The 72,089-nt window shown below is 39.5% G+C and overlaps 5 protein-coding genes across 5 annotated transcripts; all 5 read left to right on the top strand.

Moving 5' to 3' along the window:
• The first annotated feature begins 33,342 nt into the window (after window positions 1–33,342).
• On the top strand, window positions 33,343–34,272 carry Tas2r114 (taste receptor, type 2, member 114). Its single transcript, NM_207019.1, has one exon. It carries the CDS (start codon window positions 33,343–33,345, stop codon window positions 34,270–34,272), a length of 930 nt encoding a protein of 309 aa, NP_996902.1.
• A 1,670-nt stretch (window positions 34,273–35,942) lies between these two features.
• Tas2r105 (taste receptor, type 2, member 105) lies at window positions 35,943–36,845 on the top strand. Its single transcript, NM_020501.1, has one exon. The coding sequence runs from the start codon at window positions 35,943–35,945 to the stop codon at window positions 36,843–36,845; it is 903 nt and encodes a 300-aa protein (NP_065247.1).
• Window positions 36,846–37,661: 816 nt separating this feature from the next.
• Window positions 37,662–38,570, top strand: Tas2r104 (taste receptor, type 2, member 104). The gene has a single exon (NM_207011.1). The coding sequence runs from the start codon at window positions 37,662–37,664 to the stop codon at window positions 38,568–38,570; it is 909 nt and encodes a 302-aa protein (NP_996894.1).
• Window positions 38,571–44,519: 5,949 nt separating this feature from the next.
• On the top strand, window positions 44,520–45,446 carry Tas2r106 (taste receptor, type 2, member 106). Its single transcript, NM_207016.1, has one exon. It carries the CDS (start codon window positions 44,520–44,522, stop codon window positions 45,444–45,446), a length of 927 nt encoding a protein of 308 aa, NP_996899.1.
• Window positions 45,447–63,256: 17,810 nt separating this feature from the next.
• Window positions 63,257–64,288, top strand: Tas2r107 (taste receptor, type 2, member 107). The gene has a single exon (NM_199154.2). It carries the CDS (start codon window positions 63,322–63,324, stop codon window positions 64,246–64,248), a length of 927 nt encoding a protein of 308 aa, NP_954605.1. The 5' UTR covers window positions 63,257–63,321; the 3' UTR covers window positions 64,249–64,288.
• The last annotated feature ends 7,801 nt before the right edge of the window (window positions 64,289–72,089 follow it).

Below are 72,089 nucleotides of genomic sequence, written 5' to 3'. Positions count from 1 at the left end.
TCCGTCCCATAGTAAAAAAGGCAATTGTAGCTAAGCATTAAATGTAAATAATCGAGGAAACACTTGCGCCGAATGTGTCAACGGCATGGGTATAGGGAACACAGACATAAATCCCCAACGTAGCTCTTCAGTTCTCACTAGCGGGAGCATTCCCAGCCACAGGAACATCCAAGTCCTCATCGTTCTGCTTGCCCTGAATTGCTCTGGTCAGCCATTCTGGGACCCACAGCAGTTGTCAGTGATCCTGGGGAAATACACAAACAGACCCTCTTGCCGAGACCAACTGAAAGCACTCCTCTCTTACCTAATTCAGCACCTCATTACCTCTCTGGAGTTCTGCACCACATCTTTCTCTATATTCTATGAAATTTCTCACTAACTTCAAGGCCAACAAAACCCCTTTTGGTAAAACCCCCTGTTCCTCTGCAAACCACAAGTCCCCATGGTGCTTGGTGCAACTTGTCCCAAAACCGGGAAACTTAACTTGTCCCAAAACCAGGAAGTTTATAGTCTCAATCTGAGAACTTAAATTGTCCCACTTACCTGGGAATCTTATCAGCTAGCTGCCCTGACTGTGAAGAGTTCTGACCGTCCCCATACGGGCCACCATTTGTTGTTTCCTATTCCGACCAGCAGAAAAGAGCTACAACACTACATTCTTCTCAAAGCAGTTTATTCAGGAACCTTTCAACATCATGCAAGAATCTCTCTCCAGAAATCAATCTCTCCAGCAAAAACAAAAAACAAAAACCCACCCCCAATCGCAATCCCTTATATATCCTCTCAACCATGCCCCATCAGCCCAGTCCACGTAACAGCAATCCATTGGCCAGAATCATCTCATGTCATATGGTCCGATCTTGCATCATGGTGCACCTGTGCAGTTCTCACGATGGATGTGGCTTATTTTCAGGTGTATGAGGAAGTCAGGTGCAAGTCATGAGACTTGGCTGAAGTCCCGGGAGCCATCTTGGGACTACTGCCACACCTGCTCCTCACATGTGAATTCTTCATTCCTTCTTAGAATGGGGAATAAAATATCCAAGGAAGGACTTACAGAGACAAAGTTTGGAACTGAGACGAAAGGATGGTCTATCTAGAGACTTCCCCACCTGGGGATCCATCCCATAATCAGCCACCAAGCACAGACACTATTGCATATGCCAGCAAGATTTTGCTGAAAGGACCCTGATAAAGCTGTCTCTGGTGAGGCTATACCAGTGCCTTGCAAATACAGAAGTGGATGCTCACAGTCATCTATTGGATGGAACACAGGGCCCCCAATGGAGGAGCTAGAGAAAGTACCCAAGGAGCTGAAGAGGTCTGCAACCCTATAGGTGGAACAACAATATGAACTAACCAGTATCCCCAGAGCTCGTGTCTCTAGCTGCATATGTAGCAGAAGATAGCCCAGTTGGCCATCATTGAGAAGAAAGGCCCCTTGGTCTTGCAAACTTTATATGCCCCAGTAGAGGGGAATGTCAGGGCCAAGAAGTGGGAGTGGGTGGGTAGGGAAGCAGGGCAGGGGAGGGTAGAGGGGACTTTCAGGATAGAATTTGAAATATAAATGAAGAAAATATCTATTTAAAAATTGAAAAAAAAGAAATTGAACACAGGTGAAAAAGTATCTGTGCAACTTGATGTTCAGTCATTTGGGCATATGCTGAGAAGTGGTGCAGCTGAGTCATAAGGAAAATGTACTTTTAGGTTTTTGAAAATTCTCCTTTATATTTTCAGGCTCACTGTACCAGCTTGCAATTCTACCAACAATAAATGAAGGTTTTCCTGTACCTGCCAAGGTCTTGCTCAGCATCATAGGGATCCGGAGGAAGGCAGGAATGTGAGCATTGCTGATTCAATCTTGCCTCAGTATAGTCGGTAGTAGATGCAAGCTGCTAGTTCAAGTACGCTCTCTATTCCCAGAGGATTCTTTATCCTTATTCTTCACCTGAATTCCATGATATCTTGAATCTTAATTCCTAATATTCTAATTCCTTCAGAGAAAGCCTAAACACAGCCTAAAGCTACATCATCAAGGCTTTGATCATTGTTAATAATTATCAAAAATTCTTAAATTTACATAAACTCTATGAGTCCCAGATCAACAGTCCCAGCACCCACTTCCTTAGAGCAGAACTAAGCACAAAGCAAAAACACAATCCCTTATAGTTTTCCACAGCCTGTAAACAGTTATTCCAGTTTTCTGATACAGCAGAAAGCAGTCTTTAGTAACTGTTTCCATGTAAGAATAGAAAAATGACAAACTACTACAACTAAAATGATTTATTACAACATTTTGAATGTATATAAGTAAAACTGTAAAACAGTTACCTCTTTCTAATATCTTTCCAGGCAATGTTATCTTCAGTTCTTTAATCAGATAGAAATACAGAGCACTAAATTTTATATGCTTCTATATCATCTTTTAATTCTTTAATCTTCATTTCCTTATCCTAGCCATTCCATAGCCTCATGTACTCTACTTCTAATACTATTTATTCCTAATAGATAGATAGATAGATAGATAGATAGATAGATAGAGATATCCATACCCTTTCTTCTTGAAATCACTCTCTCTCTTTATCGTTAATGTCCTTGGCTAACAAATGCAGCAGTAACCAAGCCAGAGAATACACATGCTCCCCCATGATTCCAAATTCTAGGCCACATCTGGCAATGAACCATTTACAAAAAGGACCATGTAAGTATTTTATGGCACTTATGATTAAATTGTTCTTTCCCATGTCCCTGAAGGCCACGTGGAGGGCCTGTTCCTCATCCTCCACAGCCTCACGACCATCTCCATTCCTTAAAACTGCAGCTGCTTCATTTACTCTGGCATGAACAGCTCTGAGTAATTGAGGAAGAATATTCCCAGAAAGAAAGATTGAAAGTAGAGTAGTAAAGAGAGTAGGTGAACTTTGATGCAAAAAACCGTCAGCAAATGTGGGGGGCATGGATAAATGGCCTGCTGGTGCTCCAGGGACAGGAACAATGTCACACCTCCCCTTAAACAGCCATGCTGGACCCAGCAAAGTTTTGCTTTTGAGGTCTGTTCACATATTTCCTGTCTCTCTAGTGCTTAAATCTTTGTCATCCTGAAATTTTGTCAACCTGAATTACAGTTTTTGTAACCTCTCCTCCAAAGCTTGCTCCCATGTCTCAAATTTTTACTTACTGTATCCTCTGTTCAAGGCTCTGCTTCCATATTTTTCTTTATATTGTAATTTTGATATTCTGGTGTCTATTTTATTTTGATTGGTTAATTTTAGAAGATTCTGCTCCAAGACTTGCTCCCAATTCTCATTATTTTATCTCTGCTGAGTCTGATCTGTGAAACTTTGTATCCTTTGTTCTAGTGCCTTCTCCAACTCCTGTCTCCAATCTTCATTTTCCTCTCTTTGTTGTTTATCTTGACTTATAAAATCCTGTAGTGTAGTTCTAGTGTTTCCTCTAGGCCATGTTGCTAAGTATTAAATTTCTCTTTCTGTTGTTCATTCTGTTCTATAAATTCTTGTATGTTCTGTTCTAGATCATGTTTCCATAATTTTAATTTCCTTTTAGGTTGTAATTCTGATATTGTGACATTACTTTATTTTGATTTATTAACTTTTGAAAATTATCCTCTAGGTTCTTCTTCTAAATTTTACTCTATTCTTTCAGTCACTCAGTCTGATGAATGAAATTCAGCATCTTTTCTTCTAGTGTCTTTTACAGCTCCAATCTCCCACTTTCATTTTCCTCTCTCTGTTGTTTATCATAACGTATAAAACCCTGTATCTTTAATTCCAATCTTTCTTCTAAGCTGTGCTGCCAAGTCTTAAATTTCTCTCTCTGTTGTTCAATCTTCACTTTTTGTTCTAAGGTCTTTTCCAGGTCCTCTGTACAATTTTTAGACCTTTGCTCATTCTGTCTCTAAACCATTTAACCATCTCCATACTCTGATTTACAATTTTCTGTATTTTCCCCTCTAGTGTCTTAGCATAGTTCTAATTCTGTTTTATAAAATCCTTTACTCTGAGGCGGTGCCATTTTCGGCTACAGACAATCGGCCACCTTCCTGGTCAGAGCACAGGTGTCCGCACAGCCTGGGAGGCTTCTGCCTCACGTTCCGCAGGGGCCACCTTGATTCTGGGACTCCACAGCGGGCAGTCTGCAGGCCAAAGCAACACAGCTACTGGGAAAGATCCTGTTTTGGGCCTTCTTTTTCGGCCAGGAGGAGGTCCAAACACCAGAAAACTGTGCACCTCCCTGAAAAAGGAGAGCTTGCCTGCAGAGACTGCTCTGACCACTGAAACTCAGGGAAGAGAGCTAGTCTCCATGGTCTGCTGATATAGTGTAACAAAATCACCAGAGGAACAATCTCTAAACAGAGACAACTATAACAACTAACTCCAGAGATTACCAGATGGCGAAAGGTAAACGTAAGAATCTTACTAACAAAAACCAGGACTACTCACCATCATCAGAACCCAGCACTCCCACTTCGCCCAGTCCAGGGCACCCTAACACACCTGAAAAGCTAGACCTAGATTTAAAAGCATATCTCATGATGATGGTAGAGGACATCAAGAAGGACTTAAAAAACTCACTTAAAGAAATACAGGAGAACACTGCTAAAAAAGTAGAAGACATTAAAGAGGAAACACAAAAATCCCTTAAAGAATTACAGGAAAACATAACCAAACAGGTAGAAGACATTAAAGAGGAAACACGAAAATCCCTTAAAGAATTGCAGGAAAACACAACCAAACAGGTGATGGAATTGAATAAAACCATCCAAGACCTAAAAAGGGAAGTAGACACAATAAAGAAAACACAAAGTGAGGCAACAGTGGAGATAGAAACACTAGGAAAGAAATCTGGAACCATAGATGCGAGCATCAGCAACAGAATACAAGAAATGGAAGAGAGAATCTCAGGTGCAGAAGATTCCATAGAGAACATCGGCACAACAATCGAAGAAAATGGAAAATGCAAAAAGATCCTAACTCAAAACATCCAGGAATCCAGGACACAATGAGAAGACTGAACCTACGGATAATAGGAGTGGATGAGAATGAAGATTTTCATCTCAAAGGACCAGCAAACATCTTCACCAAGATTATTGAAGAAAACTTCCCAAATCTAAAGAAAGAGATACCCATGAACATACAAGAAGCCTACAGAACTCCAAATAGACTGGACCAGAAAAGAAATTCCTCCCAACACATAATAATCAGAACAACAAATGCACTAAATAAAGATAGAATACTAAAAGCAGTAAGGGAAAAAGGTCAAGTAACATATAAAGGCAAGCCTATCACAATTACACCAGATTTTTCACCAGAGACTATGAAAGCCAGAAGAGCCTGGACAGATGTTATACAGACACTAAGAGAACACAAATTCCAGCCCAGGTTACTATAACCAGCCAAACTCTCAATCACCATAGATGGAGAAACCAAAGTATTCCACAACAAAACTAAATTCACCCATTATCTCTCCACGAATCCAACCCTTCAAAGGATAATAACAGAAAAAAAACAATACAAGGACGGGAACCACGCCCTAGAAAAAACAAGAAGATAATCCCTCAAAAAAACTAAAAGAAGACAGCCACAAGAACAGAATGCCAACTTTAACAACAAAAATAACAGGAAGCAAAAATTACTTTTCCTTAATATCTCTTAATATCAATGGTCTCAACTCCCCAATAAAAAGACATAGACTAACAGACTGGCTACACAAACAGGACCCAACATTCTGCTGCTTACAGGAAACCCATCTCAGGGAAAAAGACAGACACTACCTCAGAGTGAAAGGCTGGAAAACAATTTTCCAAGCAAATGGTCTGAAGAAACAAGCTGGAGTAGCCATTTTAATATCGGATAAAATACACTTCCAACCCAAGGTTATTAAAAAAGACAAGGAGGGACACTTCATACTCATCAAAGGTAAAATCCTCCAAGAGGAACTATCAATTCTGAATATCTATGCTCCAAATGCAAGGGCAGCCACGTTCATTAAAGACACTTTAGCAAAGCTCAAAGCACACGTTGCACCTCACACAATAATAGTGGGAGACTTCAACACACCACTTTCGTCAATGGACAGATCGTGGAAACAGAAACTAAACAGGGACACAGTGAAACTAACAGAAGTTATGAAACAAATGGACCTGACAGATATCTACAGAACATTTTATCCTAAAACAAAAGGATATACCTTCTTCTCAGCACCTCACGGGACCTTCTCCAAAATCGACCATATAATTGGTCACAAAACAGGCCTCAACAGATACAAAAATATTGAAATTGTCCCATGTATCCTATCAGACCACCATGGACTAAGACTGATCTTCAATAACAACATTAATAATGGAAAGCCAACATTCACGTGGAAACTGAACAACACTCTTCTCAATGATACTTTGGTCAAGGAATGAATAAAGAAAGAAATTAAAGACTTTTTAGAGTTTAATGAAAATGAAGCCACAGCATACCCAAACCTATGGGACACAATGAAAGCATTTCTAAGAGGGAAACTCATAGCTCTGAGTGCCTCCAAGAAGAAACGGGAGAGAGCACATACTAGCAGCTTGACAACACATCTAAAAGCTCTAGAAAAAAAGGAAGCAAATTCACCCAAGAGGAGTAGATGGCAGGAAATAATCAAACTCAGGGGTGAAATCAACCAAGTGGAAACAAGAAGAACTATTCAAAGAATTAACCAAATGAGGAGTTGGTTCTTTGAAAAAATCAACAAGATAGATAAACCCATAGCTAGACTCACTAAACGGCACAGGGACAAAATCCTAATTAACAAAATCAGAAAAGAAAAGGGAGACATAACAACAGATCCTGAAGAAATCCAAAACACCATCAGATCCTTCTACAAAAGGCTATAATCAACAAAACTGGAAAACCTGGACGAAATGGACAAATTTCTGGACAGATACCAGGTACCAAAGTTGAATCAGGATCAAGTTGACCATCTAAACAGTCCCATATCACCTAAAGAAATAGAAGAAGTTATCAATAGTCTCCCAGCCAAAAAAAGCCCAGGACCAGACGGGTTTAGTGCAGAGTTCTATCAGACCTTCAAAGAAGATATAATTCCAGTTCTGCACAAACTATTTCACAAAATAGAAGTAGAAGGTACTCTACCCAACTCATTTTATGAAGCCACTATTACTCTGATACCTAAACCACAGAAAGATCCAACAAAGATAGAGAACTGCAGACCAATTTCTCTTATGAATATCGGTGCAAAAATCCTCAATAAAATTCTCGCTAACCGAATCCAAGAACACATTAAAGCAATCATCCATCCTGACCAAGTAGGTTTTATTCCAGGGATGCAGGGATGGTTTAATATACGAAAATCCATCAATGTAATCCATTATATAAACAAACTCAAAGACAAAAACCACATGATCATCTCGTTAGATGCAGAAAAAGCATTTGACAAGATCCAACACCCATTCATAATAAAGGTTTTGGAAAGATCAGGAATTCAAGGCCCATACCTAAACATGATAAAAGCAATCTACAGCAAACCAGTAGCCAACATCAAAGTAAATGGAGAGAAGCTGGAAGCAATCCCACTAAAATCAGGGACTAGACAAGGCTGCCCACTTTCTCCCTACCTTTTCAACATAGTACTTGAATTATTAGCCAGAGCAATTCGACAACAAAAGGAGATCAAGGGGATACAAATTGGAAAAGAGGAAGTCAAAATATCAATTTTTGCAGATGATATGATAGTATTTATAAGTGACCCTAAAAATTCTACCAGAGAACTCCTAAACCTGATAAACAGCTTCAGCGAAGTAGCTGGATACAAAATAAACTCAAACAAGTCAATGGCCTTTCTCTATACAAAGAATAAACAGGCTGAGAAAGAAATTAGGGAAACAACACCCTTCTCAATAGTAACAAATAATATAAAATATCTTGGCATGACTCTAACTAAGGAAGTGAAAGATCTATATGATAAAAACTTCAAATCTCTGAAGAAAGAAATTAAAGAAGATCTCAGAAGATGGAAAGATATCCCATGCTCATGGATTGGCAGGATCAACATTGTAAAAATGACTATCTTGCCAAAAGCAATCTACAGATTCAATGAAATCCCCATCAAAGTTCCAACTCAATTCTTCAACGAATTAGAAGGAGCAATTTGCAAATTCATCTGGAATAACAAAAAACCTAGGATAGCAAAAAGTCTTCTCAAGGATAAAAGAACCTCTGGTGGAATCACCATGCCTGACCTAAAGCTTTACTACAGAGCAATTGTGATAAAAACTGCATGGTACTGGTATAGAGACAGACAGGTAGACCAATGGAATAGAATTGAAAACCCAGAAATGAACCCACACACCTATGGTCACTTGATCTTCGACAAGGGAGCTAAAACCATCCAGTGGAAAAAAAGACAGCGTTTTCAACAATTGGTGCTGGCACAACTGGCTGCTATCGTGTAGAAGAATGTGAATTGATCCATACTTATCTCCTTGTACTAAGGTCAAATCTAAGTGGATCAAGGAACTTCACAAAAAACAAAAGACACTGAAACTTATAGAGGAGAAAGTGGGGAAAAGCCTTGAAGATATGGGCACAGGGGAAAAATTCCTGAACAGAACAGCAATGGCTTGTACTGTAAGATCGAGAATTGACAAATGGGACCTAATGAAACTCCAAAGTTTCTGCAAGGCAAAAGACACCGTCAATAAGACAAAAAGACCACCAACAGATTGGGAAAGGATCTTTACCTATCCTAAATCAGATAGGGGACTAATATCCAACATATATAAAGAACTCAAGAAGGTGGACTTCAGAAAATCAAATAACCCCATTAAAAAATGGGGCTCAGAACTGAACAAAGAATTCTCACCTGAGGAATACCGAATGGCAGAGAAGCACCTGAAAAAATGTTCAACATCCTTAATCATCAGGGAAATGCAAATCAAAACAACCCTGAGATTCCACCTCACACCAGTCAGAATGGCTAAGATCAAAAATTCAGGTGACAGCAGATTCTGGCGTGGATGTGGAGAAAGAGGAACACTCCTCCATTGTTGGTGGGATTGCAGGCTTGTACAACCACTCTGGAAATCAGTCTGCCGGTTCCTCAGAAAATTGGACATAGTACTACCGGAGGATCCAGCAATACCTCTCCTGGGCATATATACAGAAGATGTCCCAACTGGTAAGAAGGACACATGCTCCACTATGTTCATAGCAGCCTTATTTATAATAGCCAGAAGCTGGAAAGAACCCAGATGCCCCTCAACAGAGGAATGGATACAGAAAATGTGGTACATCTACACAATGGAGTACTACTCAGCTATTAAAAAGAATGAATTTATGAAATTCCTAGCCAAATGGATGGACCTGGAGGGCATCATCCTGAGTGAGGTAACACATTCACAAAGGAACTCACACAATATGTACTCACTGATAAGTGGATATTAGCCCAAAACCTAGGATACCCAAGATATAAGATACAATTTCCTAAACACATGAAACTCAAGAAAAATGAAGACTGAAGTGTGGACACTATGCCCCTCCTTAGAATTGGGAACGAAACACCCATGGAAGGAGTTACAAAGACAAAGTTTGGAGCTGAGATGAAAGGATGGTCCATGTAGAGACTGCCATATCCAGGGATCCACCCCATAATCAGCATCCAAACGCTGACACCATTGCATACACTAGCAAGATTTTATTGAAAGGACCCAGATGTAGCTGTCTCTTGTGAGACTATTCCGGGGCCTAGCAAACACAGAAGTGGATGCTCACAGTCAGCTAATGGATGGATCACAGGGCTCCCAATGGAGGAGCTAGAGAAAGTACCCAAGGAGCTAAAGGGATCTGCAACCCTATAGGCGGAACAACATAGTGAACTAACCAGTATCCGGGAGCTCTTGACTCTAGCTGCATATGTATCAAAAGATGGCCTAGTCGGCCATCACTGGAAAGAGAGGCCCATTGGAGACGCAAAGTTTATATGCCCCAGTACAGGGTAACGCCAGGGCCAAAAAGGGGGAGTGGGTGGGTAGGGGAGTGTGGGTGGGTGGGTATGGGGGACTTTTGGTATAGCATTGGAAATGTAAATGAGCTGAATACCTAATAAAAAATGGAAAAAAAATAAAATAAAATCCTTTAATACCGTTTTGAAGGGCTGTGAATTCTTTTCTAGGGTCCTATTTTTTGAGAATACATAGTAAACCACGATGCTTTAACATCCTAATATTGATAACTAGCAAGCTGTCAATTCCCTTAAATACATCCCTTTAAACCATTTAAAATAGCAAATGTATTTATCGTGTAATGTTCTTAATATCATTATCAATTTATAACGCTTACTATTTGATCCGTACCTTCTTGTACTTTTGTCTCCCTCTGGTGCTCGAGTCGGGTCATTGCAGTCCTCTCCGAGTGTTTTATTCCCAGGGAAGGACTGACTGTAGAAAGACTCATGGCTTCTGGGCTTCTGACCCATCTATTCCACTGATTAGTGTGCCTAGTTTTTGTTGGTACTCTGCAGTACACCTTCAAATATGAAATGATCATACCTGTCACAGATTTTTATTGTTTAGGATTATTTTGGTTATTCTAGGCCTTTGTGCTTACAGATAAAACTTTTATTTTTCTGAATAAACTGGGTTGCACCCTTAGTATAAAATCTAGGAGAGTCTCAGTTGGTTTTTGTTTCAGGAACATCATCGAAGAGGCCTCCCCAGGGCTGGTGCTCAAGGGTGTTAAATGGCCCCAGGCCTGAAGTGCACATAAGCATACCTGCTCAAAGCTGCCAGTAGAGACTAAGGCCTGCTGAATCCCTATGGAGAAATTACACTAGCCTTACAATTGGTAGTAGTTCCAATTAATTAACTGAATAGGGGTATTTTTGTCCTTGTTGTGGTCCTATTTCTTGATTATAGGTTATATTTTTCTAGTCTACATCTGACATTCATCTCTAAACAGGGCTTTCTATTATATAAACAAGACTAAAAGGAGTAGATTGGCATATATTTCTCCAGTCTTGGAGGGTTAAAAGGTGCTATTGAGGAAAGAACCCAGATGCCCCTCAACAGAGGAATGGATACAGAAAATGTGGTACATCTACACAATGGAGTACTACTCAGCTATTAAAAAGAATGAATTTATGAAATTCCTAGCCAAATGGATGGACCTGGAGGGCATCATCCTGAGTGAGGTACCACATTCACAAAGGAACTCACACAATATGTACTCACTGATAAGTGGATATTAGCCCAAAACCTAGGATACCCAAGATATAAGATGCAATTTACTAAACACATGAAACTCAAGAAAAATGAAGACTGAAGTGTAGACACTATGCCCCTCCTTAGAAGTGGGAACAAAACACCCATGGAAGGAATTACAGAGACAAAGTTTGGAGCTGAGATGAAAGGATGGACCATGTAGAGACTGCCATATCCAGGGATCCACCCCATAATCAGCATCCAAACGCTGACACCATTGCATACACTAGCAAGATTTTATTGAAAGGACCCAGATGTAGCTGTCACTTGTGAGACTATGCCGGGGCCTAGCAAACCCAGAAGTGGATGCTCACAGTCAGCTAATGGATGGATCACAGGGCTCCCAATGGAGGAGCTAGAGAAAGTACCCAAGGAGCTAAAGGGATCTGCAACCCTATATGTGGAACAACATTATGAACTAACCAGTACCCTGGAGCTCTTGACTCTAGCTGCATATGTATCAAAAGATGGCCTAGTCGGCCATCACTGGAAAGAGAGGCCCATTGGAGACGCAAAGTTTATATGCCCCAGTACAGGGTAACGCCAGGGCCAAAAAGGGGGAGTGGGTGGGTAGGGGAGTGTGGGTGGGTGGGTATGGGGGACTTTTGGTATAGCATTGGAAATGTAAATGAGCTAAATACCTGATAAAAAATGGAAAAGAAAAAAGAAAAAAGAAAATTCATTAAGCCCTGACCCTAAGGGTTAAAAGTACATGCTTTTATAACCATGATGTTAACTTTGAAATATATTTTTTTCTTATTTCAAAAAAAAATGGTGCTATTGAAACATTGTAAAATACATTTGCCCCCATGGGACATGAATTCTGCCCTCAAGGATGGATTAATATAACTCTTAGTTGTGCTACCAGGATAGGATACCAATCAAGTAGATAATGTCTGAATACACTTGGGTTAATGGGAAAAGTCCCTATGGGTTTAGGCTCTGGATCCTTGTGCCATTGTGGCTGAGGGATCTCGAATAATTGTTTCCAACATCTCTGAGATGCTGCCCAATAGCCATGGAGGATGATGGTACAGTTACTGTGACTGAGGTTGTAGGGAAAGGGGGGTTCATCTGTGTGCATCTCAGAGCCTTCCTCTTAAGGTTTTTTATCCTTTGTAGCCAATGAGGGCTCATAGAGCTGTAGAGGGAGTAAACATGGGAGAGGTATTGTAGATTACAAATTAATTTAATTAATTTCTTTTTTTATTAGGTATTTTCCTCGTTTACATTTTCAATGCTATCCCAAAGGTCCCCCATATCCACCCACTCCCAATCCCCTACCCACCCACTCCCCCTTTTTGGCCCTGGAGTTCCCCTGTACTGGGGCATATAAAGTTTGCAAGTCCAATGGGCCTCTCTTTGCAATGATGGCCAACTAGGCCATCTTTTGATACATATGCAGCTAGAGACAAGAGCTCCCGGGTACTGGTTAGTTCATATTGTTGTTCCACCTATCGGGTTGCAGTTCCCTTTAGCTCCTTGGGTAATTTCTCTAGCTCCTCCATTGGGGGCCGTGTGACCCATCCAATAGCTGACTGTGATCATCCACTTCTGTGTTTGCTAGGCCCCGGCATAGTCTCACAAGAGAGAGCTATATCTGGGTCCTATCAGCAAAATCTTGCTAGTGTATGCAATGGTGTCAGCATTTGGAAGGTGATTATGGGATGGATCCCTGCATATGGCAATCACTAGATGGTCCATCCTTTCATCACAGCTCCAAATTTTGTCTCTGTAACTCCTTCCATGGGTGTTTTGCTCCCATTTCTAAGAAAGGGTAAAGTGTCCACACTTTGGTCTTCGTTCTTCTTGAATTTCATGTGTTTGGCAAGTTGTATCTTATATCTTGGGTATCCTAAGTTTCTGTGGAATTTAATTAATTTCTATCTAATTAAGGCAACTGCCTTTTCTAGAATGTCTAAATCAGTCACTGGATACTCCTCAGAACCTTTCTCCTCATTGAGTCTTCCCTGTTATCTTCCTGTGGTTTTTCTTCTAACAGGTGATCCTTAGGTTTGGCTATTTCCCTATGCATTGACTGATGGCAGATATCATAGGGAAGATAGAGAGGGGCAAAAATCACCTTCCTGGATTTTCTATTTTCTTCCAGGTAGGCAGCACAGGTCCAGATGTCATGGTCAGAAATATCTACTGGAAGAATCCATGGTGTAAATTGAAGCACTTTGTTCCAGAATTCTAGGCCCTCCTATGGGAGATTTTATCTCCTCTTGATTTAAATAAGGCCATACAAAACAAATTTTGAAATCCCTCTGATATGATATTGAAATCTCCAACTCAAAAGAATTGAGAGGAAATATGGCCAGTAAAGTTCAATGCTCTGGAGGCAAATTCACCACTGGAGAATTGAGTACACTCCAAGAATTACAGACCTAACTGCAGATTTAAGAGTCTTTTAATTAGTTGCTAAGTGACCAGTTTTTCCCCCAGTGAACAATGCAAAGATTATAGCCTACACCCAATTAAGATGTCAGGGTCTAGAAAGAGGGTTAAGAACCGTAGGCCAATCTCAGGGAGTCACCCTAACTGAGAGGATTCAGTTGTTCTACAAACTATATTGAAACCTTAAACCAAGTCACAAACTGAAATTTAAACAAAGTACAGAAATGACATATCCTTGGGAAAGATGGTCAGGCAAAATTGCCACTAAATTAGGGGGATCCACAAAAACTCTGTGCATTCAGAGGTCCCTGTTCTGGGGTTATCTGTGAGTCTCCCTTCTCCTACAGGTGGGGAGAGGCATCATTGTTGGCCAGTGGCCAAGCCCATGAGTGTGGAGGGAGCAGAAGCAATGAGTAAGATTTGGAGGGCTCTCAGTGTGATGGAAGGACTTCCAAAGACAGCTTCAATGATACAGCTCATTTTTTTTGTTGTTGTTGTGAGGGTAGGGTATATATAAGAACTCTTAGTGTGTGTGTGTAAAAAGGGCTGATTAGTCATAACACAATACATAATTATCATATGGATAGGAAACCTAAGCTAGACTTGTAAACTGTATCTGCAGCATTTGCAAAGAGCTCTGCCCTAGGTTCATACTCTAAATAATATCAGGTATCTGTATTCAGAGAGAGCCTCCAAGATAGTGGGAGAAAAGGCAGCCTCAATGAGAAAGGGAGTCCTCCATTTTGCAGCAAGATCAGAGAACTCTCTGGACATGAACCATAATAGCAGGGTTCTTCAACATTAGGCTGTTTCTCACTGCTATCCTGTCTCCAGGTTTGCCTCTCTCCTTTCTCTCCCATTTCTCCAGTACATACTTGTTCATCTTGGTGGTACCTGCCAGAGATGTGAGCTCCAGTAGGTCCCATTGTGATTGTCATTGACTTGACACGTGGCAGGGTTGGTGGCAGTTGTGTCTGGGAGTGCAGAGAGTTCTTCCACAAGAGATTAGACAGAGGCTCTGTAAGCAAAGGCCTCCATGGCTCCCCACAAAGGATTTCAATGAAAAGAAATAGTCTGTGGTTCCAAACCATTTATTGTCATTGGTGTGGAAATTGGATGCATAAAACCATACCTCACTTCTAAGAGTGGGCCTGAGAGAGACAACCGGCCACCTTCCTGGTGAGTGCACAGGCATCCCCCAGCCCGAGAGGTTTGTGCCTCAGGCCCCAACGGGAGCCTCCTTGGCTCCAGGACTCCGCGGAGGGCAGGCTGCGGAGGGCAGGCTGCACGGGTGACGGTGTGGAATACAGAGGCCAGCCATTTCTGGGACAAGCAAGAGCCAGAGAGCTTCTGAGGCGGCACCATCTTCGGCTCCAGAGAACCGGCCACCTTCCTGGCCAAAGCAACACAACTTCTGGGAAAGGTCCTGTTTTGGGCCGTCATCTTCAGCCAGGAGGAGGTCCAAACACCAGATAACTGTGCACCTTCCCTGAAAGAGGAGAGCTTGCCTGCAGAGACTGCTCTGTCCACTGAAACTCAGAGGAGAGAGCTAGTCTCCCACGTCTGCTAGTAGAGGGTAACAAAATAAACAGAGGAACAATCTCTAAACAAAGACAACTATAACAACTAACTCCAGAGATTGCAGATGGCAAAAGGTAAACGTAAGAATCCTACTAACAGGAACCAAGACCACTCACCATCATCAGAACCCAGCACTCCCACTTCGCCCAGTCCAGGGCATCCTAACACACCTGAAAAGGTAGTCCTGGATTTAAAAGCATTTCTCATGATGATGGTAGAGGACATAAAGAAGGAATTTAATAACTCACTTAAAGAAATACAGGAGAACACTGCTAAAGAGTTACAAGTCCTTAAAGAAAAACAGGAAAACACAACCAAACAGGAAGAAGTCCTTATAGACAAACAGGAAAACACATCCAAACAGGTGATAGAAATGAACAAAACCATACTAGACCTAAAAAGGGAAGTAGACACAATAAAGAAAACCCAAAGTGAGGCAACGCTGGAGATAGAAACCCTAGGAAAGAAATCTGGAACCATAGATGCCAGCATCAGCAACAGAATACAAGAGATGGAAGAGAGAATCTCAGGTGCAGAAGATTCCATAAAGAACATCTGCACAACAATCAAAGAAAATACAAAATGCAAAAAGATCCTAACTCAAAACATCCAGGAAATACAGGACACAATGAGAAGACCAAACCTACGGATAATAGGAGTGGATGAGAATGAAGATTTTCAACTCAAAGGACCAGCAAACATCTTCAACAAAATTATTGAAGAAAACTTCCCAAATCTAAAGAAAGAGATGCCCATGAACATACAAGAAGCCTAGAGAACTCCAAATAGACTGGACCAGAAAAGAAATTCCTCCTGACACATAATAATCAGAACATCAAATGCACTAAATAAAGATAGAATACTAAAAGCAGTAAGGGAAAAAGGTCAAGTAACATATAAAGGCAAGCCTATCACAATTACACCAGATTTTTCACCAGAGACTATGAAAGCAAGAAGAGCCTGGACAGATGTTATACAGACACTAAGAGAACACAAATTCCAGCCCAGACTACTATAACCAGCCAAACTCAATTACCATAGATGGAGAAAAAAAGTATTCCACGACAAAACTAAATTCACCCATTATCTCTCCACGAATCCAGCCCTTCAAAGGATAATAACAGAAAAAAAAAAAACAATACAAGGACGGGAACCACGCCCTAGAAAAAACAAGAAGATAATCCCTCAACAAACCTAAAAGAAGACAGCCACAAGAACAGAATGCCAACTTTAACAACAAAAATAAAAAGAAGCAAAAATTACTTTTCCTTAATATCTCTTAATATCAATGGTCTCAACTCCCCAATAAAAAGGCATAGACTAACAGACTGGCTACACAAACAGGACACAACATTCTGCTGCTTACAGGAAACCCATCTCAGGGAAAAAGAAGGACACTACCTCAGAGTGAAAGGCTGGAAAACAATTTTCCAAGCAAATGGTCTGAAGAAACAAGCTGGAGTAGCCATTTTAATATCGGATAAAATCGACTTCCAACCCAAAGTTATCAAAAAAGACAAGGAGGGACACTTCATACACATCAAAGGTAAAATCCTCCAAGAGGAACCCACAATTCTGAATATCTATGCTCCAAATGCAAGGGCAGCCACATTCATTACAGACACTTTCGTAAAGCTCAAAGCACACGTTGCACCTCACACAATAATAGTGGGAGACTTCAACACACCACTTTCATCAATGGACAGATAGTGGAAACAGAAACTAAACATGGACACAGTGAAACTAACAGAAGTTATGAAACAAATGGACCTGACAGATATCTACAGAACATTTTATCCTAAAACAAAAGGATATACCTTCTTCTCAGCACCTCACGGGACCTTCTCCAAAATTGACCATATAATTGGTCACAAAACAGGCCTCAACAGATACAAAATATTGAAATTGTCCCATGTATCCTATCATACCACCATGGCTTAAGACTGATCTTCAACAACAACATAAATAATGGAAAGCCAACATTCACGTGGAAAATGAACAACACTCTTCTCAATGATACCTTGGTCAAGGAAGGAATAAAGAAAGAAATTAAAGACTTTTTAGAGTTTAATGAAAATGAAACCACAACGTACCCAAACCAATGGGACACAATAAAAGCATTTCTAAGAGGGAAACTCATAGCTCTGAGTGCCTCCAAGAAGAAATGGGAGAGAGCACATACTAGCAGCTTGACAAAACATCTAAAAGCTCTAGAAAAAAAGGAAGCAAATTCACCCAAGAGGAGTACACGGCAGGAAATAATCAAACTCAGGGGTGAAATCAACCAAGTGGAAACAAGAAGAACTATTCAAAGAATTAACCAAACGAGGAGTTGGTTCTTTGAGAAAATCAACAAGATAGATAAACCCTTACCTAGACTCACTAAAGGGCACAGGGACAAAATCCAAATTTAAAAAATCAGAAATGAATAGGGAGACATAACAACAGATCCTGAAGAAATCCAAAACACCATCAGATCCTTCTACAAAAGGCTATAATCAACAAAACTGGAAAACCTGGACGAAAAGGACAAATTTCTGGACAGATACCAGGTACCAAAGTTGAATCAGGATCAAGTTGATCATCTAAACAGTCCCATATCACCTAAAGAAATAGAAGCAGTTATTAATAGTCTCCCAGCCAAAAAAAGCCCAGGACCAGACTGGTTTAGTGCAGAGTTCTATCAGACCTTCAAAGAAGAACTAATTCCAGTTCTGCACAAACTATTTCACAAAATAGAAATAGAAGGTACTCTACCCAACTCATTTTATGAAGCCACTATTACTCTGATACCTAAACCACAGAAAGACCCAACAAAGATAGAGAACTGCAGACCAATTTCTCTTATGAATATCGATGCAAAAATCCTCAATAAAATTCTCGCTAACCGAATCCAAGAACACATTAAAGCAATCATCCATCCTGACCAAGTAGGTTTTATTCCTGGGATGCAGGGATGGTTTAATATACGAAAATCCATCAAGGTAATCCATTATATAAACAAACTCAAAGACAAAAACCACATGATCATCTCATTAGATGCAGAAAAAGCATTTGACAAGATCCAACACCCATTCATGATAAAAGCCTTGGAAAGATCAGGAATTCAAGGCCCATACCTAAACATGATAAAAGCAATCTACAGCAAACCAGTAGCCAACATCAAAGTAAATGGAGAGAAGCTGGAAGCAATCCCACTAAAATCAGGGACTAGACAAGGCTGCCCACTTTCTCCCTACCTTTTCAACATAGTACTTGAAGTATTAGCCAGAGCAATTCGAAAACAAAAGGAGATCAAGGGGATACAAATTGGAAAAGAGGAAGTCAAAATATCACTTTTTGCAGATGATATGATAGTATATATAAGTGACCCTAAAAATTCTACCAGAAAACTCCTAAACCTGATAAACAGCTTCAGTGAAGTAGCTGGATATAAAATAAACTCAAACAAGTAAATGGCCTTTCTCTATACAAGAATAAACAGGCTGAGAAAGAAATTAGGGAAACAACACCCTTCTCAATAGTCACAAATAATATAAAATATCTTGGCATGACTCTAACTAAGGAAGTGAAAGATCTATATGATAAAAACTTCAAATCTCTGAAGAAAGAAATTAAAGAAGATCTCAGAAGATGGAAAGATCTCCCATGCTCATGGATTTGCAGGATCAACATTGTAAAAATGGCTATCTTGCCAAAAGCAATCTACAGATTCAATGAAATCCCCATCAAAGTTCCAACTCAATTCTTCAACGAATTAGAAGGAGCAATTTGCAAATTCATCTGGAATAACAAAAAACCTAGGATAGCAAAAAGTCTTCTCAAGGATAAAAGAACCTCTGGTGGAATCACCATGCCTGACCTAAAGCTTTACTACAGAGCAATTGTGATAAAAACTGCATGGTACTGGTATAGAGACAGACAAGTAGACCAATGGAATAGAATTGAAGACCCAGAAATGAACCCACACACCTATTGTCACTGGATCTTCGACAAGGGAGCTAAAACCATCCAGTGGAAAAAAAGACAGCATTTTCAACAATTGGTGCTGGCACAACTGGCTGCTATCGTGTAGAAGAATGTGAATTGATCCATACTTATCTCCTTGTACTAAGGTCAAATCTAAGTGGATCAAGGAACTTCACAAAAAACCAGAGACACTGAAACTTATAGAGGAGAAAGTGGGGAAAAGCCTTGAAGATATGGGCACAGGGGAAAAATTTCTGAACAGAACAGCAATGGCTTGTACTTTAAGATCGAGAATTGACAAATGGGACCTAATGAAACTCCAAAGTTTCTGCAAGGCAAAAGACACCGTCAATAAGACAAAAAGACCACCAACAGATTGGGAAAGGATCTTTACCTATCCTAAATCAGATAGGGGACTAATATCCAACATATATAAAGAACTCAAGAAGGTGGACTTCAGAAAATCAAATAACCCAATTAAAAAATGGGGCTCAGAACTGAACAAAGAATTCTCACCTGAGGAATACCGAATGGCAGAGAAGCACCTGAAAAAATGTTCAACATCCTTAATCATCAGGGAAATGCAAATCAAAACAACCCTGAGATTCCACCTCACACCAGTCAGAATGGCTAAGATCAAAAATTCAGGTGACAGCAGATTCTGGCGTGGATGTGGAGAAAGAGGAACACTCCTCCATTGTTGGTGGGATTGCAGGCTTGTACAACCACTCTGGAAATCAGTCTGCCGGTTCCTCAGAAAATTGGACATAGTACTACCGGAGGATCCAGCAATACCTCTCCTGGGCATATATCCAGAAGATGTCCCAACTGGTAAGAAGGACACATGCTCCACTATGTTCATAGCAGCCTTATTTATAATAGCCAGAAGCTGGAAAGAACCCAGATGCCCCTCAACACAGGAATGGATACAGAAAATGTGGTACATCTACACAATGGAGTACTACTCAGCTATTAAAAAGAATGAATTTATGAAATTCCTAGCCAAATGGATGGACCTGGAGGGCATCATCCTGAGTGAGGTAACACATTCACAAAGGAACTCACACAATATGTACTCACTGATAAGTGGATATTAGCCCAAAACCTAGGATACCCAAGATATAAGATACAATTTCCTAAACACATGAAACTCAAGAAGAATGAAGACTGAAGTGTGGACACTATTCCCCTCCTTAGAATTGGGAACAAAACACCCATGGAAGGAGTTACAAAGACAAAGTTTGGAGCTGAGATGAAAGGATGGACCATGTAGAGACTGCCATATCCAGGGATCCACCCCATAATCAGCATCCAAACGCTGACACCATTGCATACAATAGCAAGATTTTATTGAAAGGACCCAGATGTAGCTGTCTCTTTTGAGACTATGCCGGGGCCTAGCAAACACAGAAGTGGATGCTCACAGTCAGCTAATGGATGGATCACAGGGCTCCCAATGGAGGAGCTAGAGAAAGTATCCAGGGAGCTAAAGGGATCTGCAACCCTAAGGTGGAACAACATTATGAACTAACCAGTACCCCGGAGCTCTTGACTCTAGCTGCATATGTATCAAAAGATGGCCTAGTCGGCCATCACTGAAAAGAGCGGCCCATTGGACTTGCAAACTTTATATGCCCAGTACAGGGGAACGCCAGGGCCAAAAAGGGAGAGTGGGTGGGTAGGGGAGTGGGGGTGGGTGGGTATGGGGGACTTTTGGTATAGCAATCGAAATGTAAATGAGCTAAATACCTAATAAAAAATGGAAAAAAAAAGAGTGGGCCTGAGAATAAATATATTTTTTCAGGGAGCAATGTCTAGGTAGGAAAACTTATTGGCAAGGCCCTTTGCTCCTCTAGGCACCTCACTAGCGGAGATCTTTGTCTTGTGCTTATGTGGCCACAGGTCATGTCTTTTTCTATTGTCTTATTCTGAGATGTTAGAAATGCCTCATCTATATGTAGAAGAGCTTGGGGCATTGCTCTTATGTTACTGATGGCCACAAATTGGGGGAGGGGGCCTATGATTACGGGACAGAGGCTTGATTCCTGGGAGCAGGCAAAGCTCCTACTATCTCTTCAGGGTATCCAAGGCTTCAAACCTTTAGTTCGACCAAGGTCCAGGCTCAAGGTCCATGGACCCCCAGTCACTGGCTAAGTCAGGGGTCCTTAGAGACCTTAATGAAGAGCAGACAGAAAGGAGACAGCAGTTGGCCTACTCTATTCTTTCACATGTGCTGAGGGTTCACAATTGACAACAATTGAGTTTGCAGAATCTTAGGAATGAGTAATGGATAACTGAGCTAAGAATCACTAAAGCTGTGGACCGGTGGTGGGGTAGAGATGCATCATTTATTTTCTGGAAGTGTCTACAATAAAACATATTTTAAAAGAAGTAATTTAAATAAATTCCCACAAATTCCTGGGTTCGCAGAACACTCCCAAACAACCCCTGCCTGGTGTCACTGGGCCCAGGTAGGCAGACCATACAAGAGGTGACCCCCCAGCCTAGTATGTGACCCAGACAGGCAGAATAAAATGTATCAGATGACCTCTCAGTCCAGTGCCAAGAAGCTTAGGCAGTAAACTATGCCAGAGAAAACCCCTGCCCAGTACATGACACAAGTCGGTCATAGCACTCCTGAGATCCCAAAAACACAGAAGCCCCGGGTGCCACCTGGTATAAGCAAGAAAGTGTTGATGAAATAGAAGATAAAGAGAAGCAGAAGGATGTGTGCACAGAAGAGAGACAGAACTGGAGACTTGAGGGTATAGAAGAGCAGCCTGACATAAATATCCTGCAATGCTCATGCTTCAGCCAAGAATTATGTCTGAGTCTGAGGCTCTGTAGCAGACATGTAATCTTGTTGATCTGGAGTCACACCTAAATACATGTTGATGTCTGTGGGTTGTGGGGAATTGGCCCAACCTCTCAACTGGTATTCATGGGAAAGTTGGCCCAAAGGTCTGAGACCAGGAGAACTGTCTCTGTCCCCTTACCACCTGCAGAACTCTGGAGAGAAGGACATCCATCTCCCTTGGGCAGAAAAATAAATAAGAGAGTGGCAGGAGTGTGAAGTTGAACCAGCTCTGAGGATGTGAATGTGGGACATCTGGCCCTATCACTTGCCTGCAGTGCAGTGGCATAGGCAATAGAGAGATGCCCTTCCTTCCCCCCTTGCCCCTTGAGACCTACAGCAGCCACAAATCTGACTGTGATCCTCACTATGGTCAGCATTCTGGAGAACAGGCCCTGTACCTCACCTGGGCAACACAATAGAGCTGTTCCTATTGGCATGAGAGTAAGTAATCTGTCTCAGATGACATGACAGTAAAAAAAAATCTGGTACTGCCTCTTGCCAGCTACAGCATTGGGTGATCTAGCCATACCAGTAATGGGGAGCTTACTCTAGTAGTGTGGATGGAGAATAACTGGCAGGCCCAGATACAGAGCTTTGAGTTGGCCTACCTAAACTTCTAGAGAATCTATCAACTGCTAGAGGGTATGAAGGGGGCAATCCTACAGATCCAAAGTTGCAGAAGCTCCATCATACAGGGAAACAACAAGATATCCAAGAGGAATCCCCATGAGGATCTAGTATTGATAGTATATCAGAAGCCAGAGGCCTGGAACTAGACCAGTGACTCATTGAAATTATAATTTGCAATTAAAGATATATGAGCAAGAGGATATACTATGTGATACATGGTTACACACTGCAGCTTCCACACATCTCCCAAAAACATTGAGGAGTGTTGCAAGTGCAGAAGGTATATATGAAGGATCAAGGAAATGTATGGGATTGGGATGCAGGATGTAAAGTTCACAAAGAATCAAATAATAATTAAATTTAAAATCTAAGATTACAAGAGAAAAAATATAAAATGTCAAGAGATGAAATTAAAAAAAATCCCCAAAGCACACAAGCCAAATAAGCTTTTGCACTGCCAAAAAATAAAAAAATAAAAGAAAATACTGAAGACTGAGGAGACAACTTCCAGAATGGTTAAAAAAAGGTATTTTGAAATGGGATTAATATACATATTATGTTATTATTTAGGTATACATATATTAATATTGAGAATATATATAAATATATATTACATATATATGTATATAAACTCAGTAACCTCAGTTTCAAAACACCTGAGAAATGATTGACAATTGCATAAGCAAATTGCATATCAGTAATTATCAGGGAAATTAAACTCAAAACCTCAGTGAAATATAATCTTACATCTTCACAGGCTCTGCTAGGCAACAGTGTGGTGAAATGGGGGCCTCTTACATATTTCTGATGATCTTTCATTATGAATGCAATTATGGCAATACTCTAGAAAGTTAAAAACATGTCTGTGAAGAACTGTGTTGGAATATTGACGGGGGCTGCATTGAATCTGTAGATTACTTTTGGTAGGATGGCCATTTTTACTTTGTTAATCCTACCAATGCATGAGCATGGGAGGTCGTTGCATTTTCTGAGGTCTTCTTCAATTTCTTTTTTTTTTCTTTATATTAATTACTCTTTTTTTTTTTTTTACAATCCTTACCCACTTCACAGTCTGTCCTCCCTCTGTTCGACATCCCATTCCTCCTCCCACCTGACTTTAAGAAGATGTCCCCACCCAACCACCATACACCCACACCAGGCATCCCCACTCCCTGGAGCATCAAGTTTCTCCAGGCTTAGGCACTTCTCTCACTAAGGCCTCAGCTGTATATGTGTCAGGGACCTTGGAACCCCTAGTGTACACTGCCTTGTTGGTGGCTCAGCGTATGAGAGATCTCAGAAGTCAAGGTTAGTTGAGACTGTTGTTCTTCCTATGTAGTCATCCTCCTCCTAAGTTTTTTACACTTTTCCTAATTCAACCACTGGGTTCCCAACTTCAGTTCATTGGTTAGGTGCAAGTGTCTGTCTGCCTTTATCTCAGTTGGCTTCTTGTTGGGCATGTAAAAGAACAGCCATGCTAGACGCATGTCTGTAAGCACACCATAGCATCAGTAATAGTGTCAGCCTTTGTAGCCTCCAGATGAGATGGATTCCAAGTTGGGCCAGTCACTGGACCTCCTTTCCTTCAGGGTCTTCTCCATTTTTGTCCCTGCAATTCTTTTAGACAGGAACAATTGTAGTTCAGAGTTTTTGGATGTGGGATGGAAAACCCATCCCTCCACCTTATGCCCTGCCTTCTAGTGGAGGTGGACTCTACAAGTCCCCACTCCCCACTTTGGATAATTCCTCGAAGGTCCCCCCTTTCAGTCCTGAAAGTCTCTCACCTCGCAGGTTTCTGGTACATTCTAGAGCGTACCCCCACCTCTGTTCTTTCTGCTGGCCCTCAAAGCTTCTCTCCTGCTCCACACCCCCCCCCAATTTCTGATCATGTTCCTCTTATCTTCTCCACATCCCATTTCCCACACAGTTCCCTCCCTACCTCTGCCTCATATGATTACTTTCCTCTCTCTCCTAAGTGGGATTGAATCATCCTCGCTTAGACTCTTTCGCTTGTTAACCTTCTTGAGTTCTATGGATTGTGTCCTGAGAATTCTGTACTCTTTTGGTTAATATCCACTTATAAGTGAGTACATACCATGCATGTACTTCTGGATCTGTTATCTCACTCAGGATATTTTCTAGTTCCATCCATTTGCCTACAAAACTCATGCTGTCCTCATTCTGAATAGCGGAATAGTATTCCATTGTGTAAATAAACCACATTTTCTGTATCCATTCTTCACTTGAGGGATGTCTGGGTTGTTTCACCTTCTGGCTATCACAAATAAAGCCACTATGAACATAGTAAAGCATGTCCTCATGGTATGTGGGACATTTTGGGGGTATGTTCCCATACCACAATCACTCACGCTTGGGTCCAGAATAAACTATCTATTTATTCTTTTGATGTATGATCTCTTTCTTTTGTCCTCAGCAAATTTCTCTTATTCCCTCCTCTCTGTAGCACGGGGCACACTTATAAACAGTACTGTAATGAATCTCTCATTCCTTCTCAGCCAGTCCTTTGATGGTATTTAGTTGAACTTCAGCTCAGAAGGAAGTAACTGCTAAGCAGAGTGTGTAAGTAATTTCTTTATACATAATAAATCACAAATGTGCTCTTACAATATAGACTATTCACTGCCTTCATCATTATACTATTATCAGGTTGTTGCATACATAATTCTATATACTATTTTATTTATGCATTTAAATTGGGTTTATAAATGAATATTATGATAATTTTACCTTTTTCTCTTTTATTTCTGTTTTGACTTTGTTTGTTTGTTTGTTTGGTTGGTTGGGTATCTTTTGTTGTTGTTATTGCTGCTGCTGCTGCTGCTATTTGGAGTTCTGGATTATTTTTTTTCCAGAACAGAGGTAGCACTATGTCACCTGGGCAGGTTTCAAGTTATGACCTGAACCCCTGAAATCAAGTGAGGTCTGTATCGCAGCATAGCATAAGTGTGACTGTGACCAGCCAGGGATACTGAATTTGGTTCTTTTTTATTTATTTTATTTTATCCCCTCAAGAAACCCACTATCCCATTATCTTCCCCCTGCTTTCAGGAGGGCACTCCTGCATCCACCCACTACCACCTACCCACCCTGACATTTGCCTACATAGAACCTTCACAGGACCAAGGGCCTCTCCTTCCATCGGTGTCCAACAAGCCCATCCTCTAATACATATGCAGCTGGAGCCATAAGTCTCCCCATGTGTACTCCTTGGTTGGTTGTTTAGTTCCTGTAAGTTCTGGGTGATCTGGTTGGTTTATAGTGTAGTTCTTCCTATGGGGTGACAAACCCCTTCAGCTCCTTCAGTCCTTTCTCTAACTCATCCATTAGGGAACTCATGCTCAGTCAAATGATTGACTGCCAGCATCTGCCTCTGCATTTGTCAGGCTCTGGCAGAGTCTCACAGGAGACAGCTATAACAGGCTCCTGTCAGAAAGTGCTTCTTGCCATCCACAATAATGTCTGGATTTGGTGTCTGTACATGGGATGGATCCCTATGTGGGGCCGTCTCTGGATAGCCTTTCCTTTGGTCTCTGCTCCACACTTTGCCTCCATATTTCCTCCCAAGAGTGATTTGTTCCCCTTTCTAAGAAGGACTAAAGCATTCACACTTTGGTCTTCCTTCTTCTTGAGCTCCATGTAGTCTGTGAATTGTAACTTGGGTATTCAGAGCTTTGGGGCTGATATACATTTATCAGTGAGTAAGGACCATGTGTGTTCTTTTGTGACTGGGTTACCTCACTCAGGATATTTTCTAGTTCCATACATTTGTCTAAGAATTTTAAGAAGTCAATGTTTTTAGTAGTTGATCAGTATTCCACTGTGTAAAAGTTCCACATTTTCTGTATCCATTCCTCTGTTGGAGGACAAAGGATATCTGGATTCTTTCCAGCTTCGAGCTATTGTAAATAAGGCTGCTATGAACATAGTGGAACATGTGTCCTTGTTATATGTTGGAACATCTTTTAGGCATATGCCCAGGAGTGATATAGCTTGATCCTCAGGTAATGCTCTGTACAGTTTGCTGAGGAAGTGCCAGACTGGTTTTCACAGTGGTTATAACAGTTTGCCATTCCACCAGCAATGGAGGAGTGTTTCCCTTTCTCCATAACCTCACCAGCATCTTCTTTTACATGAGTTTTTTATCTTAACCATTCTCACTAGTGTAAGATGGATTCTCAGGGTCATTTTAGTTTGCATTTCCCTGATGATTAAGAATGTTCAACATTTCTTTAGATGCTTCTCGGGCATTCCATATTCCTCGGTTGAGAATTCTTTGTTTAGCTCTGTATCTCATTTTGTAATAGGGTTATTGAGTTCTCTGGAGTCTAACTTCTTGAGATCTTTGTATATATTTGATATTATCCCTCTATCAGATGTAGGATTGGTAAAGATCTTTTGCAGTCTATTGGTTGCTGTTTTGTCCTAGTGACAGTATCCGTTGCCTTGCAGAAGCTTTGCAACTTTTTGAGGTCCCGTTCCTCTATTCTTGATCTTAGAGCATAAGCCACTGGTGTTCTGTTCGGGAAAATTTCCCCTGTGCCCATGTGTTCAAGGCTTTTACCCCTGCTTTCTGTTCTATTAGAGTCAGTGTATCTTGTTTTATGTGGAGGTACTTGATCCACTTAACTTTGACCTTTGTAAAGGGAGATAAGAATGGATCAGTTTACATTCTTCTACATGCTGACTGTCAGCACAGGGGAATTTGCCGATTGCCCTTTCTAATTCGTTGAAGAATTGAGTTGGAATTTTGATGGGGATTGCATTGAATCTGTAGATTGCTTTTGGCAAGATAGCCATTTTTACTATATTGATCCTGCCAATCCATGAGCATGGGAGATCTTTCCATCTTCTGAGATCTTCTTTAATTTCTTTCTTCAGAGACTTGAAGTTCTTGTCATACAGATCTTTCACTTCCTTAGTTAGAGTCACGCCAAGGTATTTTATATTATTTGTGACTATTGAGAAGGGTATTGTTTCCCTAATTTCTTTCTCAGCCTGTTTATCCTTTGTGTACAGAAAGGCCACTGACTTGTTTGAGTTAATTTTATATCCAGCTACTTGATTGAAGCTGTTTATCAGGCTTCGTCTGATTAAAATTTAGTCTGGCTAGAATTTCAAGTACTATATTGAATAGGTAGGGAGAGAGTGGGCAGCCTTGTTTAGTCCCTGATTTTAGCTGAATTGCTTCAAGTTTCTCTCCATTTAGTTTAATGTTTGCTCCTGGTTTGCCTTATATTGTTTTTACTATGTTTAGGTATGGGTCTTGACTTCCTGATCTTTCCAAGACTTTTATCATGGAGACGTGTTGGATTTTGTCAAATGCTTTCTCCGTATCTAGTGAGATGATGATGTGATTTTTTGGTTTGTTTGTTTGCTTGTTTGTTTTCACTTTGTTTATTCAGAGGATTATGTTGATGGATTTCTGTATATTGAACCGCCCCTGCATCCCTGGGATGAAACCTACTTGATCCTGATGGATGATTGTTTTAATGTGTTCTTGGATTCGGTTTGTGAGAATTTTATTGAGTATCAGAAATGAAAAGGGAGACATAACAACAGAAACTGTGAAAGTTCAAAGAAATCATCAGATCCTATGACAAAGCCAATACTCAAAAAACTAAAAAATCTGGAAGAAACAGACAATTTTCTAGACATATACCAAATAGCAAATTTAAATGATGATCAGATAAACAATCAAAACAGTCCCATAACCCCCTACAGAAACATAAATGAAAGACTTCGAGAGGAGCCCTTCACTCAGGCCTCAGGACAATAGTGGACACCCAAGAACTCACAATAGACCGAGCTTGTTGCAAACCACATGAGGCTTTATTTGAGGAAAGCCAGAGCTCTGGGGACAACTAATATCCCATGCAGGGGTAAAGGAGTTGACCTCGAGGGGAAAAAGGTCCCAGTTTTTATAGGCCCTCAGGGGAGAAAGGAGAAGGGGGGAGTAGGGGATTTCCAGATCTAAACAATGTCTATTCTCAAGATATGGGTATGGGAGGGGTACAAGGAAAGAGTCTGGTGCAGGTGTAGCAACTCAGGACTGGCCCGGGCTTTGGTTGCTGGAGAGATTTTCTGACTCTTTCTCCGGAACCAATATCACAAGAACCTGGCAATGGGCTTCACCAGTGGGTACACACATGGTTCAAGGAACGGTCAAAACATTGGCAGACACACAGGTTCAAGGAGTGGACAGAGCATTGTACACCTCTATTTTTCTAAATCAATGAAGCTAGTTCTGCTAACAATGATATCTATCTTGCCAATTTCAGGACTTCTGTGACCTTTTACATTCTGTCAGGATCTTTCATTAGCAGTCATTAAAAGCCACCCAACCAAAACTACCCAAGGACCAGATAGATTTAGTGCATAATTCTATCAGACCTTCAAAAAGAGCTAATACCAATACTCTTCAAACTATTCTACAAAATAGAAACAGGAGGAAAAAGATATGGGCACAAGGGAAAAATTCCTGAACAGAACAGCAATGGCTTGTGCTGTAAGATCAAGAATCGACAAATAGAATAAAATTGCAAAGCATCTGTAAGGCAAAAGAGACTGTCAATAAGACAAAAAGGACACCAACAGAGTGGAAAAGGATTTTTATCAATCCTAAATCTGATAGGGGACTAATATCCAATATATACAAAAAGCTCAAGAAACTGTACTCCAGAAATTCAAATATTCCCATTAAAAAATGGGATATAGAGCTAAACAAGGAATTCTCAACTGAGGAATACCGAAGGGCTGAGAAGCACCTGAAAAAATATTCAACATCCTTAATCATCAGGGAAATGCAAATCAAAACAACCCTGATATTCCACCTCACACCAGTCAGAATGGCTAAGATCAAAAATTCAGGTGACAACAGATCCTGGTGAGAATGTGGAAAAATAGGAACACTCCTCCATTGCTGATTGGATTGCAAACTTGTACAACCATTCTGGAAATCAGTCAGGCGGTTCCTCAGAAAAGTGGACATACTACTACTGGAAGATCGAGCAATTCCTCTCCTGGGCATATACCCAGAAGCTGTTCCAACTTGTAATAAGGGCACATGCTCTACTATGTTCATAGCAGCCTTATTTATAATAGCCAGAAGCTGGGAAGAACCCAGATGTCCCTCAACAGAGTGATGGATACAGAAATTGTGGTACATTTACACAATGGAGTACTACTCAGCTATTAAAAACAATGAATTTATGAAATTCTTGGGCAAGTGGATGTATCTGGATATCATCCTGAGTAAGGTAACCCAATCACAAAAGAAGTCACTTGATATGCACTTACTGATAAGTGGATATTAGCCTAGAAACTTAGAATACCCAAGATACAATTTGCAAAACACAAGAAAATCAAGAAGAAGGGAGACCAACACATGGATACTTCAATCCTCCTTAAAATAGGGAACAAAATACGCATGGAAGGAGTTACAGAGACAAAGTTTAGAGCTAAGAAAAAAGAATTGAGCATCCAGAGACCTGGGGATCCATCCCATAATTAGCTGCCAAACGCAGACACTATTGCACATGCCAGCAAGATTTTGCTGAAAGGATCCTGATATATCTGTCTTTTGTGAGGCTATGCCAGTGCCTGGCAAATAGAGAAGTGGATGCTCACAGTCATCTATTGGATGAAACACAGGGCCCCTAATGTAGGAGCTAGAGAAAGTCCCAAAGAGCTGAAGGGGTCTGCAACCCTATAGGTGAAACAACAATATGAACTAATCAGTACCCCCAGAGATCTTGTCTCTAGCTGCATATGTAGCAGAGGATGGCATAGTCGGCCATCATTGGGAAGAGAGGCCCCTTGGTCTAGCAAACTTTATATGCCCCAGTACAGGGGAATGCCAGGACCCAGAAGTGGGAGTGAATGGGTAGGGGAGTAGGGCGGGTGGAGGGTATAGGGAACTTTTGGGATAACATTTGAAATGTAAATGAAGAAAATATCTAATAAAAAGTGGGGAAATTTGAAAAAAGAAAAAAAGAAACAGGAGGAACACTACCCAATTCGTTCTATGATGCCAAAATTATGTGCATACCTAAACCACACAAGAGCCAACAAAGCAAGTGAACTTCATACCAATTTCACTTATGAATATTGGTGCAGAAATACATAATCAAATTCTCACAGATTTTTATTTTTTAATTATCTATTTATTATTTATTTACATATTTACTTTACACTCTAGATTTAATTTTTCTTCCGGTCCACCCTCTGACTTTTCCACATCCCATACCTCATCCCTGTCCCCTCTCTCTCTAAGTATGTCCCAATCACACCCCTCCCCACCTCAGTCCAAACTCTAATCTCCCTGGGGCCTCCAGTCTCATGAGGGTTAGGTGTATCTTCTCTGACTGAACCAAGACCTGGCAGTCCTCTGATGTGTATGTGATGGCAACCTCATACCATCTCGTGTATGCTGCCTGGTTGGTAGTCCAGTGTCTGAGAGACTTCTGGGATCCAGGTTAGTTGAGACTGCTGGTACTCCTAGAGGGTTGCCCTCTTCCTCAGCTTCTTCCGGTTTTTCACTAATTCAACCACAGGGTTCAGCAGCTTCTGCCCATTGGTTGGGTGCAAATATCTACATCTGACTCTTTCAGCTGCTTGTTCAGGGGGCAGTCATGATAGGTCCCTTTTTGTGAGCACAAGTGGGATTGCAAACTGGTACAACCACTCTGGAAATCAAGCTGAAGATTCCTCAGAAAATTGGAAATATATCTACCAGATGACTCAGCAATACCACTCTTAGGAATACACCCAAAAAGTTTCCAACCATGCCTCAGGGGTACATGTTCCACTATGTTCATAGAAGCCTTGTTTGTGATACCCAGAAGCTAGAAACAACCCAACAGAAGAAGGGACACAGAAAATGTGGTTCATTTACACAATGGAATACTACTCAGATATTAAGAAAAATTATATCCTGAATTTTGCAGGCAAATGGATGGAATTAGAAAACCTCATCCTGAGTGAGGTAACTCAGATCCAAAAGGATATGCATGGTATGTACTCACTAACAAGTGGATATTAGACACATACACACACACAAGTACAAAATATGAAAGATATAGTTCACAGAACTCAAAAAAGGTCAACAATGTAAAGAGCCCAAGTGAGGACACCTCAGTACCACTAGGGAGGTAAAAGAAAGAAATCACAAGGGAAGAGGGAGGAACCTGGGAGGGAAAGTGGATGGAGGAAGGGGAACCTGATGTGGTATTGGGTGAGGGAAAAGGAGTGAAACCCTTAGGTCCAGCAGAAAGAATGGAAACAGGCAACCTCAGGATGTAGGAGGTTTGGGGGACCCTCCAGAATATACCAGAAACCTGGGAGGTGAGAGAGTCTCAGAACTCAGAGGGAGGGACCTAAGATGAAATGCCCTACAGTGTGGAGAGGGAACTTGTAGAGCCTACCTCTAGCAGAAAGACAGGGCATCAAGTGCGGGATGAGGTTGCCATCCCACAGTCAATACTCTGACCCATTATTATTCTTCTCTGAAAGAATTGCAGGGATGGAAGTGGAGAGGAGCCTGAATAAAAGAAGGTCCAGTGACAAGCCCAAAGTGGGAACAGATTTTGATTCTTAAAGGATGAAAATCAGTGTTGGAGTTCATGTTTTGTATCATTTCTGCACATATCTCTTTAGAAAACAACAAGGCCATCACTGGAAAGAGAGGCCCATTGGACACGCAATTTTTATATGCCCCAGTACAGGGGAACATCAGGGCCAAAATGTGGGAATGGGTGGGTAGGGAAGTGAGGGGGGGAGGGTATGAGGGACTTTTGAGATAGCATTGGAAATTTAATTGAGGAAAATGTGTAATAAAAATATATTTAAAAAACATCTAAGGGCAAGTTTATGCTTAGATAATTTAGTACTAATATGGGTATTGAACATTAGTCAGCACAAAATAGCTGATATCAAATGTGTGGGGGAAAAAACCGAAAGAATAGTAATCTTTACTGTACCTATTTTTAGCTGAGTGCCACTTTTGTATGATTCTGAGTTAATAGTGCTATGATGCCAGAGAAACTCATCTTTGCCTCCCTCTTGCCCTGTTGGCTGTAAGTATGTCTACAGGGCTTGTGTGCCTACCTTTTTGCATCCTATATGCTACTCACCTATGTGTGGTCCTTGAATACCAGAACATGCTTTGGTTCCTGCAGGTATATACCTACCCTGAAGGCTTCATCTAGAGTAAACAAAGTAGTCTGTATAGTCTGCCATTCCTCAGATTCTCCTCAACTTCCCACCCTCCAGTGACCTTTCTCCTTTTCTACAGTCAAACTATGGACCTCACAACCTGACACTTCTTCAGATGCAAAATATTCTCACAGAGACAAGTAAAACATACAAAACAAATACTTTAATTTGCCTATTAACAAATGGCAAGAAAAGATTCAGGCTTGAACATCCTGTAGACAAGCTAAGGACAGGAGCAACTGAAGGGATCTCCATGAAGACCTTTCAGATTTCTACCAAAAGTAATTTTTAACTATATTTAAGTCTTTAAAGAAAGAAAGTAAAGCCACTCTTTTATTGAACAGCAATAGATTGGAATCTTAAACAACTGCAACAGAAGCCATTTTAAAGATCAACAAAGATGCTGAGCACAATGGAAGGTGTCCTCCTTTCAGTTTCAACTAGTGAGGCTGTGCTGGGCATTGTAGGGAACACATTCATTGCACTTGTAAACTGTATGGACTATAACAGGAACAAGAAGCTCTCTAATATTGGCTTTATTCTCACTGGCTTGGCAATTTCCAGAATTTGCCTTGTGTTGATCTTAATCACAGAGGCATACATAAAAATATTCTATCCACAGTTGCTGTCTCCTGTCAACATAATTGAGCTCATCAGTTATCTATGGATAATTATCTGTCAATTGAATGTCTGGTTTGCCACTAGTCTCAGTATTTTTTATTTCCTGAAGATAGCAAATTTTTCCCACTACATATTTGTCTGGTTAAAAAGAAGAATTGATTTAGTTTTTTTCTTCCTGATAGGGTGCTTGCTTATCTCATGGCTATTTTCTTTCCCAGTTGTTGCGAAGATGGTTAAAGATAATAAAATGCTGTATATAAACACATCTTGGCAGATCCACATGAAGAAAAGTGAGTTAATCATTAACTATGTTTTCACCAATGGGGGAGTATTTTTATTTTTTATGATAATGTTAATTGTATGTTTCCTGTTAATCATTTCACTTTGGAGACATCGCAGGCAGATGGAATCAAATAAATTAGGATTCAGAGATCTCAACACAGAAGTTCATGTGAGAACAATAAAAGTTTTATTGTCTTTTATTATCCTTTTTATATTGCATTTCATGGGTATTACCATAAATGTAATTTGTCTGTTAATCCCAGAAAGCAACTTGTTATTCATGTTTGGTTTGACAACTGCATTCATCTATCCCGGCTGCCACTCACTTATCCTAATTCTAGCAAACAGTCGGCTGAAGCAGTGCTCTGTAATGATACTGCAACTATTAAAGTGCTGTGAGAATGGTAAAGAACTCAGAGACACATGACAGTCTGGAACACATGCAATCTGGAATTGTCAGTGGAAAAAGTTACTGAAGATCTTTTCACTTGCACTATGCTCTTTTATTGATTTGGCATCATTATCAAACACTGTTGGAGCCTTGTGAACTCTTGTTCAGAGTCTTCTGCCTCTCAAGGAATCACACTCCCAGATGGAATTTTAATCCCATGTACAGGTTAATTTGTTCAGTCAGTCTCCAACTCGTTAGTCTGTTCCTGTACATTTGCCAAAGGAAAAACATCAACTATAGACCAACCCATGCAAAGAAAGATTTCATGGTGTGCCAAACATCCAAAAACACTTCATTGTGATTCCCTTGGCTTTCCTGTACCACTGACACCCTTTCTCCAGAAGACTCAAAGAAAAGGAAACCAAGACAGAGCGTTACAGTTAATCTGAACATGAAACTGTTGTGTACATTTTGGAAAATGAAACTTTTGTGTACATTTTTACTTCTTCATAAGTTGCCTTTATTCTAACACATTAAACTACACAGTTTATGTTACATTAAGTATTTGATACAGTACCATGGCCATAATCATAGATTAAGCTATGATAAATAGCTAGAAAAACAGTAATAGGAAAAAAGATTAGAAGGATGATGAAATGATTCTTCATACTGATCAATGCCACTGACACCAAATCAGACAGAGAGGAGGTTCCCTCAAATAAACAGCTGGTCACCATTATTCTTGCTTACTCACTAGAATTTTATAAGACCTTACTGATGAAAAGAGTACAATTTTAGGACACAAGACATATATACACGAGACATGGAAGTACATAGAAAATTGTACAGAAAAGGAAAAGAAAGAGAAGAGCATTGTAGTGTAAGCTTGAAACTGTTAAAATCATAATGTGCTTTATTTTTAAAATCTTTATGAAATTTATCAGTAAGTACAATTATTCACAAATACCACTTTTTTCTTATTCTGAAACTTGTCATACCTACAAAGGAGCTTACATGTTAATTAAACATTAAATAAATATTCTAGAGTAAAATGATTATATTTCTTCTATATCTAATTAGTTTTTATTTGTATACTCAGGTTATGTCTATAAACAATAAAATTATGGTAATTTCTCTCCCTCTCAGTTTTCATTCTTTCTTTGTCCTTTTAGTTTTATAGCTGTGAATTTTTTTTTCAGAAAAGAGTTGTAGTTTAGCTAACTGGTCTCTTACTCACAGAATAAAGTGGTGCTATATTTTACCTCCCAAGAAACTGCTACTGTAGGCATGTGTTATCTTGCACAACTCACGATGATGATTGCGTATTTAAAACGTAAAATTAAGTGTTGCTCCAGTTGCTTAATTTCTTCCTGTTTATATCTGTCACTCCTACTCAACTACTAGACTTATTACATGCAAAATAGTATCAGAGGGGAAATTACAAGAAATGAAAACCATCATTTGCTTATAAGAAAATTACAAGGCATTTATTCTGCACCCATTCTGTAGATAAGTTAAGTCTTACAGGGAAAGTGGACAGAACTCTAGGAAAACACTTCAGATTCCCCCACAACATAATTTTGATGTGTTTTTAAATCCTTTATTTAAGGAAAGAAGAAAAAAATCTATGAAGAACTCAATATAGAGGACACTCTGCAGCAGATCTACTATAGATGCAACAGATACAACTTTAGGGACCTGGAGATATGCTGAGTGCGGCAGAAGGCATCCTCCTTTCCATTGCAACTGTTGAAGCTGGGCTGGGAGTTTTAGGGAACACATTTATTGCACTGGTAAACTGCATGGACTGGGCCAAGAACAATAAGCTTTCTATGACTGGCTTCCTTCTCATCGGCTTAGCAACTTCCAGGATTTTTATTGTGTGGCTATTAACTTTAGATGCATATGCAAAGCTATTCTATCCAAGTAAGTATTTTTCTAGTAGTCTGATTGAAATCATCTCTTATATATGGATGACTGTGAATCACCTGACTGTCTGGTTTGCCACCAGCCTAAGCATCTTCTATTTCCTGAAGATAGCCAATTTTTCCGACTGTGTATTTCTCTGGTTGAAGAGGAGAACTGATAAAGCTTTTGTTTTTCTCTTGGGGTGTTTGCTAACTTCATGGGTAATCTCCTTCTCATTTGTTGTGAAGGTGATGAAGGACGGTAAAGTGAATCATAGAAACAGGACCTCGGAGATGTACTGGGAGAAAAGGCAATTCACTATTAACTACGTTTTCCTCAATATTGGAGTCATTTCTCTCTTTATGATGACCTTAACTGCATGTTTCTTGTTAATTATGTCACTTTGGAGACACAGCAGGCAGATGCAGTCTGGTGTTTCAGGATTCAGAGACCTCAACACAGAAGCTCATGTGAAAGCCATAAAATTTTTAATTTCATTTATCATCCTTTTCGTCTTGTATTTTATAGGTGTTTCAATAGAAATTATCTGCATATTTATACCAGAAAACAAACTGCTATTTATTTTTGGTTTCACAACTGCATCCATATATCCTTGCTGTCACTCATTTATTCTAATTCTATCTAACAGCCAGCTAAAGCAAGCCTTTGTAAAGGTACTGCAAGGATTAAAGTTCTTTTAGAAAAGAAAAGCTCTCAGGGTCACATGCGTCTGAAACAGAAATGCGTAATTTAGAATAATAATGAGGGAATCATAAAAGGTCTTTTTCATGTGCACAGTGTTCTTGCATTGTGTTTGGGAAGATGTAAACTTCTCTTTCATTTTTATTTTTTATTCTATGTGAACATGTGGTATGTGTCTCTCTCTTTCTCTCTCTCTCTCTCTCTCTCTCTCTCTCTCTCTCTCTCTGTTTGTGTGTGTGTGTGTGTAGTTTATAAGCTGTAAGAGTGAATAGATGTGTTGTTGGTGTTTTTAATGTGGATAGTCACAGGCTAAGGAATTGTTTCTCTCCTTTAACCTTAGGTTAGGGTCTCTCCTTTGTGACTGTCACTCTAGCAGTCCAGACTAGCTCCCTAGGAGATTCAAGCGAGTTCACCTGTCTAAACACCCCTTCTCATGGTAGCAGCGTTAGGATTACAGAAGTATGCTACTACATACAGCTTTTTAACATAATTCAGCTTATTAAATGCAAAATAGTCTCAGAGGGACAAGTAAAATCCATGAATCAGGAACTTCAGTTTGCATATTAACAAATTGCAAAAAGGCATTTAACCCAGACACATTCTGTAGACTAGCTGAATCTTACAGAAGCCACAGGACTTAACACTATGAAAATATTTCTTATTTTACCACCACATATTCTTGATGTCCTCTGGAGTCATTATTTAAGGGGAGAAGAAAAATATCATTTCTACATCACGTAGCTACTACTTGCAACAATTCTGCAGCAGGTAAATCACACCAGATCCAGCAGAAGCCTTCTTGGAAACTGGCAGAGATGCTGAGTGCACTGGAAAGCATCCTTCTTTCTGTTGCCACTAGTGAAGCCATGCTGGGAGTTTTAGGGAACACATTTATTGTACTTGTAAACTACACAGACTGGGTCAGGAATAAGAAACTCTCTAAGATTAACTTTATTCTCACTGGCTTAGCAATTTCCAGGATTTTTACCATATGGATAATAACTTTAGATGCATATACAAAGGTTTTCCTTCTGACTATGCTTATGCCGAGCAGTCTACATGAATGCATGAGTTACATATGGGTAATTATTAACCATCTGAGCGTTTGGTTTAGCACCAGCCTCGGCATCTTTTATTTTCTGAAGATAGCAAATTTTTCCCACTACATATTTCTCTGGATGAAGAGAAGAGCTGATAAAGTTTTTGTCTTTCTAATTGTATTCTTAATTATAACGTGGCTAGCTTCCTTTCCGCTAGCTGTGAAGGTCATTAAAGATGTTAAAATATATCAGAGCAACACATCCTGGCTGATCCACCTGGAGAAGAGTGAGTTACTTATAAACTATGTTTTTGCCAATATGGGGCCCATTTCCCTCTTTATTGTAGCCATAATTGCTTGTTTCTTGTTAACCATTTCCCTTTGGAGACACAGCAGGCAGATGCAATCCATTGGATCAGGATTCAGAGATCTCAACACAGAAGCTCACATGAAAGCCATGAAAGTTTTAATTGCATTTATCATCCTCTTTATCTTATATTTTTTGGGTATTCTCATAGAAACATTATGCTTGTTTCTTACAAACAATAAACTTCTCTTTATTTTTGGCTTCACTTTGTCAGCCATGTATCCCTGTTGCCATTCCTTTATCCTAATTCTAACAAGCAGGGAGCTGAAGCAAGCCACTATGAGGGCACTGCAGAGATTAAAATGCTGTGAGACTTGACAGAGAAATGAATGTTCTGGCACAGTTCAGCAGGGAATCCCTGGAGCCCTTTCCATTCCCACTATGTTCTCACACTGTCTTTAGTTGAATTGTTAAAAGTTTTTGAAACCTTTGGCAACTGATTGACTGCAGCTACGCCAGTGTAAGATTTTCATAGTAAGAGCAAACATTGAAAATAAGACTTCTCAGTCTTATTTCATTGAGTTTCTAAAGCATTGACACCCATTCACCAGAAAAACCAAAGGGGAAGAGAGGAGTTTTCAGACATGTGTGATGAATCTTGATATTTAGGACATGGAATTGAGGAGCCAGAGGGATGCTACCGTGTGTCTACAGCTTTGTTTGTTAAATAGCTACTTTTCCTTTCCCAGTTAGTTAAAGTAGATGCTTGGAGTAGTGGTGAAAATCATGGCAGTAGATGGGATCTGTGGGAAGTGGTTGAGGAAGCAGGCTGTTTCTGAAAGAAGAGACCAGAGGACTGATTGAACTGGTCATTGTGTATATCAAAAATAGTGATTTCAGATGAAGCCAAGTTGTAGAGCAAAGATATCTGAGGAAGAATTCTGCTGGAATATATCCAAAACCAACAGTCTCACTCTGCTTCTGCACAAAGAGAAAAAGAGCAAACCAGGAGCAAATCTATGCAGTTCAGCATTTTATCTTAGGGTTTCAACACACACCCGCACACGTACACAAGCGTGTGCATTCACGCACACACACACATACATATGCACTTAAATATATGCACATACGCACACAAACACTCATGTAAATAGACTTATACTCATAGACACAAATGTTTGTTGTTTTTAGAGAGAATGTTTTTTAATCAAATTAATAATCTAAATCAGTGGTTGTCAACTTGTGAATCTCAACCCCTTGGGTGGCTGAACAACCCTTTCACAGCAGTCACATATCAGATATTTACATTACAATGTGTAACAGTAACAATATTACAGTTAGGAAATTGCAAAAAAATGATTTTATGGATGGGATCAGCACATGAGGGAGGGTAGTAAAGGGCTGCAGCAATAGGAAGATGATCTAGGTGATGTAGAACCACTGATCTAGGTGAATGTGTTATGCTGACTTACAAAAGTACATTGGTTTATGCTAATGGTAAGTAACTTATATTCCTATACATATAAAAGATTAATTCAGTTGCTATGTACGTTTCTAAAGCAATATTTTATACTTTAATTATCTTGTTTTCTAATGTATATATAGATAAAAGTGAAACAAAAAAAAATAAAATATCTGTTTTGGAGAGACAGACAGAAATGACCTGGTTGGGTGGGTAAAGAGACTGGGAGGTTCTTCGAGGAGTTGGAAGAAAGGAAAAGTAGGACCAAAATATATTATGTATGGGTGGGTGGTGAAGACATTCTTGTGGAGACAGGGGCATAAGGAGGAGGTATGGGATGTGAAACAGTCGAAGGGTGGACAGTGGGGAGTGAATAAATTTGGAATATAAATAAATGAATGAATAAATAAATAAATAGAATAATTTACAATAAAAAAGAAAATAATAAAAATTAGAAAAGAAATCTAATGCCACTAACCAGTTTCAACAAAATTCATCAGATAAGAACATCTGAAATCATACTTAGCAGCAACTCTCTTTCTACCAATTACAAGTTATTGATTTCCCATGTAAAAATACTCCCACATAATGATTACTTTTGAGTGTGTATAATAAGTTACTATGAAGCTAGATCATGAAATTTATATCTATATTGTGTTTTCTGTATTTATCCTGGCTTAAGTTTTTTACTATGTCAAATAGAGATAAAACAAGCATTATGAAACATGAATAATATTAAATTTTCATCCAATTTTTAAAATTTATTTATTTTATTTAATCTTTTTTTTCACACTCCAGATTTTATTCCCCTCCTGGTCCACCCTCCAACCGTTCCACATCCCATAACCTCTCCCTGCCCTCTGATTCCATGAGGTTGTTACCACCCTCCACCACCACCACACCATACCACTAAACTTCCTGGGGCCTCCAGTTTCCTAGGGTTAGGTGCATCTTTTCTGACCAAACCCAGACCTGGCAGTCCTCTACTATATATGTGTTTGGGGCTTCATATCATCTGGTGTATGCTGCCTGGTTGGTGGTGTGAGGTTGTCCCTGGAGATAAGCTAGTATAGATTAAAACCCAAAAAAGGCTTAAGAAAAAAGGATAGAAAAAGCAAGGAGAGAAGTAAAGAAAATCCAGTATTTGGGAGACATGGTAATAAACTTTATAAACTCATATATTTTTTTCTTTATTTTTTATTTTTCTTAATTTAATTTTATTTGTAATTCAATTTTGTACTCCATGTTTCATTCCCCGCCCCTCCCTATTCACCCTCCAACTGCTTTACATCCCACACCTCCTCCCCAGCCCATCCTGTCTTCACATGAATGCCCCCCACCCTCCACCCCACCTGACCTCTAAACTCCCTTGGGCCTCCAGTTTATTGAGGGTTAGGTGCATCATCTCTGAATGAACACAGACCTAGAAGTTCTCTACTGTATGAGTGTTGGGGGCCTCCTATCAGCTGCTGTATGTTGTCTGATTGGTGGTCCAGTGTTTGAAAGATCTCAAGGGCCCAGATTAATTAAGGCTTGTATGAACATAGTGGAACATGTGCCCCTGTGGCATGGTGGGGAATATTTTGGATATATTCCCAAGAGTGGTATAACTGGGTGTTCAGGTAGATCTACTTCCAATTTTCTAAGGAGCCTCCAGATTGATTTCCAGAGTGGTTGTACCAGTTTGCAATCCCACCAGCAATGGAGGAGTGTTCCTCTTTCTCCACATCCTCTCCAACATGTGTTGTCACCTGAGGTTTTTGATCTTAGCTATTCTGACTGGTGTAAGGTGGAATCTCACAGTCGTTTTGATTTGCATTTCTCTGATCACTAACGACTTTGAACATTTCTTTAGGTGCTTCTCAGCCATTCCAGATTCCTCTGTTGTGAATTCTCAGTTTAGTTCTATACCTCATTTTTTGATTGGGTTGTTTAGTTTTTTGGTAATTAACTTCTTGAGTTCTTTATATATTTTGGATATTAGCCCTCTACCAGATGTGAGGATAGTGAAGAATTTTTTTCCCAATCTGTAGGTTGCCAATTTGTCTTATCAACTATGTCATTTGCCTTATAGAAGATTTCCAGTTTCATGAGGTCCCATTTATCAATTCTTGATCTTAGAGCATGAGCCATTTGAGTTCTGTTTAGGAAATTTCCCCCTGTGCCAATGAGTTCAAGGCTCTTTCCCATTTTCTCCTCTATTAGATTCAGTATATGCGGTTTTATGCTAAGGTTCTTGGTCCACTTGGACTTGAGCTTTAAGGTGACAAATATGGTTCTATTTTCATTCTTCTACATACAGACAGCCAGTTAGACCAGCACCATTTATTGAAGATACTTTCTTTTTCCCGTTGTATATTTTTGGTGCCTTTGTCAAAAATTAAATGACAGTAAGTGTGTGGTTTTATTTCTGGGTCTTCAATTCTATTCCACTGATCAACATGTCTGTCTCTGTACCAATACCATGAAGTTTTTACCACCATTGCTCTGTAGTAAAGCTTGAGGTCATGGATGGTGATTCCTCCAGCTGTTATTTTATTGTTAAGAATTGTGTTTGCTCTTCTGGGTTTTTTACCTTTCCAGATAAATTTAAGAATTGCTCTTTCCATGTCTTTGAAGAATTGTGTTGGGATTTTGATGGGGATTGCTTTGAATCTATAGATTACCTTTGGTAGGATAGCCATTTTTCCTATGTTAGTTCTGCTAATCCATGAACATGGGAGATCTCTCCATTTTCTGAGATCTTCAATTTCTTTCTTAAGAGACTTGAAGTTATTGTCATACAGGTCTTTCACTTGCTTGGTTAGAGTTACCCCAAGATACTTTATACTATTTGTGGATATTGTGAAAGGAATTCTTTCCCTAATTTCGTTTTCAGCCTGTTTATCCTTCGTATAAAGGAAAGCTACTGAATTATTTGAGTTATTCTTATACCTGGCCACTTTGCTGAAGTTGTTTATCAGCTGAGAAGTTCTCTGGTAGGTTTTTTTTTTTTTTTTTGAGGATGCTTATGTATACTATCATATCATCTGCAAATAGTGATACCTTTATTTCTTCTTTACCAATTTGTATCCCCTTGATTTCTTCTTGTTGTCTTATTGTTCTAGCTAATACTCTGAGTACTATAAACCCATACATTTTTAAGTTTAAAATATTCTAGATATTTTTAGTCAATTAGTAATTTCAGAAGTTGATAATTTCTAAGTAATATGTATGTTTTACTAGTTTGCTTTTATTTTTTCTTCAATAGTCACTCATTATCCAGATAACAGATCCTATTATAGTTTGTAAGTCTTTACTGTTCCAAAGTGATAATGGAAAAAAATATTGCAGGATTTCACAAAATGTTCTTGTAAAGAATAAATATACGTCAATATGTAAATATACCTCATCTAACTTAACCAAAATGTTCTTAATTCCCATTGTTACCACATTGAACGGTCCTCTCTTACAATGATTTTTAACTTATACATTTCTGTGAAAGTTGAAAGGGCTAGGTGGAAGAGTGACCAGTACCTTGAAAAGTCAAGGTACTGACTTTTTGAATTAGTAAAGTTTAGTTGAATCTCTTACATTTTTGCCAAGCTTGAAGCCAACAAAGAGCACCCAAGCCATTTGGTCATGACAGAATAGACACAAATGTATGGTAAAGTAAATTAACTGACCCCCATCATTAGAGTAAAATGGACCAATTTTTGTTTTAAGGTCAATGGTGAGGTAATGCTGCTTTGTTAAGCTTTTCAGTAAGAGCTCATCCTATTGCTATTTTAGAGGGCTATAAGAAAGGTCTTCGATGGCTTGAAACTTTCATTGTAACTTTCTCCTCCTTAGTTAGGACAGCTTCTAACTCATCCTGTTCAGAATGTCTATCATCATCAAGAAAGTAAATATTAGTACTGATGAAGACGAGGGGGGAAGGAAAGAGTTAAACAGTGCTAGTGAGACTAAAATTGTCTCAGCCTCTATAGAATTCATTTCCCCTCAAATGTAGGCAGAGATGTTGTTGAGTCATAAACAAGAATGTTATTTGCATAAAGATGAGATCAACAGAAGATACATCATGATACTTGAATGAAACTGTCTTTGTGAAACTAGTCCTATATGTAATGAACATATGCCAATAAAAATATATAAAACATTTTTAAAGTTGCAAATTTTACCCTACCCGTAGCTAAACTTAGATTTTAATTAAAATTAATCAATTTAAAAGAGTGGTTTATTCAAGTGCTCTATATATTATTTTAATAATGAAAATTATAATTTTTTCCCTTTTGTTTATTTTTTATATGATGTTGGAGTTTTCAGAGTTTGTGAATTTATTTTTGTTTGTGAACTCTCACTCTGTTATAAAAACCAGTCTGGATCCCCTAGGCTTAAGTGATCTCCATGTCTTAGTCTCCTAAGGAGTTAAAGGTTCAGGCAGTTTCCACCAAGCCCAGTTAACAAAGAGATGCTATAAGAAAGGATAAAGTGCAGTTCTATTTTTGTTGGTTTGGATCCTGTCAGTATATGTCTAGCATTCCTGTATCTCCATTCCGTTCATTAAATGCAAAACAGTGTCAAATGGCCAAGTAAAATCCATGAAACAGAAACATTCATTTGCTTATTAACAAACTGAAAGAAGACATTAGTCTGCACATATTCTATAAGCAGTCTGAGTCTTAAAGAACAGAGAGAACTCCATAAAGATACTTCTGATTCCACCAAAAGCCGTTACTGGGTCACGCTGAAGTCTTTAAAGACAGAAGAAAAACATCATTCATCTGTCAAGCTTCCATTATAAGCAATATTCTGCAGCAGGTAAAAAAAAAAAAAAGCTAAAATAGTTATAGTTGCAGCAGAAGCAACGTTAGGGATCTGTAGAGATGCTGACTGTAGCAGAAGGAATCCTCCTTTGTTTTGTAACTAGTGGTTCAGTCCTGGGAGTTCTAGGAAATGGATTTATCCTGCATGCAAACTACATTAACTGTGTCAGAAAGAAGTTCTCCACAGCTGGCTTTATTCTCACAGGCTTGGCTATTTGCAGAATCTTTGTCATATGTATAATAATCTCTGATGGATATTTAAAATTGTTTTCTCCACATATGGTTGCCTCTGATGCCCACATTATAGTGATTTCTTACATATGGGTAATTATCAATCATACAAGTATATGGTTTGCCACCAGCCTCAACCTCTTCTATCTCCTGAAGATAGCAAATTTTTCTCACTACATCTTCTTCTGCTTGAAGAGAAGAATCAATACAGTATTTATCTTTCTCCTGGGATGCTTATTTATATCATGGTCAATTGCTTTCCCACAAACAGTGAAGATATTTAATGTTAAAAAGCAGCACAGAAATGTTTCCTGGCAGGTTTACCTCTATAAGAATGAGTTCATTGTAAGCCACATTCTTCTCAACCTGGGAGTTATATTCTTCTTTATGGTGGCTATCATTACATGCTTCCTATTAATTATTTCACTTTGGAAACATAACAGAAAGATGCAGTTGTATGCCTCAAGATTCAAAAGCCTTAACACAGAAGTACATGTGAAAGTCATGAAAGTTTTAATTTCTTTTATTATCCTGTTAATCTTGCATTTCATAGGGATTTTGATAGAAACATTGAGCTTTTTAAAATATGAAAATAAACTGCTACTTATTTTGGGTTTGATAATTTCATGCATGTATCCTTGCTGTCATTCATTTATCCTAATTCTAGCAAACAGTCAGCTGAAGCAGGCTTCTTTGAAGGCACTGAAGCAATTAAAATGCCATAAGAAAGACAAGGACGTCAGAGTGACATGGTAGACTTATGGAGAAATGAATGGTCACAAGAAATAGCCTGGTGTGGAGATGTTGATATCTCTAAAGACCGTTTCACTTCCAAATTCTTGCAATTATTTAAAAAAAAAAGTCTTGCTGATATCATGGAATCATGGGAAATGTTGCAATTGTGTTTTGGGGACAGGGTGACCAGTGAAGGTATGGTTAAGCAGCGAAACACTCATACAGCTCGTTCGTTCTTTTTGTATTTTATTTTGTGTTGTTGTCCTTCCAAGACATGATTTCTCTATGTAGTTTTGGTTGTCCTGGAGCATGCTCTGTAGATGAGGCTGACCTTGAACTCAGAGATCCAGTTGCCCCAGCCTCCTGAGTGCTGGGATTAAAAAAGTGCACCACCATGTCAGGTATACAATTGTTTGATGAGGTTTTGTTTTGTTTGTTTGTTTGTTTGTTTGTTTGTTTAATCTTCTCTCATATATTACATCCCAATAACTATTTCATCCCCTTGCTCCTCTCCTCCTGTCCCATCTTTATAACCTATATGTCCCCAAATCTATTACTATCCTATTTCCCTTCAGAAAAGGCATGGCCTCCCAGAGATATTAACTAAGAATGGCATATCAAGTTGCACTAAGGCTAGGTACGCCCCCACATATTAAAGCTCAATAAGTCAACCCAGTAGGAGGAAAAGGGTCCAAGAAACAGTCAAAAGAGTCAGAGACAACCCCAAACCCCACTGTTAGGATTCCCACAAGAAGATCAAGATATACAGCCATAACAGAGGACCTAGGTCAGACTCATGCAGGCTCTCTGATTGTTGGTTCCATCTCTGTGAGCCTCTATGAGCCCTGGTTAGTTGATTCTGTGGATTTTCTTGTGGTGTCCTTGACCCCTCTGACTCCTACAATCTTTCCTCCCCATCTTATAAAGGATTTCCCAAGCTCTGCCCAATGTTTGGCTGAGTGTCTCTGCATCTGAGCCCGTCAGTTGCTGGATGAAGCCTTTCTAATGTATGCTAGGCTCTGGCTGGTGTATGATATTCTGGTATAGTAGAATATCATTGGGAATTATTTCACTTTTTATCTGCTGGTCATGTTTGGTTCCATTCTATGCCTCTGGGCTATCCAGCCTCTGGTCCTGGGTCAGTATTGGGGTGGGCTCCATCTCGATGAGTGGGACCAGTGACTCCATCTCAAATTGAACCGGTCATTGGTTGGCCATTCCCTCAGTTTCTGCTCCATCTTTACCCCTGCATATCTTTTTGTTTTGTTTTGTTTTGTTTTGTTTTGTTTTGTTTTGTTTTGCTTTGCTTTGCTTTGCTTTGCTTTGTTTTGTTTTTTGGTTTTTGGTTTTTGGTTTTTTGTTTTGTTTTGTTTTGTTTTTTTTGTTTGTTTTGTTTTTTGAGACAGGTTTCTCTGTATAGCCCTGGCTGTCCTGGAACTCACTTTGTATACCAGACGGCCTCGAACTCAGAAATCTGCCTGCCTCTACTTCCAGAGTGCTGGGATTAAAGGTGTGTGCCACCACAGCCGGTCTACCCCTGCATATCTGGCAGAATAAATTTTTGGCCAAAGATTTTATGGCTACATTTGTGTCCCAATCTCTCCACTGGATGTCTGGTTCAGGCTCCTTATTCTGCATTACTAGGAGTTGTACCTGGGGGTCACCCTTATAGATTCCTGGAAATTTCTATTGCATTAAGTTTCTACTTCACTCTTCCAATACCCCCCAATTCCAGTTTTTAATATATCACAAAATCCTCCTTCATTGACAGACTTTTAATTCCAGGTACAAATTCAGTGACTTAATCAATCTTTTGGCCCTGCTACTTCTTCCTACACATTTCCCAAAGGAAAAAATGTCTGACTGGAAATTATCACATATAAAGTCCTTCCAGGTGAAGATAAACACCAGATACAAGGCTTTACTTTGGGATTCTTCTGACTTCCATGGAGCACTGACACTCTTTCTTCAAGAGGATCCAATTACAAAGCAAAGCTGGACAGTTAAGCTCAATCTTGACACTTATAACATGAAACTGGGGAAAGAAATGCATGTTCCTACCACACCTTTGCCTAAACCAAAACTCCCTCTGTCCCAGCTGGCCTTGAATTCAGGAATCTGCTTGTCTCTCTAAGCACAAACAAACAAACAAAAAACTTTGCTGGGTGTGATCTTAATTTACAAGCACCACTCCCTAAATCTCCATCTCCTTCCCTAGTACAATTCTGACAAGCTGGATCATAGTGTAACTGCTTTTCTTCTTTTGAATCTGTGAATTTTCTTATAGAATTCATACTTCATCCTTATATTTTGCTTAGTTGAGAAATTATATATATATATATTAACTCATGTTTTTAGAGTTCTTTTCTACAGCCTTAACAGCTGTCTCAGCATTAACCATTTTTGTTAATACATTAGCCACACCCTCGTCTACCTGACTCATGCTGTCTCTGATTATTATGGGATTATTAACCTTGGCAGAGAACATTTCTCAAAGAAGGAACATGAAAGTCTGTACATTATTATACAAACAAACTGTCTCTGTACCAGGGATGGGTACTAAGTCATTCCATCCCTACCATGGCTAAGCCAGACTTGGCAAAAACAGCAATAACAATAAAACATTCTTTAAGCAGCAGATTCATACATTGAAACTATAGTGTTGAACAAGGTTATAGTACAGTAAATAATATATTAATAGGAAGAAAAATAACAAGCAATAACTAAAATATCTATTGTTATATTTCTAAGATAAAGTCTTTAATTAGTAGTGAACAAATGAATGTCTAAGTCCTTGGGGAAGAGAAGGTTTCTGTAAAGTTAAGATAGATTTGAATCAAGTCTGAGTAAAGCTGAAGAGTAGCGTGGAAAGAAGATCTGGGTGGGAAAAGATCTTGTGTACCGAAGGTACCAAAGAAACTGCAAGAGTCTTATTTTAAGGAAAATTCTAAAACTCTAACTCACTGAATTTCCTACAGAACTGATAACTCTCTCAAGAAATATTAAATATTTCAAGTGGGAATAAATATCCATCATTATCCAGCCTTACTATTTCCATGTTGTCTTATTACAAAAGTTCACTTTACAAATGAATATGTATTCTATACAGAGTTTGGGGTTTTAGCTACCAGCATACACTGTTTAGCAATTATTTGTCTAATTGTTCTTTATCATTATCTTAATTCTTTTCTTTATTATTTTATACTTTAACATGAAGGAGGACGTATATTTATTAAATTTATAAGTCCCTTATCTCTGTATAATGGTACTTATAATGCTTTGTGTTATTTCCTCTTTTTTTCCATTATTTATTAGGTATTTAGCTCATTTACATTTCCAATGCTATACCAAAAGTCCCCCATACCCACCCACCCACACTCCCCTACCCACCCACTCCCCCTTTTTGGCCCTGCTGTTCCCCTGTACTGGGGCATATAAAGTTTGCAAGTCCAATGGGCCGCTCTTTGCAGTGATGGCCGACTAGGCCATCTTTTGATACATATGCAGCTAGAGACAAGAGCTCAGGGGTACTGCTTATTCCATATTGTTGTTCCACCTATAGGGTTGCAGTTCCCTTTAGTTCCTTGGGTGCTTCCTCTAGTTCCTCCATTGGGGGCCCTGTGGTCCATTCAATAGCTGACTGTGAGCATCCACTTCTGTGTTTGCTAGGCCCTGGCATAGTCTCACAAGAGACAGCTATATCTGGGTCCTTTCAGCAAAATCTTCCTAGTATATACAATGGTGTCAGCGTTTGGAAGCTGATCATGGGATGATCTTTGGATATGGCAATCACTAGATGGTCCATCCTTTTGTCACACTTCCAAATTTTGTCTCTGTAAATCCTTCCATAGATGTTTTGTTTCCTATTCTAAGAAGGGGCAAAGTGTCCACACTTTGGTCTTCGTTCTCTTGAGTTTAATGTGTTTAGCAAATTGTATCTTATATCTTGGGTATCCTAAGTTTGGGGCTAATATCAACTTATCAGTGAGTACATATTGTGAGAGTACCTTTGTGATTGGGTTACCTCACTCAGGATGATGCCCTCCAGGTCCATCCATTTGGCTAGGAATTTCATAAATTCATTCTTTTTAATAGCTGAGTAGTACTCCATTGTGTAAATGTACCACATTTTCTGTATCCATTCCTCTGTTGAGGGGCATCTGGGTTCTTTCCAGTTTCTGGCTATTATAAATAAGGCTGCTATGAACATAATGGAGCATGTGTCCTTCTTACCGGTTGGGGCATCTTCTGGATATATGTCCAGAAGAGGTATTGCTGGATCTTCTGGTAGTACTATGTCCAATTTTCTGAAGAACCGCCAGACTGATTTCCAGAGTGGTTGTACAAGCTTGCAATCCCACCAACAATGGAGGAGCATTCCTCTATAGCCACATCCTCGCCAGCATCTGCTGTCACCTGATTTTTTCATCTTAGCCATTCTGACTGGTGTGAGGTGGAATCTCAGGGTTGTTTTGATTTGCATTTCCCTGATGATTAAGGATGTTAAACATTTTTTCAGGTGCTTCTCTGCCTTTCGGTATTCCTCGGGTGAGAAATCATTGTTCAGTTCTGAGCAACATTTTTTTAATGGGGTTATTTGATTTTATGGAGTCTACCTTCTTGAGTTCTTTATATATATTGGATATTAGTCCCCTGTCTGATTTGGGATAGATAAAGATCCTTTCCCAATCTGTTGGTGGTCTTTTTGTCTTATTGATGGTGTCTTTTGCTTTGCAATTTTATGAGGTCCCATTTATTGATTCTCGATCTTACAGCACAAGCCATTGCTGTTCTATTCAGGAATTTGTCTCCTGTACACATATCTTCGAGGCTTTTCCCTACTTTCTCCTCTATAAGTTTCAGTGTCTCTGGTTTTATGTGGAGTTCCTTAATCCACTTAGATTTGACCTTAGTACAAGGAGATAGGAATGGATCAATTCGAAATCTTCTACATGATAACAGCCAGTTGTGCCAGCACCATTTGTTGAAAATGCTGTCTTTTTTCCACTGGATAGTTTTAGCTCCCTTGTCAAAGATCAAGTGACCATAGGTGTGTAGGTTCATCTCTGGGTCTTCAATTCTGTTCCATTGGTCTACTTGTCTGTCGCTATACCAGTACCATGCAGTTTTTATCACAATTGCTCTGTAGTACATCTTTTAGTCGGGCATAGTGATTCCACCAGAGGTTCTTTTATCCTTGAGAAGAGTTTTTGCTATCCTAGGTTTTTTGTTATTCCAGATGAATCTGCCGATTGCCCTTTCTAATTCGTTGAAGAAATGAGTTGGAATTTTGATGGGGATTGCATTGAATCTGTAGATTGCTTTTGGCAAGATAGCCATTTTTACTATATTGATCCTGCCAATCCATGAGCATGGGAGATCTTTCCATCTTCTGAGATCTTCTTTAATTTCTCTCTTCAGAGACTTGAAGTTCTTGTCATACAGATCTTTCACTTCCTTAGTTAGAGTCACACCTACGTATTTTATATTATTTGTGGCTACTGAGAAAGGTATTGTTTCCCTAATTTTTTTCTCAGCCTGTTTGTCCTTTGTGTAAAGAAAGGCCATTGACTTGTTTGAGTTAATTTTGTATCCAGCTACTTCACTGAAGCTGTTTATCAGGCTTAGGAGTTCTCTGGTGGAATTTTTAGGGTCACATATATATACTATCATATCATCTGCAAAAAGTGATAATTTGAATTCTTCCTTTCCAATTTGTATCCCCTTGATCTCCTTTTGTTGTCTAATTGCTCTGGCTAGGACTTCAAGTACAATGTTGAATAGGTAGGGAGAGAGTGGACAGCCTTGTCTAGTCCCTGATTTTAGTGGGATTGCTTCAAGCTTCTCACCATTTACTTTGATGCTGGCTACTGGTTTGCTGTAGATTGCTTTTATCATGTTAAGTATGGGCCTTGAATTCCTTATCTTTCCAAGACTTTTATCATGAATGGGTGTTGGATTATGTCAAATGCTTTCTCAGCATCTAACGAGATGATCATGTGTTTTTTGACTTTGAGTTTGTTTATATACTGGATTACATTGATGTATTTCCGTATATTGAACCATCCCTGCATCCCTGGGATTAAACCTACTTGGTCAGGATGGATGATTGTTTTGATGTGTTCTTGGATTCGGTTAGCAAGAACTTTATTGAGGATTTTTGCATCAATATTCATAAGGGATATTGGTCTGAAGTTCTCTATCTTTGTGGCGTCTTTTTGTGGTTTAGGGATCAGAGTAATTGTGGGTTCATAGAATGAGTTGGGTAGAGTACCTTCTCTTTCTATTTTGTGGAATAGTTTGTGAAGAACTGGGATTAGATCTTCTTTGAAGGTCTGATAGAACTCTGCACTAAACCCACCTGTTCCTGGGCTTTTTTTGGTTGGGAGACTATTAATGACTGCTTCTATTTCTTTGTGGGGTATCGGGATGTTTAGATCATTAACCTGATCTTGATTCAACTTTGGTACCTGGTATCTGTCTAGAAATTTGTCCATTTCATCCAGGTTCTCCAGTTTTGTTGAGTATTCTGTTCTTGTGGCTTTCTTCTTTTTGGTTTGTTGAGTGATTACTTTCTTGCTTTTTCTAGGGCATGATTTCCATCCTTGTATTGTTGTTTTTTTCTGTTATTATTCTTTGAAGAGTTGGATTTGTGGAAAGATAATGTGTGAATTTGGTTTTGTCGTGGAATACTTTTTTTCTCCATCTATGGTAATTGAGAGTTTGGCTGGGTATAGTAGCCCGGGCTGGAATTTGTGTTCTCTTAGTGTCTGTATAACATCTGTCCAGGCTCTTCTGGCTTTCATAGTCTCTGGTGAAAAATCTGGTGTAATTCTGATAGGCTTGCCTTTATATGTTACTTGACCTTTTTCCTTACTGCTTTTAGTATTCTATCTTTATTCAGTGCATTTGTTGTTCTGATTATTATTTGTCGGGAGGAATTTCTTTTCTGGTCCAGTCTACTTGCAGTTCTGTAGGCTTCTTGTATGTTCATGGGCATCTCTTTCTTTAGATTTGGGAAGTTTTCTTCAATAATTTTGTTGAAGATGTTTGCTGGTCCTTTGAGTTGAAAATCTTCATTCTCATCCACTCCTACTATCCGTAGGTTTGGTCTTCTCATCGTGTCCTAGATTTCCTGGATATTTTGAGTTAGGATCTTTTTGCATTTTCCATTTTCTTTGATTGTTGTGCCGATGTTCTCTATGGAATCTTCTGCACCTGAGATTCTCTCTTCCATCTCTTGTATTCTGTTGCTGATGCTAGCATCTATGGTTCCAGATTTCTTTCCTAGGGTTTCTATCTCCAGCGTTGCCTCACTTTGAGTTTTCTTTATTGTGTCTACTTCCCTTTTTAGGTCTAGTATGGTTTTGTTCATTTCCATCACCTGTTTGTATGTTTTTTCCTCTTTTTCTTTAAGGACTTCTACCTGTTTGATTGCGTTTTCCTGTTTTTCTTTAAGGACTTGTAACTCTTTAGCAGTGTTCTCCTGTATTTCTTTGAGTGAGTTATTAAAGTCCTTCTTGATGTCCTCTACCATCATCATGAAATATGCTTTTAAATCTGGGTCTAGGTTTTGGGGTGCCCTGGACTGGGCAAAGTGGGAGTGCTGGGTTCTGATGATGGTGAGTGGTCTTGCTTCCTGTGAGTAAGATTCCTATGTTTACTTTTCGCCATCTGGTAATCTCTGGAGTTAGTTGTTATAGTTGACTCTGTTTAGAGATTGTTCTTCTGGTGATTCTGTTACAGTTTATCAGCAGACCTGGGAGACAGATTCTCTCCTCTGAGTTTCAGTGCTCAGAGCACTCTCTGCTGGCAAGCTCTCTTACAGGGAATGTGCGCAGATATCTTGTGTTTGGACCTCCTCCTGGCCGAAAAAGAAGGCCCAAAACAGGACCTTTCTCAGAAGCTGTGTTGCTTTGGCAGGTCCCAGAAGCTGTCAGCTTCTGTGGTGCAGACTCTCACCTGTGCAGACTAAATTCCTAAGTTCGGTGGAGTCCAGGAACCAAGGTGGCGCCTACTGCTCCTGAGGCTGAGGCCTTCCAAGCCAGGCGGACACCTGTCATCTGGTCCGGAAGGTGGCCGGCTGTCTGTGGCCCGCAAAGGGTGCTGCCTCAGTGGCTCTGTGCCTTTGCCTGTCCCAGAAGCCGTCCGGTTCTGTGGTGCACCATCTCACCTGTTCAGACTAATTTCCTAAGTTAGGCGGAGTCCCGGAACCAAGATCTGAGTTATTTCCTCTTAATTTGCTATCTAGAAAATATTTTGTAATGTTTGAAGAAATCAGTTTGTAGTTTATGTGTATTCAAGTTTATGAGATTTTTGTTTTCTCTTCTTGCAATTTTTTCCAACATTAGTTTTCATTTAATTATGCCTTCTCCTTTTATTGCAATGATCCATTTTATATAATATGAGTTTCAATTAAGTCAATGTTATAAATGAAAAGTTATGAACAAAATATTGATTATAATTAGTATACTTCCAATTCTTAACTAACTGTACATATATTTTCAGATAGACAGATATGTAAGTACAGAGAGAGAGAGGGAGGAAGGGAAGGAGGAAATATGTTTATTAAATTTATAAGTAACCTTATCTCTGTATAGTGGTACTTATGATGTTTTGTTTACTTGTTTAATCCACTATAAATCACTAAATTTCCTATGTACTGTTCATATACATTAAAAAACAGATGAATAAAAGTTAAAATCTGTAAAAAAAATTTCTGTGTGGTTAACATTCTTTCTTAGACAAGGGGAAGAATGTTGCAACTTCACAGACACAAATCACTGCTCTTTCAGGCCTAATCAAGTGCTTTGCTGCTCTTACTGGCATGATTTTAGTGGTTTAGACATAATGAAGTTTCTTTCTTTAAAACAAAGTGTTGTATAGCTCAGGCCAGCCTCAAACTTGCTGTGTAGCTGCAGATGATTTTGAATTTCCATGTCTCAAGTGTTTGTCTTTTGAGCACTGAGACTATAAGGGATGCACCAACAAGCCTGATTTTATTCCATGCTAGGGATCAAAACCAGGCCTTTGTGTAAACTGGGCAAGCATTCTACTACCTAAACTCAATACTTACTTGCCCTGTATTTTGAGGCTCTATTTTGAACCCACTTCTATTATAAATTTGTCTCTGGGAATTTGATGTTCAAGTTTTCAGTGTGTTCTGCCAGCGAGGAATTGACTTTAAGTATTAACAATGTCTAAAGACATGACCAGTCTTGAAATTTTGTTTCTTTTTTTTTTTCCCAAGACAAAGTTTCTCTGTATAGTCCTGACTGTCCTGGGATTTTTTTTTTCAACAAGATCTCTCTATATAGAACAGGCCAGACTCAAACTCGAAGAGATTCTATTAGTTTCTCATTTGCCATGACACTCAAGTTAGATATCATTAAAACTAAAATTTTAGCTTGTACAATATAATGAAATGTGGTCATATATTTTGGTTCCAATGCTCACATATACAAGGATGTTGTTAGTACCTCTCATAGCAACAAATCTTTACAATTTCTTTCCTGTTAAATGCTATGGTTCAAAGATAATATCGCCACTTAAGCCCTTTGCTGAATGCATATTTTCTCATTTATTCCTGACAATACTGCTTTCCAGGTGCTCTTGTTTCTTGATAGCATTCATTCTTACTACTAATTTTGGCAGGGCACAGCCAGAGGGCTCACTTATATATGAGTGGTCTTTGGTAGTTGGGTGTTTTATTTTTTTCTGTTTTGTTTTGTTTTTATGAACATTTGCTCAGAGGAAATTAAGATTTACTACTAATCAACTTCTTCAGCACATTTTTTTTCTTTTATTGAATTTTTTTTATTTACATTTCAAATATATCCCCTTTCCTGGTCTCCCTTCCTTAAAGCCACTATCCTATTCCCCCTCCCCCTGTTTCTATGAGGAAGCTTCCCCACCCACACACCCACTCCTGCCTTTCCACCCTTGTGTTCCCCTACACTGGGGTATGAGCCTTCACAGGACCAAAGGCCTCTTTTCCCAGTGATGTCAGACAAGGCCATTCTCTGCTATATATGTTGCTGGACTCATGGGTCGCTCCATGTATTCTCTTTGGTTGGTGGTTTAGTCCCTGGGAGCTCTGGGTAGGGGGTGTCTGGTTGGTTAATGTTGTTCCTCCTATGGGGTTGCCCTTCAAGTCCTAATTGGCTACAAGCATCTCCCTCTGTATTTGTGAGGCTCTGGAAGACCGTATATGGGATGGATCCCCAGGTGGGGCAGTCTCTGGATGGGCTTTCCTTCAGTCTCTGCTCCACACAGTCACCAAATCCATACACTAGTGTAGATGCCAAGAAGTACATGCTAACAGGAGCCTGATATAGCTGTCTCCTGAGAAGCTCTGCCAGAGTCTTTCATATATAGAGGTGGATGCTCATAGCCACTCAATGAATCATTGAACTGATCAGGGGGTTCCCAATGGAGGAGTTAGAGAAAGGACTGAAGGAGCTGAAGGGGTTTGCAGCACAATAGGAATAACAACAATATCAACCAACCAGAGGTCCCAGTGTTTAAATCTCCAACCAAGGAGTACACATAGAGGGACCCATGGCTCTAGTCATATATGTAGCAGGGGATGGCCTTGTCGGGCATCAATGAGAGAAGCTCTTGGTCCTGTGAAGATTTGATGCTCCAGTGTAGGGGAATATGAGGACAGGGAGGCAGGAGGAGGGGAGATGGGATGGCAGTTTCTAGGGGGAAATAGGGAAAGAGGATAATGTTTGAAATGTAAATGAATAAAATATCCAATTACAAAACAAAGAAAGAAAGAAAGAAAGAAAGAAAGAAAGAAAGAAAGAAAGAAAGAAAGAAAGAGGGAGGGAGGGAGGGAGGGAGGGAGGGAGGGAAAGAAAGGAAGGGAGGGAGGGAGGGAGGGAGGGAGGGAGGGAGGGAGGGAGGGAGGAAGGAAGGAAGGAAGGAAGGAAGAAAGAAAGAAAGAAAGAAAGAAAGAAAGAAAGAAAGAAAGAAAGAAAGAAAGAAAGAAAGAAAGAAAGGCCAGTTAGCTACAGTAGCATAGTAACTGAGATTTAAATAAGAAAAAATTTTATTATTATTATACAGCAACCCTAAATATCTTGAAAGACAAAGTCTTACCCTCCACTGATGCTCTTCCCTCTCTGCTGCCTCAAGAAGAAGCAACAAGAAAGAATAGTCAAGCTGGGGCTGGCCTCTGGCAGAAAATGAAGCCACAGCATACTCAAAATTACTGGACAAAAGGAAAGCAGAGAAAAGAGGAAAGTTCATAGCACTAAGTGCTTTCACAAAGAAATTGGAGAAATCCTATACTAGCGAGTTAAGAGCACATCACAAAGTTCTAAACAAAAACAAGCAAACATATTCAAGATAAGTGGAGAGCCGAGAACAGAAAATAGTCAAACTGAGGACTGATATCAACTAATTAAAAACAAAGAAAATGATACAAAGAATCAAAAAATCAAGAACTGGTTTCTTGAGAAAATCAAGAATATAGATAAACTCTTAGACAAACTAACTAAAAGGCACAGAGACAATAACCACATCAATAAAATCATAAATAGAAAGGGATATGTTAGAAAAGAAAAGGAGGAAATTCCAAAAGTCATCAGATCTTTCTACACAAGCCTATACCCAATAAAACTGGAAAATCTAGATGAAGTGGATGGTTTTCTAGACAGATATCATGTACCAAAGTCAAATCAAAATCAAATAAAGTATCTAATCTATCCCCTAAGGAAATAGAAGTAGTCATTAAAATCCTCTCAACCAAAAAAAAAAAAAAAAAAAAAAAAAAGCCAGGGACAGATGGTTTTAGTGAAGAATTCCACAGAACATTCAGATAATAGCTAATACCAATACTCCTCAAACTATTCCACAAAATCAAAACAGAGGGAACACTACATAATTTATCCTATAAAGTCATGCTTATTATGATACCCAAACCACACGAAAACCCAACAAAGAGAATTTCAGACCAATTTTACTCATGGATATTGGTGAGAACATACTCAAGATCCTTGCAAACAGAATCCAAGATCATATCAAAACCATCATTCACCACAATAACGTAGGCTTCATCCCAAGGATGTAGGGATAGTTCAATATATGAAAATCCATCAATGTAACCCACTATATAAAAATACTCAAAGAAATAAAAATCACATGATCAGCTCATTAGATGCTGAAAAAGACTTTGAGAAAACACAACACCCCTTCTTGTTAAAAGACTTGGAGAGGTCAAGAATTCATGGCATACATCTAAACCTAATAAAAGCAGTGTACAGCAAACCAACAGTCAACATCAAATGAAAGGGAGAATAACTTAAAGCAATCCCACTAAAATCAGGGACAAGACAAGGCTGCCTATTCTTGCTCTATCTATTGAATATAGATCTTGAAGTTCTATTTAAGCAATCAGACAATAAAAGGAGATTAAGGGCATACAAACTGGAAAGAAAGGAGGCAAGTTATCACTATTTGCAGATGATACTGATAATAAACATAAGTGACCCTCAAAATTCTTCCAGAGAATTCCTATAGCTGATAAACAACTTCAGCTAAGCACCTGGATGTAAAACTAATTAAAAAAAATCAGTAGCCTTTCTTTATACAAATGACAAATGGGCTAAGAAAGAAATTAGGTAAACAACTCCCTTCACAATAGTCACAAATAATATAAAATATCTTGGTGTAGCTTTAATCAAGCAAGCAAAAGATCTATATTGTAGAAACTCCAAGTCCCTGAAAAAAAGAAATCGAAGAACACCTCAGAAGATGGAAACATCCACCCAGGGGTCCATCCCATAATCAACCACCAAACGCAGACACTTTTGCATATGCCAGCAAGATTTTGCTGAAAGGACCCTGATATAGCTGTCTCTTGTGAGGCTATGCAAGTTCCTGGTAAATACAGAAGTGGATGCTCACAGTCATCTATAGGATGGAACACAGGGCCCCCAATGGAGGAGCTAGAGAATGTACCTAAGGAGCTGAAGAGGTCTGCAACCCTATAGGTAGAACAACAATATGAACTAACCAGTACCCCCAGAGCTCGTGTCTCTAGCTGCGTATGTAGCAGAAGATGGCCTAGTCAGCCATTATTGGGAAGAGAGGCCCCTTGGTCTTGCAAACTTTATATGCCCCAGTACAGGGGAACGCCAGGGCCAAGAAGTGGGAGTGGGTGGGTATGTGAGCAGGGTGGGGTGGTGGGGAGGTATAGGGGACTTTTGGGGTAGCATTTGAAATGTAAATGAAGAAAATATCTAATAAAAAAATTAAAAAGAAGATGGAAAGATATTCCATGCTTGTGAATCAGTAGGATTAACACAGTAAAAATGGCCATCTTATCAAAAGAAATCTACAGATTCAATGCAATCGCTATCAAAATTACAACACAATTCTTCACAGACATGAAAAGAGCAATTCTCATCTTCATATAAAAACAAAAAGCCCAGAATAGCAAAACCAATTCTCAACAATAAAAGAACTTCTGGAGAATCACCATATCTGACCTCAAGCTGTACTGCAAAGTAATGATAAAAACTGCACAGTATTGGTACAGAGATAGATGGGCCAATCAATGGAATAGAATAAAAAACCCAGAAATAAACCCACACACCTACAGACACAAAGAAGCCAGAAATCATACGGTGGTAAAATAAAGCATTTGAAACAATTGGTGATAGTCTAACTGGCACTCTTGCTTGTAGAAGAATGCAAATTGATCCATTTCTATCATCTTATACAAATCTCAAGTCCAAATGGATCAAGGACCTTCACATAAATACACTGAATCTAAAAGAGAAGAAAGTGGGAAATAGCATGGAACACATTGGCACAGAGGAAAATTCCCTGAACAAAACACCAATGGCTCAGCCTTTTAAGATCAACAATTGACAAATGAAACCTTATAAAACTGAAATCTTCTGTAAGGCAAAGAAAACTGTCAGTAGGGAAAAAATGGCAACCTACATATTGGGAAACGTTCTTCACCAACCCTACATCTGACAGAGGGCTACTATCCATAATTTATAAAGAACTCAAGAAGTTAGACTCCAAAAAAAAAATCAAATAACACAATTTAACAATGGTGGACAGGGCTGAAACATTCACAATTTGGTCTTCCTTCCTGTTGATCTTCATATGGACTTTGAGTTGTATCTTGGGCATCCAAGCTTTATGCCAAATATCCCCTTATCAGTGAATAAATACCATTTGTGTTCTTTTGTGACTGGGTTACCTCACTCAGGATGATATTTTCTATTTCCATTCATTTGTCTGCAAATTTCCTGAAGTCGTTGTTTTTAATTGCTGAACAGTACTCCATTGTGTAAATGTACCACATTTTCTGTATCCGTTCCTTTTACTGAGGTATATCTGAGGTGTTTCCAGTAAAGACGGCTGCTATGAACATAGTGGAACATGAGTCCTTATTAAAGGTTGGAGCATCTTCTGGGTATACACCTAGGAGGGGTAAAGCTGTGTCCTCAGGAAGTTCTATGTCCAATTTTCTGAGAAACTGCCAGACTGATTTCCAGAGTGGTTGTACTAGCTAGCAACCCCACTAGCAATGGATGAGTGTTCCTCTTTCAAAACATCCTCACCAATATCTGCTGTCACCTGAATTTTGGGAAGTAGAGGGAGGTCGTTGGGAAGTGGACAGAAGTGGGTGAGAAAAAAGGGGGACAGGGTCAAGTATGAGAAAAGATGGGGAGAAGTACAGAGGGTCAGAAAATTGAACGGAGGTGTGTAGCAGTGGGGAATGTGGAACTAGGGTAGCTACTAGAAAGCCCTAGAGGCCAGGGAAGCAAGAGGTTCCCAGGACCCAATGGGATGACATTAGCCTAAATAGCTAACAAAGGGGAAAAGAGAGAGCCTATAGAGACCATATCCAGGGGATAAGCACAGCTCCTGGTTGAGGCCACATACCCATATCAAAAATTTTATCCCAGAATGGTTCCTGTCTAAAGGAAATGCAGAAACAAAGAGTGAAGCAGAGAATGAAGGAAAGGTCATCCACAGACTGCCCCACCTAGGGATCCATCCCATCTGCAGAGCCTGATATAGCTGTCCCCTGAGAGGCTCTGCCAGAGCCTGACCAATACACATGCAGATGATTGCAGCCAACCATCTGACGGAACACAGGAACCCTAAGAGAAGAGTTGGGGGAAGGACTGAAGGAACTGAAGGGGTTTGTAACCCCATAGGAAGAACAACAGACATCAGTATCAACTGACCCAGAGATCCCAGGAACTAACCCATCAACCAAAGAGTACACACAGAGGAACCCATGGCTCCAGCTGCATATGTAGCAGCAGACTACCTTATCTGGCATTAAGAGGCCCTTGGTCCTGTGAAGGCTTGATGTCCCTGAATAGGGAGATGCTAGGGCAGTGAGGTGGGAGTGGATGCATAGGTGGGGAAGCACCCTCATAGAAGCAGGATAAGAGGGGATGGAATAGGGTTGTGTGGAGGGGAAACTGGCAAGGGGAAATACATTTGAAATTTAAATAAAAAAATTAACCACTTTTTAAAAAATGGGGTACAGAGCTAAACAGAATTTTCAACAGAGGAATCTCAAATGACTGAAAAGCATTTAAAGAAGTGTTCAAAATCCTTAGTCATAAGGGAAATGCAAATCAAAACGACTCTGAGATTTCACCAAGTACCAAACAGAATGGCTAAGATCTAAAATTCATATGATAGCACATGCTTGCAAGGGTATGGAGAAAGAGAAGCACTTTTGCATTGCTGATGGTATTGCAAACTGGTTCAACCACTCTGGAAATCAATCTGGCTGTTCCTCAGAAAATTGGAAATAATTCTACCCAAACACCCAGGTATACCACTCCTGAGCATATACCCAAAAGATGTTCCACCACACCACCCTGACACATGCTCCACTATATATAGCAGCCTTATTTGTAATAGCCAGAAGCAGGATACAGCCAAGATGTCCCTCAATGAAAGAATAGATACAGAAAATGTGGTTCATTTACAGAATGGAATACTATTGAGCTATTATAAAAGAGGACATCATGAAGTTTACAGGCAAATGGAGGGAATTAGAAAGTATCAACCTGAGTGAAGTAACCCAGACCCGAAAGGACATGCATAGTATGTCCTGAGCTTCCTTTTATTATTTTTTGTTGTTTTCTTAAATGCATTCAAATCTGTTTGTTTTAACAGAAGGTCTGTATTTATCAATAGTTCCTTATCTTCAAAGAGTTTAATGTTGGTGTAGTGGCTATTCCTGGTTGTCAATTTGACTATATCTGGAATGAACTATAATCCAGAATTAGAAGGCTCACCAGGGACCCTAATCTGGAGGCTGGGAAATAGAAGTTTCTGACCTGAATCTTGGTATGGAGATCTTGAGGCATAGTTGGCTATGGATTCCAGAAGATTAAGACAAGGAGATCTCTGAGTTCAAGGTCATCTGGGATTAAAGGTGTGGCAGCACACGCCTTTAATCTGGGCTACACCTTCTGCTGGAGAGCATATAAGGATATTGGAAGAAGGGAGCTGCTCTCTCCTTCACCTGCTTGCTGTGCAGGACTGAGCAACTGCTAGATCCTTGAACTCGATTCACAGCTGCTACCGACCATTGTTGGGAATTGGACTGCAGACTGTAAGTCATCAATAAATTCCTTTACTATATACAGACTACCCATAACTTCTGTGACTCTAGAGAACCCTGACTAATATATTGGCAAAGTGAAATTTATATAAAACAGATAAATCATAGTAATGATATAGCTTTTGCGTAACCTTGCAAGACACAGCATTTTTCCGAGTTTTCCTGAGAAACAACATCCAGTATATCTGTTTAGTGTTGTTGAATATGCTTTTTAAGTTAAATTGGATAATTTCTGTCAAATTATATCTCAAGAATATTTACCATTAGATTTTCTTTGAAGTGTTATTGATTCAGTTCTTATCTAGAGAGAGGGGTTTGTGGCCTACATTCATTTGAAGTTTTCATACTATATAAAAGAGGGGTCCATGTGGTTATCTAATTCTTGCAGCAATGATTTAAAAAAAGTGTTTTGTACCCTAATAACTGTCACATACAGTGTGCTTATGCCTGACTATGTTTCACTGTGAGATCCAGCAATCCATACCCATGAACATTCCAAGAATATTGTCAAACTGAAATATGCTAAAATGAAGAGACTACTTAAAATTCATCAGCAAAATCTTTGTCTATGAAGGCCACAAAATTCAGTTTGTAAAGCACCCCAGCTGCTTGGTGAAACCTCTCAATTCTATAGTGTCAGTGTTTTGGAGTCAGGGGTTATCATCATTTCTTCCTCCCATTTTTAATATATTTTAATTGTGCTTGTAAGTATTGACTTTTGTTGTTGTTCCTTCTAGATTTTTGGAGTTTGGGTTCTTTCTGGTTTCTGAAGTCCTTTTTCTACATAACCCATGTCTCAAACCCCTGGATTCAAGTAATTTCATCTTCCAAAGGAGCTAGACCTGCAAGCATGTGGCACCATGCCCAGTTGATGATGATGACTTCATAATGAAGAGGAGGCAGGGCAATGTTGGTTTCTGTTGTCTGACCAGTGTATTTGACAGTGATACTACACATTTGATTGCTAAATGCAAATAGTTCCAAAGGAACAAGTAAATTTTATGAAATAGAAGCTTCTATTTGCTTATTAACAAACTGCAAGCAAACATTAGTCTGCACACATTTTATAGACAAGCTAAATCTTCAAAAGCAATAAAAAAGAGCACCCATAAAGTTCTGAATCTATCACATGACAATAGGCTTGAAAAGATTGTCTATGTAGATAAAGAAGATGGCATAACTTCTCCATCAAGAAGCCAGTATATGGGACATTCTCCAGCAGATAATTTACAATAGATGCAGCAGAAGTAACCTTAGAGATCTGTAAAGATGCTGAATTCAGCAGAAGGCATCCTCCTTTGTGTTGTCACTAGTGAGGCTGTGCTCGGAGTTTTAGGGGACACATATATTGCACTTTTTAACTGCATGGACTATGCTAAGAACAAGAAGCTCTCTAAGATCGGTTTCATTCTCATTGGCTTGGCGATTTCCAGAATTGGTGTTGTATGGATAATAATTTTACAAGGGTATATACAAGTATTTTTTCCACACATGCTTACCTCTGGAAACATAACTGAATATATTACTTACATATGGGTATTTCTCAATCACTTAAGTGTCTGGTTTGTCACCAACCTCAACATCCTCTACTTTCTAAAGATAGCTAATTTTTCCAACTCTGTATTTCTCTGGCTGAAAAGGAGAGTCAATGCAGTTTTTATCTTTCTGTCAGGATGCTTACTTACCTCATGGTTACTATGTTTTCCACAAATGACAAAGATACTTCAAAATAGTAAAATGCACCAGAGAAACACATCTTGGGTCCACCAGCGGAAAAATTACTTTCTTATTAACCAAAGTGTGACCAATCTGGGAATCTTTTTCTTCATTATTGTATCCCTGATTACCTGCTTTCTGTTGATTGTTTTCCTCTGGAGACATGTCAGACAAATGCATTCAGATGTTTCAGGATTCAGAGACCACAGCACAAAAGTACATGTGAAAGCTATGAAATTTCTAATATCTTTTATGGTCTTCTTTATTCTGCATTTTGTAGGCCTTTCCATAGAAGTGCTATGCTTTATTCTGCCACAAAATAAACTGCTCTTTATAACTGGTTTGACAGCCACATGCCTCTATCCCTGCGGTCACTCAATCATCGTAATTTTAGGAAATAAGCAGTTAAAGCAAGCCTCTTTGAAGGCACTGCAGCAACTAAAATGCTGTGAGACAAAAGGAAATTTCAGAGTCAAATAAATGGGTTTGCAAATAAATAGCTGCCTTGTTCTTCCACTGGTTTTTACCTGTTAGTTGATGTTATGAAAAGTTCCTGCTATGGTTGATGACATCTCAAGGAATCTATTTTTCTGGTGGCATGTTAAGTCCACGTGAAGCCTCACTTCATATTGTGACTTGACTATGCAAATTCTTTCCACAAAATAACCAGATAACATTCAGCCTGGAGATAAATTCATTTAAAGGCTTTTATGGTGAGGATAAACAAAAAAAAAATCATTTTTCTGTGATTCACTGTAACTCCCAGGATGAGTAAAAGAAAACAAGACAAATGGTTGTGATCAGCCTTTGTGTGTCTAGACAGAGCTAGGGACCAGATGTTGATGCTTGTGTGTGGTTTTGTGTTCTTTAAGAAGTTATTGCCTCTCTGCCATTCGGTATTCCTCAGGTGAGAATTCTTTGTTCAGTTCTGAGCCCCATTTTTTAATGGGGTTGTTTGATTTTCTGAAGTCCACCTTCTTGAGTTCTTTATATATGTTGGATATTAGCCCCCTATCTGATTTAGGATAGGTAAAGATCCTTTCCCAATCTGTTGGTGGTCTTTTTGTCTTATTGACGGTGTCTTTTGCCTTGCAGAAACTTTGGAGTTTCATTAGGTCCCATTTGTCAATTCTCGATCTTACAGCACATGCCATTGCTGTTCTGTTCAGGAATTTTTCCCCTGTGCCCACATCTTCAAGGCTTTTCCCCACTTTCTCCTCTATAAGTTTCAGTGTCTCTGGTTTTATGTGAAGTTCTTTGATCCACTTAGATTTGACCTTAGTACAAGGAGATAAGTATGGATCGATTCGCATTCTTCTACATGATAACAACCAGTTGTGCCAGCACCAATTGTTGAAAATGCTGTCTCTTTTCCACTGGATGGTTTTAGCTCCCTTGTCGAAGATCAAGTGACCATAGGTGTGTGGGTTCATTTCTGGGTCTTCAATTCTATTCCATTGGTCTACTTGTCTGTTTCTATACCAGTACCATGCAGTTTTTATCACAATTGCTCTGTAGTAAAGCTTTAGGTCTGGCATGGTGATTCCACCAGAGGTTCTTTTATCCTTGAGAAGACTTTTTGCTATCCTAGGTTTTTTGTTATTCCAAAATTTGCAAATTCCTCCTTCTAATTCGTTGAAGAATTGAGTTGGAATTTTGAGGGGGATTGCATTGAATCTGTAGATTGCTTTTGGCAAGATAGCCATTTTTACAATGTTGATCCTGCCAATCCATGAGCATGGGAGATCTTTCCATCTTCTGAGATCTTCTTTAATTTCTTTCTTCAGAGATTTGAAGTTTTTATCATACAGATCTTTCACCTCCTTAGTTAGAGTTACGCCAAGATATTTTATACTATTTGTGACTATTGAGAAGGGTGTTGTTTCCCTAATTTCTTTCTCAGCCTGTTTATTCTTTGTATAGAGAAAGGCCATTGACTTGTTTGAGTTTATTTTATATCCCGCTACTTCACCGAAGCTGCTTATCAGGTTTAGGAGTTCTCTGGTAGAATTTTTAGGATCACTTATATATACTATCATATCATCTGCAAAAAGTGATATTTTGACTTCCTCTTTTCCAATTTGTATCCCCTTGATCTCCTTTTGTTGTCGAATTGCTCTGGCTAATACTTAAAGTACTATGTTGAAAAGATAGGGAGAAAGTGGGCAGCCTTGTCTAGTCCCTGATTTTAGTGGGATTGCTTCCAGCTTCTCTCCATTTACTTTGATGTTGGCTACTGGTTTGCTGTAGATTGCTTTTATCATGTTTAGGTATGGGCCTTGAATTCCTGATCTTTCCAAAACTTTTATCATGAATGGGTGTTGAATCTTGTCAAATGCTTTTTCTGCATCTAACGAGATGATCATGTGGTTTTTGTCTTTGAGTTTGTTTATATAATGGATTACATTGATGGATTTTCGTATATTAAACCATCCCTGCATTCCTGGAATAAAACCTACTTGGTCAGGATGGATGATTGCTTTAATATGTTCTTGGATTCGGTTAGCAAGAATTTTATTGAGGATTTTTGCATCGATATTCATAAAAGAAATTGGTCTGAAGTTCTCTATCTTTGTTGAATCTTTCTGTGGTTTAGGTATCAGAGTAATAGTGGCTTCATAAAATGAGTTGGGTAGAGTACCTTCTACTTCTATTTTGTGAAATAGTTTTAATCATCAGGGAAATGCAAATCAAAACAACCCTGAGATTCCACCTCACACCAGTCAGAATGGCTAAGATCAAAAATTCAGGTGACAGTAGATGCTGGCGTGGATGTGGAGAAAGAGGAACACTCCTCCATTGTTGGTGGGATTGCAGGCTTGTACAACCACTCTGGAAATCAGTCTGGCGGTTCCTCAGAAAATTGGACATAGTACTACCGGAGGATCCAGCAATACCTCTCCTGGGCATTTATCCAGAAGATGCCCCAACTGGTAAGAAGGACACATGCTCCACTATGTTCATAGCAGCCTTATTTATAATAGCCAGAAGCTGGAAAGAACCCAGATGCCCCTCAACAGAGGAATGGATACAGAAAATGTGGTACATCTACACAATGGAGTACTACTCAGCTATTAAAAAGAATGAATTTATGAAATTCCTAGCCAAATGGATGGACCTGGAGGGCATCATCCTGAGTGAGGTAACACATTCACAAAGGAACTCACACAATATGTACTCACTGATAAGTCGATATTAGCCCCAAACCTAGGATTCCCAAGATATAAGGTACAATTTGCTAAACACATGAAACTCAAGAAGAATGAAGACTGAAGTGTGGACACTATGCCCCTCCTTAGAATTGGGAACAAAACACCCATGGAAGGAGTTACAGAGACAAAGTTTGGAGCTGAGATGAAAGGATGGACCATGTAGAGACTGCCATATCCAGGGATCCACCCCATAATCAGCATCCAAACGCTGACACCATTGCATATACTAGCAAGATTTTATTGAAAGGACCCAGATGTAGCTATCTCTTGTGAGACTATGCCGGGGCCTAGCAAACACAGAAGTGGATGCTCACAGTCAGCTAATGGATGGATCACAGGGCTCCCAATGGAGGAGCTAGAGAAAGAACCCAAGGAGCTAAAGGGATCTGCAACCCTATAGGTGGAACAACATTATGAACTAACCAGTACCCCGGAGTTCTTGACTCTAGCTGCATATGTATCAAAAGATGGCCTAATCGGCCATCACTGGAAAGAGAGGCCCATTGGACACGCAAACTTTGTATGCCCCAGTACAGGGGAACGCCAGGGCCAAAAAGGGGGAGTGGGTGGGTAGGGGAGTGGGGGTGGGTGGGTATGGGGGACTTTTGGTATAGCATTGGAAATGTAAATGAGCTAAATACCTAATAAAAAATGGAAAAAAAAAAGAAGTTATTGCCTTCATTGTGTAAGTCCTTATATTTTCTGCTAATGGAATACATTTGATGCAATAAAAATATCCAGAATAGTGTATATAGTTCTGTCAAAAGCTACTAGGAAAACATAGTCTAGTAAAGGGAAAACAGTAGCCTTGTCTATATGTCCAGCAAATCACCTGTGATAAAATAAATATTCTGCTAGACTACTGGAAACAAAGGAGTTAATACGGTCAATGACAAAACAAAATAATAATGAACTTGGGTAGAATCTGATTTGATTTTTAAAGTGATTTTATTTTACTTTATATTAACTCTTTGTGAGTTTCAAATTATGTATCCTACTCCCCCTCAACTCCTTGCCCCTCATACCTACTCTTCCCCCTTGCAATTTCCCCCACTATAACCAGGAGGCAAGATCAGCTCCCCTGCTTTCATGCCTCTAGAGCCAGCTATATTGTGCCGCCCAGTCATAGTGCAGGGCCCACTCTCCCAAAGCACACAGGGTTAGTGCACATAAGATAGAGGTTTGGTATATAAATTATATTTTTAAAACACACACAAAAATACATACACAAAACTAAGCCAACCAATAAATTCACAATTAAGTAAATTGACAATTTTTTCAAACAAAGAAACAAAGAACTAAAGACATAAGTGAAACTTTGTATTCAGTTTCTGACACTGCATAAGTCAAATGTAATGGCATATGCCTATAATTCCCACAGTTGGGAGTTGAGGCCTCGAGGATCAGAAATTCAGAGCCATTCATGGCTACATAGCAAGTTTGAGGACAGTCTAGAATACATGAGACAGTGTCTCAAAGAAAAAGGAAGCAGAAAAAGAAAGATAAGTGGTGAGTGAACATTTGTAAAAGCATTCAACATCCTTAGCCATTAGAGAAATACAAATTAAAACTGTTCTGGGATGCTATGTCACTCAATCAGTGCTATCAAGAAAACAAATAGCACCATGATCCAAGGATGTAGGAAAGGGCTATTATACACTGCAGAGAGAACTAAATTAGTGCATCCCCTATGAAATCCCGTGAGGAAATTCTTATAAGAGTGATAACAGAATGATGATATGACGCAGCTGGATTATTACTGGGTGTATATCTGAGAGACTCTTAAGTCAGCAGATACAGAGGTATTTTCCCATCCATGCTTATTTTTGTACTCTTCACAACAGCAAAGTAATGGATCAAACCGAAACATTCATCAAGACACAAATGGACAAAGAATATGCAGTACAAATAAACAATGGAATTTTATTCATCACTAAAAAATCATGACATGTGGAAAAAGGAATGCAGCAGGAAATTGCTACATTAAATGAAACAAGGCAAACTCAGAAAGACAAATACTATGTGTTTTCTCTCACATGCTAACTCTAGATTTAGGGACTGTGTGTGTGTGTGTGTGTGTGTGTGTGTGTGTGTGTGTGTGTGTGTGTGTAAAGTAGATTGAAAAAGAGGAGGAATGGATCTAAGTAGTGTTTGGAGTCAGAAAAAGGGAGGAAGGGAGGAAAGGAGGGAGGGAGGGAGAGAAATAAAGCAAGGAGGGGAGAGAGAGAGAAAGAAATGATACTTTGTGATACTAAGAATAAGGCCAGAAAGAGAGAAGCAAGGAGATTGATGAAGGCGATAGTGGAAGAGTTCTCAAATAAGTAAAGAATGATGATATATTTGTATTAAAATGTGATATTAATCTATTACCTGGTATGTTAATATATATTATAGATAGATAGATAGATAGATAGATAGATAGATAGATAGATAGATAGATAGATAGATAGATAGATGTTGCAGATAGCCCTGGAGTTAATTGTATTCTATGTTAATTCTGTTCTCCTATGAGGGGCTGTGAACAAGGTGAAAGATCCTGGCAGAATGTAAAAGGACACAGAAGCCCTGAAATTGGCAAGATAGACGTCAGTGTTAGCAGAACTAGCTTCACTGATTTAGAAAAATAGAGGTGCACAATGCTCTGGCCACTCCTCAAACCTGTGTGTCTGCCAATGTTCTGACCAGGTGTGTGCCCATTGCTGCACCTTCATTAGACTCTTTCCTTGTACCCCTCCCATACCCATTTCTTGAGAATAGACATTGTTTAGATCTGGAAATCCCCTACTCTCCCCCTTCTCCTTTACCCCCTGAGGGCCTATAAAAACTGGGACCTCTTTCCCCTCGAGGTCGACTCCTCTACCCCTGCATGGGATATGAGTCATCCCCAGAGCTCTGGCTTTCCCCGAATAAAGCCTCATGTGGTTTGCAACAAGCTCAGTCTATCGTGAGTTCTTGGGTGTCTGCTATTGTCCTGAGGCCTGAGCGAGGGGCTCCTCTCAGAGTCTTTCAAAGGAATGAGTTAACACTTAAGTGATTTCCTGTAAATTTCCTTCCCACCTTAATTTATAAATAAAGGCTATAGGCAGTGATTGGGCAGAAAAAAAGGGGAAGGTGGAGCTGAATGTTTTAGGAGACAAAAAGAGAGAGAGAGGAGGAGAAGAAGGAAAGTGAAGCAGAAACACCTGGCCTGGAGAAACCACAAGTTATAAGGGGTCCCTTATAAGGGGAAGATGATAGTGTAGTGGTAGATCTGCTCAATCTAGGTGCACAGCATGTATTCATATTGATTGAGTTATGTTTTTATTGGATATTTTCTTTATTTACATTTCAAATGTCATCCCCTTTCCTACTTTCCCCTCTAAAAATCCCCTATTACCCCCCCACCCCTGCTCCCCAACCTATCCACTCCCATTCCCAGAACTAGCCTCACCCTATACTGGGGCATAGAACCTTCACAGGACTTAGGGCCTATCCACCCATTGATGACCAACTAGGCCATCCTCTGCTACATATACAGCTAAAACCACAAGTTCCACCATGTGTTTTCTTTGATTGGTGGTTTAGTTCCAAGGAGCTCTGGGGGTACTGGTTAGTTCATGTTGATGTTCCTCCTATGGGGCTTCAGACCCCTTCAGCTCCTTGGCTACTTTCTCTAGCTCCTTCACTGGGGAGCTTGTGCTCTGTCCAATGGATGGTTGTGAGCACTCACTTCTGTATTTGCCAGGCACTGGCAGAGGCACTCAGGAGACAGCTATATCAGGCTCCTGTCAGCAGGCACTTGTTGGCATCTGCCATAATGTCTGGGGTTGGTGGTTGTTTATGGGATGGATCCCTAAGTGGAAAAGTCTCTGGATTGTCGTTACTTCAGTCTATCCTCCGAACTTTGTCTCTGTATTTCCTTCCATGGGTATTTTGTTCATCCTTCTAAGAAAGATTCTGAGCTTCTGGGTTAATATCCACTTGAGTTGTGTTCTAACTGCCCGAGTTTATTTGGGTTGGAGATTTACCACAACAGATGTTAGATAGATAGATAGATAGATAGATAGATAGATAGATAGATAGATAGATAGATAGAACAATGCTTAATATTGACTATCAACTTTACAAGATCTGAAATCACCAGAGAACTACGGGTCATTGCACACATCTTTAATCCCAGTACTCAGGAGGCAGAAGCAGGCAAATCTTTGAATTTGAGAGCAGCCTGTCTACAGAATATGTTTCAGGACAGACAGGGCTACCCAGGAAAACCTTGTCTAAAAAATGCATCACTAAGTAGATGATCCTCCTGGTATATTCACTCATGATTATTTAGCAGAAATTTAGGTAAGAAATTCCACCTCTATGTGGGTAGCATCATGCCATGAACTTTGGTTCCAGTTTGAAAATGACAGAGCTAGCTAAATCTGAGCATTCATTTCTTTTCTCATTCCCTCCTGACAATTGATGCAATGTGACCACCTGCACCAAGTTTCAACTAACATGAGTTCCTTACCATGATGAACTCTTTCTCAAACTGTGATCCCAAATAAACTTGTTCTTCTTTGTATTTTATTATAGCTATGAGGAAAGTAATTTAGATAGATAATAGACAGGTAGTTGATGATAGGTAGATAGATGATAGATAGATGAGAGAGAGAGAGAGAGAGAGAGAGAGAGAGAGAGAGAGTTTTATGTCAATTTGATACAAATTTATCTCAGGGGAGGAAGCCTCAATTTAAAAAAAAATGCCCCCATTAAGACCTAGCTGCAGGCAAGCCTATAGGATTCTTTCTTAATAGGTAATTGATGGGGCAGGGCTCTACTCATTTGGTTGGTGCCATCTCTGGGCTGATGGATCTGGGTTCTATAAGCATGCACATAAAACAAGTCATGTAAAGGAAGCCAGTAAGTAATATGTCTCCATGGTCTCTGCATCAGCTACTGCCTTCACTGCTTTTGATTGTGAACTGTTATATGAAACTATGAGTGAAATAAACTCTTTCTTCCACAAGGTGCTTTTGGTGTTTTTATTTCAATAGGAACCTTAACTGAGACAGAAAGGCAGACAATAGGCATATAGATATGTAAAAGGTACAAGGTCCTTGTTCACACAGATAAGAACTAGAG

Source organism: Mus musculus, chromosome 6 (assembly GCF_000001635.26).
Source record: "Mus musculus strain C57BL/6J chromosome 6, GRCm38.p6 C57BL/6J".
NCBI lineage: Eukaryota > Metazoa > Chordata > Mammalia > Rodentia > Muridae > Mus > Mus musculus.
This window is presented reverse-complemented; position numbering and strand designations above follow the sequence as displayed.

Coding starts and splice junctions, on each gene's coding strand:
- Tas2r104 (NM_207011.1), top strand. CDS start 37,662: ATGCTGAGTGCACTGGAAAGCATCCTTCTTTCTGTTGCCACTAGTGAA.
- Tas2r105 (NM_020501.1), top strand. CDS start 35,943: ATGCTGAGTGCGGCAGAAGGCATCCTCCTTTCCATTGCAACTGTTGAA.
- Tas2r107 (NM_199154.2), top strand. CDS start 63,322: ATGCTGAATTCAGCAGAAGGCATCCTCCTTTGTGTTGTCACTAGTGAG.
- Tas2r106 (NM_207016.1), top strand. CDS start 44,520: ATGCTGACTGTAGCAGAAGGAATCCTCCTTTGTTTTGTAACTAGTGGT.
- Tas2r114 (NM_207019.1), top strand. CDS start 33,343: ATGCTGAGCACAATGGAAGGTGTCCTCCTTTCAGTTTCAACTAGTGAG.